Source organism: Lactuca sativa, chromosome 1 (genome assembly GCF_002870075.4).
Source record: "Lactuca sativa cultivar Salinas chromosome 1, Lsat_Salinas_v11, whole genome shotgun sequence".
NCBI classification, from domain to species: Eukaryota; Viridiplantae; Streptophyta; class Magnoliopsida; order Asterales; family Asteraceae; genus Lactuca; species Lactuca sativa.
Window position 1 is genome coordinate 17,500,560 of NC_056623.2, and position 72,089 is coordinate 17,572,648.

At 36.4% G+C, this 72,089-nt stretch overlaps 5 protein-coding genes across 11 annotated transcripts in view; 2 read left to right on the forward strand and 3 right to left on the reverse strand.

Annotated features, from left to right (window-relative positions):
* Positions 1–14,678: 14,678 nt before the first annotated feature.
* LOC111910498 (uncharacterized) lies at positions 14,679–17,314 on the forward strand. Of its 3 annotated transcripts, none has more exons than XM_042899264.2 (4): positions 14,679–14,820; positions 14,928–15,333; positions 15,482–16,286; positions 16,633–17,314. In XM_042899264.2, the coding sequence occupies exons 3-4, from the start codon at positions 15,511–15,513 to the stop codon at positions 16,796–16,798; spliced, it is 942 nt and encodes a 313-aa protein (XP_042755198.1). In that variant the 5' UTR covers positions 14,679–14,820; positions 14,928–15,333; positions 15,482–15,510; the 3' UTR covers positions 16,799–17,314. The 3 variants fall into 3 exon arrangements, with proteins under 3 accessions (XP_042755198.1, XP_023762101.1, XP_023762102.1); XM_023906333.3 differs by having other exon boundaries at positions 14,928–15,033; XM_023906334.3 differs by having other exon boundaries at positions 14,928–16,286.
* Positions 17,315–18,233: 919 nt separating this feature from the next.
* On the forward strand, positions 18,234–21,436 carry LOC111910499 (replication protein A 70 kDa DNA-binding subunit B). Its single transcript, XM_023906335.2, has 10 exons — positions 18,234–18,507; positions 18,896–19,042; positions 19,145–19,300; positions 19,391–19,568; positions 19,649–19,919; positions 20,005–20,107; positions 20,197–20,321; positions 20,430–20,653; positions 20,752–21,033; positions 21,113–21,436. The coding sequence occupies exons 1-10, from the start codon at positions 18,380–18,382 to the stop codon at positions 21,302–21,304; spliced, it is 1,806 nt and encodes a 601-aa protein (XP_023762103.1). The 5' UTR covers positions 18,234–18,379; the 3' UTR covers positions 21,305–21,436.
* Positions 21,437–22,594: 1,158 nt separating this feature from the next.
* Positions 22,595–23,598, reverse strand: LOC111910500 (AT-hook motif nuclear-localized protein 16). The gene has a single exon (XM_023906337.3). The coding sequence runs from the start codon at positions 23,498–23,500 to the stop codon at positions 22,838–22,840; it is 663 nt and encodes a 220-aa protein (XP_023762105.1). The 5' UTR covers positions 23,501–23,598; the 3' UTR covers positions 22,595–22,837.
* A 138-nt stretch (positions 23,599–23,736) lies between these two features.
* On the reverse strand, positions 23,737–24,510 carry LOC111910501 (mitochondrial import receptor subunit TOM5 homolog). Its single transcript, XM_023906338.2, has 2 exons — positions 24,271–24,510; positions 23,737–23,965 (listed from the first exon to the last, which is right to left on the reverse strand). Exons 1-2 carry the CDS (start codon positions 24,355–24,357, stop codon positions 23,888–23,890), a joined length of 165 nt encoding a protein of 54 aa, XP_023762106.1. The 5' UTR covers positions 24,358–24,510; the 3' UTR covers positions 23,737–23,887.
* A 46,088-nt stretch (positions 24,511–70,598) lies between these two features.
* The window catches only part of LOC111910502 (protein LONGIFOLIA 1), a 3,676-nt gene continuing 2,185 nt past the window's right edge, over positions 70,599–72,089 (reverse strand). For all 5 annotated transcript variants that reach the window (XM_023906341.3, XM_023906340.3, XM_042899267.2 and 2 more), the window contains 3 exons: positions 71,757–72,089; positions 71,553–71,679; positions 70,599–71,466 (listed from right to left, as the gene is read on the reverse strand). The exon at positions 71,757–72,089 is cut by the window's right edge and continues 798 nt beyond it. In XM_023906341.3, coding sequence (XP_023762109.1) covers positions 70,841–71,466; positions 71,553–71,679; positions 71,757–72,089 — 1,086 coding nt within the window. In that variant the 3' untranslated portion in view covers positions 70,599–70,840. The remainder of the gene's footprint in view (positions 71,467–71,552; positions 71,680–71,756) is intronic.

The window sequence follows — 72,089 nt, forward strand, 5'->3', positions numbered from 1 at the left end:
AGACGGCGGAAACGTCCGAGGGCTTGTGCGTGACTTCATCTTGAAATATCATTACAGTTAATATAATTGAAACATAACATCATCATCATCACACATGTAATATTACAACATTCATTGTTTACATCGAGTATTGTATTTGAATATTGCATGCCAAAATAGTAAGAGTATGATGAAACAAAATATAACACAATATCCATTAGTTTGTTTCGTTCATCATGCTTCAACGGTTTCCTGAGAATACAAGTTATTTTGAAAACGGTCAACATAAAAATGTTTGTGAGTTCATAAGCATGTTTGTGAAAATGATTTGTATAACTTTGAAAACCACCAGAAAATCCGATATTTTCTGAAAATTGTTTAGTGTGTTTGTGTTGGATCTTGTATTAATGCATGTATGTTATTGTTTATTTGACTAAAAAGGTAAAGAGAATGTAGAGAGAATGTAAGAGCATGTAAAGAGAATGTTCCCAGACAACCCGATGTTGCCTGTAAAAAAAGGTATTCCGTAAACTTCATAACGTTAATTCTTCTAAGCGAGCCGTCATAACCATACTAAATAATGACAATTTCGCCTGTCTTGGCGTCGTTGGACGCCGATTTTGACTTTGATTATAAGGTTTTCGTCACCCTAGACTGAGTTAGTCTAACTGTAGCAAACAACTGAGGTGTGGGGTGTCAACCCCGTATAGATCTATAAACAAATCCCCGTTCTCCCTCCAAGAGACTTTGGTTATAACTACAGGCTACGATCGTACACTTAATAGGTGCCAACCGACAAATACTCGCTAGATCCTTAATCGAATTTACGCGAAGAAAAAGGTATAAACTCATTCCAAGACCAATGATCCATGTAAGTGAACCACTAAGGCTTCGCTAAACATGTAAATCATTTCAAGACCCAATTGGAATGAGATTATATAACATGGGCCCGAAATATATATGAAATGACAACTAAGGCCCATTTCACATGTAAAGTATTTACAGACCCAAATAGCACACAAATAGTATCCAAGGTCCGTCGCACATGTTAATGGGTCAATGAGGCCCAATAAACATATACAGGACCTCTCACACATAAAAATGGGCCACTAAGGCCCAATAACCTAGAAAATGATCAAATTAAATCCATTTGTTGGTTTATCATTGGTTTTGGCTCAAGTATTTACTAAAATATCATAAAAAGAAGAATGCATATAAAACTCATTCTCAGGACCAATAAACATGTAAGTGGACTACTAAGGCCCACTATACGTGTCTATTATTTCCAAGCTCAAAAGGAATGTGAATGTCTATCCTAAGCCCAATATACATGTAAAATAACACTAAGGCCCACTAAACATGTATATTATTTCCAGGCCCAATAAGGATATGAATATCGTTTTTAACCCGTTTGTTATTGTTTTGTTTATTTTAGCTTGATTATTTACATAATTGATATCTAAAGCCCACTTTTTGTAAAAATGACGTTCTTGGCCCCCTAAGCCAAAAATTTACAATTAAGGCCCAATTTTTGTAAGAATAACACTTTAATCTCCAATTTTGTTAAAAACCTGTGTTGATGACTACTTTGTGATAAAAAATAACATTTTAAACCCATTTTTGTCAAAAATATCATTTCTGACTTGGTTTTTGTGAAAATATACATTTTTCTGGTTTTTGGCTTTTCCGACCTAGTTTTTAGAAAATTTGTAGAAAATTCATCGTAAGTTGAAATTTGGATCTGTAAATTCTGGAAGTTTGGAAATTTTGTCTACTTTGTTCACAATTTTTCTCATAATTTTTGATGGCCTCAAACTAGTGTGAAATTACTCATCTTCACAGGTTGGTCCGAAATTATTTCAAATATGATAGGCAGTTTTGTAAAATTCGTCAAAAATCGTAGAAAAATCGTATGAAAACGTGAGAGTAGTCATTTTAAAGGTATAAATCTGAACTTTATCCATGTAAAACAGTTTTGAAAAATACTTCCATTTGGAGGGTCAAAACAGTCCGAGATTGGACCAAAATGTTTCTGTCAAGGGCTGTTTTGTAAGTTTAGTTTATAGATCTTTGAACACAACACTTATTTTTGCTATATCAAGTATACAAATCCCATATCTACATGTTTAAATGTAATACTTGTGATAAAACATACTTTTCTCAAGATTCATATGAAGATCCTAGTGATAAACTTCATGTTTCTTAACATATTTATAGATTAGTGAAGTAATCAACACATAATCACCAAATGTTTCAACAAAACACACATAATCATGCATATACACATAGATCTACACAAATCAACTTGTATTATCCCCCAAAAACAAGTAAAAACCAAAAATAAGGGGGTATGAACTCACCTTGTTTGAAGATTTCGGTTTTTGATGAAGAATTGAAGAGATCTCGGCCCTAGATGTGTTTTTGAGATGATTTTTGGCTCTAAGGTGTTCTAAGAGCATAGATCATAAAATAAGATGGGTTAAGATGAGATTTAAGGTGTATCTTGAAGTTAAACCATGGAGTCCAACCAAAAGCTTACCAAATGTGATGAACTTTGAAGATGAGTTCTTGATATGCTCTTGATATTCTCGAAAATTAGGAGGATGGAAGGGGGAAATTCTTCATATTAGAGAGGAGGATGAGAGAAAATTCTTGAGTTTGGAAGATGAAAATGATGGTGGTGATGGAGGCCCTAATGGCCGTGAGTTTTCAAGATGGGAGAGGGAGAGAGAAGGCTTCCTAGATGCATGAGAATTTACCTTGTTGTATGGTGGTTTTAGTGCATGGGTGACCACCATGCAATATTGAGGTGGCACTTGTGATGGGTTTTGGTCATAAGACATCCTATGTGCTCATACAAACCCTAATGCTTGGATCTACGTTTCTCTATTGTACATGCTTTGAATCCAAGACTATAAACCCTAATTCTAGCATATGGAAATCAATATTAACATATAATTAGGTTAATGATATTACCTTGATTGTTATGTAGCAATAACAATCCCAATTCCTCCTTTGAATTGACTTTGGAAGGATTAGAGTCACAAGTGTCACTCCTCTAATGGTTCACAAACACCATAAGCAAGAGGATTAAGAGGAGAGAGGATGGAGGCTACGAAAACCGTGTGAAAACCCTAGAAGGTTGCTTGTCCACGTTTTTGAGCCTTAAGGGTTCTATATATAGTGAGACTATTAGGGTTATCTAACAAGGAAACCCTAATTTGTTTGCTTAAGCCCTAAGCAACCCATAGACTCCTTTAATCAAGCCCTTGGACGATTTCCTTATGGGCTTCCCATAAGAATTCGTCCACCTCTTGATTTAAGACAATCCATGGCCCAAATTGCAATTATCTTATAATTACAATTCCAGTTCCTTAAGTTTAATTAATCTCTTTTAGTCACAAAACTAATTACCAATTAATTATTGACTAATATTAATTAAACAATATGATTTCTCCTTTAATATATTATTCTCATAATATATTAATAAATCATATTTAATCATTTCTCTCCATAATTCATCCTATCAAGTTGCTTTGGTGAAGGCAACCCAAAAGGACCATGCACCATCGGGTCAAGTACATACCAAAATAGTTATGGACTTAGACATTAATCCAACAGTCTCCCACTTGGATAAGTCTAATAACTACTATGCGTATGACTTTAGATCCTGATCTGCAATTGTAGCTTTCCAAAGCCGCTGTCAACTATGATCCTATCAGATACGCGTGTCCTTAGATAAGGGATCATATATTCCTCCATTCTAGATATCATATGAGATATGATTTCAAATCATTCTCTTTGTACTACTTCTCGATTTCTGATTTATGATGACTGACTAATTGAACAAATCAAATTAGCCCTAGCCCGGCCGAGCATTTACGTTTGTCATCACTAAACTATCGAGATAAAAGGAATGGATAAACTTTGATACAATGCTCGCTTGCACTCACGCACCGAATCACACACAACAATATGTTTTATAACACCAAGTTAGTAGTGCGTTTACATATTATCAATGTGCAACCGATTCGCAAGATACAACTCACACATCTCGGTTTCAAGAATATAAGATGTTATCGTCTCACCAATCACTCGTGATACAATTCATGGAGTGATCCAAGTGAGCGTGGGTTTAATCCAATGCTCAAATCATATTCATAAGCACTCATGGACGTTGCAGCAAACATTTGCTTATGTTTAATGCTCTTTAGACAATCCACACACCAATTCACGACAGTCTTCATTCATATCTACTTCCAACATATGAACAACTGTGGCCCGTTCGAATAATTCGATAAACTCAATTATTCTGGAAGTCAAAACATGCAAATGTGAAACACAAGAATAATACTAATCCCATATGGCCTAAAGCCTTTGAGTATAAATAAAACGCCTTTTATTTATCACCATATTGATTACTCATTATTTGTCGTTTCGGGTAACCAACTTCTTACTTGAATTCCAACACTTGTCCCATGCTCCTAGTATGCACACAATGTTTACCTATGGTTCTTACTTTGTGAAATAGATCACATTGAACACATTTCCAATCCTTCTCATTTCACAACTCCAAATCCGTTTTTCATAAGTTAAAGAATATCAAATTCTTGTTACTTATAGAATATGCTAGATTCTAACATTCTATGCAACTATCCTTTCGTAATGTCACTGCACCAAAGTCACAAAGACTATTGCCAATGATATTACAAAGTCCTCTATCGGAGATTGTTACAAGACAATTCCTTAGATATGATGTCTCTCACTCAAGGTACATTCCTTTGAACATCCTTTTGCATAAAAGTTTCTAATCTAGACATAGATTTTCAATATTCAATTCCCAATATGGACACGCTTCCATATTTTCCATATGACAACTCATTCTTAATAGAATCTTATGTATTCGTAATGATGTCAATATGGTCCATCCGGTATGGAAACATTTCCATAATTTCCATATGACAACTCATTCTTAATAGAATCTTTTCTATTCATAATAATGTCGATATGGTCCATCCAATACCATGCTTCCAACTACTAACAAGCGACCAATCCTCGTCGAACTTTGGATTGTCCTTTGATAGTTGTTTAATTATTTTAGTCAAAACCGATTCTAGTCCTTTTTCCCTTTAAATGCGCTAGACATTTGGAAAATTTTAGAATGGTCAAACATTAAAGCATTTGCAATCGATCCTATACCCGAAGCGTATGGGACACGACGCATAATGTTTTATTTGCTATGTTCTCAAAATTCGAATTGTGAAGAGGAATGCCGTAATCATAATCGAAATTTTAAGAACACACTATGTACCTTTGACTAAGTTTATTAACATTTCTCAACCTAATCCTTTATATTTGAAATGAAGCATAATATTCTCTCCTTTAATTATAGCAAAACAACCTTTCAACTCTTACAACTTTGCAAAGTATGACTCTTGTTTTCTATAATTAATATTGCTAACCTTGTAATACTTTCCTTAATAATCGTACAATCATAACTTTTATGCTCCCACTATCATGATGATTACTATAAAACATAACACTTATGCTCCCACTAGCTTCGAGATGTATTTATGAACATCTTAACTTTCAGAAAGACAATACTTATTGAATTTCTTAAGTTCATGTTTCTAATACTTAGTGCTTTGATAATCTTTTATCAAGGCTTTTTAAACTTATACACCTTTGCCTTCGATAGTTCATATGTGTGTCTAAACAATTAAGACTAATTGCCAAACTTCACAATTCAATTTATGGAAAGGGATACCGTAACCATGATCAAATTCGAGAATGCAATTTTACAATTACTATCTTTTTAAAATTTTTCTTAGTGAAAGCATTTCCTCACAATCATTTTCATGAAGGAGGAAATCTTATGACACTTAGATTTAAACGGTGTATGTGTTCTTATCCATGTGAATTTGTTAAAACCAAAGTTTACGACAAATTCAAACTCATATGGACCGAACTTTCTTAATCTTGATTTCTTGCCTTTTGGTAGCACAGCTGCCCACCATGTCTTCCAAGTAGTTAAGCAGCTCACCCTTTCCTATCAATGTACCTTTCATCGATTAAGGTGCTTTGCCATTTATGCGTTCAAAATGAGAACTCATAGAACTCACATGCATAATTAACTCAATTGGAATATCACAGAAACAAAATAATGTCAACACGATAGGTTGTAAACCTCAACTCGTGTGCTAGTGATGATTGATAAGGTTTATTTGATTTGTTCTTGAAACCTTTCAAGACCATTAAGACTCCCACTGACTCTTTGACATATAAGATTCTCTTGTCAAAACATTTCTTGACAAACAAATATTCAAGAGTTAGTGTAGTTTTTATCAAAATTCTTCATAAATTGGTCCTAGTTGGTCTTTGTCTAATCTAAGACATCACAACTTACCACATTTAATGAATGTTTTAAACCTTCTTAATACTTTTCACTCATTGTCACAATCTTAACTTTAAGACTTGTTATTGGAATGAAGTATGATTGACTTCTTGATCTAACCATTTCTTCAATTCTTGATTCCTCTCCTTAGACATACAATTGTACTAAGACTTAGTAAGAGGATCAATTGAGATATGGTTCTTAATCATTAAGACCTATCATAAAGCATAATAGCTACTCTCCATTCTTCTTAGAATGGAGAAACTTTTATCTTTCTGCCTACTTGATTCTTATTATTCGTTCTGCTATTGATCAAAACCCTTTAATCAATTCAGAATTACACTTAATCTTGTAAGTATAATCATATTTATTAAACCTTTAGTTAATCATGACAAATATCTTTGTTACTCTTATGGTGGACTTGATCAACACACAACTTTGTGTACTCGATCTCCTAGTCCTTCACTTGACACTTTGTCAATGAATTAGTCTAATTTCCAAATGTGAAATTTCTCATTCATCGTGCAACCAAGTTGCATGATTCCAAGTTTCCGTCTAATTGAAACTTGAGCGATGAGAAACTCTCCCTATTTGGTAAATTCTCGACATTTTCATAAACAACATTGTTAAGAATCAACTCCATTATTGCTAATAGAAACATTCAAACATCAATTTTTCATATACGCCATTGCAAGGATAAATAAATAATATAAAATCAAAATTTATTTTATTGCGGAAAATTTTTTGTCCTTACAATGAAATTCATTGAAAAACTATGCTTATACATCTTTCTTAGCAATCTAATTTTAACTCTAAGTAGTAGCTCAAGAATCTAATCTTCGAGAAATGCGATCGAAATCCATTCTTTCACAGTTAGATTTTGCTTACTTCTTCCCTTAAGCTTCCTTTCTTTTCTTCGATCCTACAAAATATCAATTGTAATCTTATCACATTATGTATTAAGAATCTAGTATAGAAGCTTAAAAGAGTTAGTCAATGAATTTTACCTAAAGCAAAGCCATACAGATTGACTCTCCCATCTCTTAGATTTCTTAGGTAAATAGGGCAACTTCATCTCCAATGCCCCTTCTCTTGGCAGTAAAAGCAAATTGACTCTTTTGGAACAACACATGGAACTACTTCAGACATCGCCTTTCTCTTATGATCAAACTTTTCGATCATTGCATGTCTTTCATTGCCATTGTCTATATCCATAGAGGTCTTGAAGGCAGATTCACCAATCAACTTTGCTTTTCTATTGCGCCAAACCATTACTGATTCAGCAGCAATAAGCATATAGGTGAGATCTAAAAAGGGTCAGGTCGTTGTTCATCATATAGTACTCTCTTACGAACTCACTATACGAGTTGGGAAGTGACTGAAGAACCCAATCAACAGCTATTTCCTCACAGACAACGGATCCCAACATTCTCAGTCTATCAATGTGCGACTTCATCCCTAGGACGTGTTCACACACCGACTTTCCTTCTTTATGTTTACTTGCCAAAAGGGCTTGAGTGATCTTGAACTTTTCAAGCCTTTGAACTTGTGGGTTAGGGAGAATAATTGGAGGAGGTAGAGGAAGTGAAGCATGATTTCTTGTTCCTTGATCGAATCGTGGAATATCATCTTCACGTGGAATGCTTGTTCTACGGGATTTGAGAAGACCATAGTTGTCGAACTTTGACATCTACAAAACGGGAGAAAAATGAATTCAAGTTAGTTGATAGATTGAGTCCTTAGTAAATCACCCAAATGAAATACTAAGGCTAGGACCCAACACAATATTCTACAACTTGGGAGAGGGATGTCATAACCCTAATTGCAGAATATTTGAAGGTAAGTGAATGACGATTCACTAATTTCCACCATGAAAAACGAAAAAGAAATTTAAGTTTTAAATATATGAAAACTCCTAGATCCTTTGAGATTCATTGAACTTTCAATGGCATGTTTAAATCTCGATATGCCCCTCTTGTTTGTGACTGGGATGCCGAGGATCACAAAGCGGCTGTGAATAACCATGCAAACTTACATGGTGCCCTCACATGTTACAGTCATCTATTTGATGTGCTGGTAAACCACACACGCTCCACCGAACTATGACAAACATTGAGTCACCCTTTGCTACCTTTGCTTAGAACCATTTAGTGTGCCGGTAAACCACACACGCTCCACTAACGTCTTCGCAAGGGCACAAAGTGTAATTTCATGGAATTGCATCAATTCACTTTTGCCTAAGTAACTAAGATTGGGAATTTTATGAAAACATCTAGTTACTTTTATACTTCATTATACTTATAATGGAAGGTTTCGTCCTATCCTACCCGTTCGGCTAACGACCCTCCACTAGTCAAGAGTGCGGTGGGTAAGAGTGGATACCCATTCAATCGCCATTTTATAGGCAATTTTCTTAAACACCCCTCATTGACCAGCTTCGTGAATGAGACCTATTAACGGTAAGACTGACTTTTACTCATACATATATATAATGTTATACCTTTAATGTTATATATATATATATATATATATATATATATATATATATATATATATATATATATAGGGTGTATTTTATACTTTTAAAATACTAGGTGGTCTAATTTAACAATTATACCTTTAATTCAATTAAATTGTAAACCTAAACTTTTATGGATTTATTAAACTTCTTTTAATTATACACCTTAATTAATTAATAAAACCATAAGGGTGTGATTTGAACTTTCTCAAAACTATACTAGAGTTTTAGAATTTAACATTCCTAATTAAACTTTTAATCAACTTTTAAATTCCAAAACTTGAGGGCAAGTTTTGAAACATTTCAACACATTAGGGTTTAGAATTTAAATATACATCAAAATTAAACTATTTAATCAAAATTTAAATTCCAAAACTTGAGGGCAAGTTTTGAAACCTTTTTCAAAACATTAGGGTTTCAACTATTTAAATTTCAAAACAACAAAACTTTTGGGGTTCAAATTTAAACTATAAAACCTAAAGGGCAAAATATGAAACTTTTCATAACAACAATGATCAAATAACAAATAATTCAAATTAACATTTAATCACATAATTATCCATATTTGATTTATTTAATGATTTCTTGCAAAATAATTTATCAATGTACTCAAAATAATTAATCAATTATCTTATAAGGAAACAATTATCTTATTAATTGATAAATATCTTCAATTATATCAAAATTATAGTCAAATATATCATATAATCGGATTAATATTGATCTAACATGATAAGGTAACTATCCATAAGCAAAAACAGCAAGAAATCCCGAAATACCCTCCATCTGACGAGTTGACTCGGCGAGTCAGGCTTGGACTCGTCGAGTCTGCATGGACTCGGCGAGTCCAGCCTCCAGAAACCCAAAAAACGAATTTTCCAGTTATACAATGCATCAATACAATTGAAACCAAGCTAGGCTCTGATACCATTGATGGGTTTTGGTCATAAGACATCCTATGTGCTCATACAAACCCTAATGCTTGGATCTAGGTTTCTCTATTGTACATGCTTTGAATCCAAGACTATAAACCCTAATTCTAGCATATGGAAATCAATACTAACATATAATTAGGTTTATGATATTACCTTGATTGTTATGTAGCAATAACAATCCTAATTCCTCATTTGAATTGACTTTGGAAGGCTTAGAGTCACAAGTGTCACTCAGGGCCGGTCCAGACGGTGGGCAACCCAGGCGACCGCCCAGGGCCCACAACTCAACGGGGCCCAAAATTTCTGGATTATATATATATATATATATATATATATATATATATATATATATATATATATATATATATATATATATATATATATATAAACAAATTATTACCAAAATGATTTTTAGGGCCTAAATTTGGTTCAAACTCAAACTAGCTCAAAAGATAAACAATTTGACTTGCTTGTTATTGCTAATTGAACGTGATTATAGAGAAGAATAAATGATTTTTTTTATCTTTATTATATTTTTCTTTAAGGGGCCCTTTTTTTTTCGCCCCGGGCCCCATATACGTTTGGACCGCCCCTGGTGTCACTCCTCTAATGGTTCACAAACACCATAAGCAAGAGGATTAAGAGGAGAGAGGATGGAGGCTGCCAAAACCGTGTGAAAACCCTAGAAGGTTGCTTGTCCATGTTTTTGAGCCTTAAGGGTTCTATATATAGTGAGACTATTAGGGTTATCTAACAAGGAAACCCTAATTTGGTTGCTTAAGCCCTAAGCAACCCATAGACTCCTTTAATCAAGCCCTTTGACGATTTCCTTATGGGCTTCCCATAAGAATTCGTCCACCTCTTGATTTAAGACAATCCATGGCCCAAATTGCAATTATCTTATAATTACAATTCCAGTCCCTTAAGTTTAATTAATCTCTTTTAGTCACAAAATTAATTACCAATTAATTTTTGACTAATATTAATTAAACAATATGATTTCTCCTTTAATATATTATTCTCATAATATATTAATAAATCATATTTAATCATTTCTCTCCATAATTCATCCTATCAAGTTGCTTTGGTGAAGGCAACCCAAAATGACCATGCACCATCAGGTCAAGTACATACCAAAATAGTTATGGACTTAGACATTAATCCAAGAACTTGCACATTTAAACTCCTTTTTCCTTTTTTTTATACATGGGCCGAAATTTGGGCTAGGAGGAAGGATGTGGATTAATTTGGGCCATTACTTGTCTTTATTCGAAATCATGTGGCCCAAATAATTATTTTTCGGCCCATTGGGCCCTTGGAAGGTTCACGGCCTAATGAAGTCCAATTGAAAAGGGTTTACGGCCCATTAGGAAATTTGAAATCACTTATGGCCCAATTTGGCCCATTAGGAATAAAATGAACCATTTTAGGTCCACATTGCCCAAGATGTTTAGGTTTATGAATGTGGGTCTAATTAGAGCCCAATTTGGGTTTCTAGGCCCAATATATTTAAGTTGAAGGTTTATTGGTCCATTAGGCCCAATAAGAGAATTCTAGTTCATATTAAACTTGAATCGGAATTTTTAGAGTTTCAAACTCTTTGTTGAACATGAGAGATGTATTTGAAGTGGTATAGAGTATGATATTTGCTTAGAGTACCAATCATTATACTGGTTGAATGATTATATGAGAGTAGAATTTCCTAGCAAAAATGCTAGTTGTGACATATACCTTCTGAAGACTGCAAATGATGTTCAAAATCGGATCCCTCTAGCCTCCTCTTGATCCTTCAAGCTTTTCCTTCCTTCCTTGGATCACAAAAGCACCAAAATCACTCCAAATGCCTTAGATTGCTTCAATAACGGCTAGGGTTTGCTATGGGGGGTCTTCTGGGAGCAAATGGGATGAAAGAGGCCGAGTTAAGGTGTTTAAATAGGGTGCAAACCCTCGAGTTAGGGCTTTTGTCCAACCAGGGCCTACTCGCCGAGTCCGGGACCCGACTCGTCGAGTCTACAGCTTAAACTCCGCGTCTCATCCCGCTCCTACTCGGCGAGTTGGTCCTTCAACTCGCCAAGTCCAAGAATACGTACCAAGAACCAGGTGCTACAAATGGTCTGTACCAAAAAAATTATAATACCTCAAAATTTAAACTAATTTTTTTTTTCATTTTTAATTTACCAATATAAAATTTCACAAACCAAGTCAACAAAAACACAAGTGTCTAAAACAAACATCATCACAAAATATCATAGTATCTCAAACTATCCCGGTAACAAATCTCCCAGCGAGTGTGTACAATCAGACATTTGCCTTCCCGCGGTCTTCATAAGTACCTAAAACACATAAAGCAACAAATGTAAGCATGAAACTTAATGAGTTCCCTAAAATACTACATGCAACACATCATAAAATAAATAGTTGTGGGTTATCAGCAACCATGGGGACTATTAGCAGTCCCAATGGGAAACATCACACCCTATGGGTTATCATCAACCCCGGAGATTATCCGTAATCTCAGTCACACATACACAACATAATGTAAGATATCAATTAGACCCAACTTGTCACCACAAATACAACTATCCTACCACACATGTAAGAATAAGCGAGGAAACTCACCTGATACTGATGACATATAAATCTCCTACCTGAACAGTCGGAACTAGATTCCGCCTAATCAACAAAATAATTAACCCTAATTAATAATCAAGGTACGTAAATCAGCTCGCAAGTCCAAATCCTACAACTAAGTCCCTTAAGGACAAAAAGACTATTTTCACCTTCCCATGGTCCAAAACCCCAAATCTTAACCAAATGTCAAAAGTCAATTGCCCAACGCGTATGCTAGGCGTACTCTCTCTTTATGCGGGGTGTATAACTCGATCAACGGCTAATCGGGGACGGGACTGGCTACTCGAGGCGTATCCAGGAGTACGCCCGACGTACTTTGCTTGATCCAACTTCATCAACCTTTACGTCTTAATCCGTTAAGACACCTATCCCAATTTCAGATCTGACCATCCTAGGGTGTCTTAACCCATAAAGTCATCAACTTTGAGCCTTTGCACGACTAGAAATGACCCAATGCAACAAACTTTAAGTTCCATCACGCTCTAAGTCACTTTACTCTTGCATGGGCCAAAGGAAATGATCAATCAACCATTTTTTATGAATCTACAATACCTAAAATGCATGAAAGGACAACTAATATCATATGGAGTGCTCTAAACTCATAAAGGTCTAAACTTTGGGGCAAAAAGCTCATAAAAATCATACATGAATATCAAAAACGAAACTCATCGAGGTATAAACTTTATACCTAAAAAAGATGCATAATGAGGAGTAGATTCTGGATCTATAAGCTTGCAAGCAACACTTCCTTCCTCTCTAGCCTCCTTATTCAACAGACATGCACTAAAACCACTTTAATATGCTCCCACACTCTCACAAACAAGCTTAGACTTGAGATTAGGGTTTTTGAGGGAATGGTGGCTGATAAGGAATGTTCAAGGGAGGCATAAGGTGGTTTAAATAAGGAGCAACACTTAAAATTAGGGTTTAGAGATTGGGCTAGTACACCCGACGTACCACAAGTATGCTTAGTGTACTAGTAGGGCTTCCACAATCCTGCATCTCATGAGTACGTTGCGCGTATCCTCATGTACGCCCAATGTACGGGCTAAAACGGGAAACTATTAGCACAAGGGACCAATCATGCAACTTTAATAAAGGTAAGGACTAAAATGATAATATCCAATAACCGGTTGTTACATTATTTCTTATAGTTTCATAGTATAACTAAGTATCTTAGTACATCTATAGTGCTCATAGCTTTAGGCGTCACCTTTATTCTTATTAATTAGGATCACAATACCTTACATGCATGTTGCAGTTATCTTGTTGGTTTATGAGGTAATGTAAAAAAATTATAAGACATTTACATTCTTCCTCTCTAGTACGTAAGCATTCACTATGTTCACCACATCCCCCCACTACAACTTTGATTGCCAATATCATAACATGACTCTAACTTCTAGCACATTGTCCTTGAGTTATGAGGACAATAACACACCAACCTCATTCCTCACACTTTCCAACCCTGAATACCACAATCTATACATGTTATGCTCCTTAGCCTTCACCCCATCCACATAGTATCTTACATACAAGCTATGTTTACTCTTGTTTTCTTTAAAACCTATGTCAAATCCAACAACTTTCCATTTAGTGAGCCAACATTCATTGTACATACCGTCAACATAGTATCCTCTACATTACTATATATTCCCCTCCCTCTAAATACTTTCAACGCTATATTATGCCCCTAGAGAACCTCGTCTCCATGGTATAAGGATATGTTTTTTTATAATAAAGATATATTTTTAAAACTATTAGAAAAACTATATGAGTTTATCAATCAGTTGTATTAAATCTTTTTAAAAAACAACTAGTTTATAAGTTATTATAGTGGTTTCAACAAACAACACATTGCAATAAGCTCACAAATCAAAGTATATTACACATGGTAAACACAACCTAAATATGCATTTAAAAGGAAATTTGTATTTACAAGTTCTTAGGAATCTGGTCAATTTGCTTTGTATTTCATTGTTGCAAATCAAAATTATATCTAATTAATAATTTAGTTAAAATTGTGTGATTTAAAAGTTGTTGTTTTATTAACAAAATGGTTTGCAATAATCTAGTCTAGGATATTTAAACTATTTACAAAATTTAAATCGGTGATCAATCCAACCAATGTGACATGTCCTCAAAATTCACACGCTTTGGCTTGTTATTCGATGTGTCTATTTTGGTGGTAGGTTTTTGTGTCAAGGGTAAATACCGAAACTTATGTAGGAGTATAGGGACTATTCATGCAGTTCAGTCATTGAAAATTGAAGATCGAATGAAATCAGTTACGATTACGAACAAGATTGGAGGGAAGAGGAGACCCCGGAAACGTCGCCGGTCCTGCATTTTCATTCTCTCAGGTGAAACCATCATTCTCTTTCCTCTCATTTCTCTCTCGCACAACACCGATGCAGATACTCGATTCAATTATCTTCCATAAGACAGGATTTGCATTTGAAATTGACAGATTTGAAGACAGAAAGAGGCTGCTGATTCCTTGTCTGGCTGAGGCTACGGGTCGCCGTGGCCGGAAATCAACAGTCTCTTCGAACGAATCTTATCGGTTTCATATGGTTATCATCTCAATCCTTGCTTGCTTCTTTTCTTTTAACTCGTATTCTCCGTATTAGTCGCCGTAGCCGAGGGTTTAAGGTGTCTATTTCTTCGTGTTTTTTTTTTTTTTTTTAAATGTTCATGTAGGTTTTAATCCATTATGAGAACCTTATACGCTGATAACAATTGGAGGATTATGAATTTATAATTACGTGCTATATCTTGTGGCATTGAATTTCTCCTTCCATAAACTATCACAATGAAGAGAAACGGATATCCAGAGCCAGAAGGGCCTTAATCAGGGTCCAATTTCCATTTAGGTTTTTTCAAATTTATATTCAATAATCCATTTATAATGACTGATCTCTTCTTGTTGTTATTCAGCAATCGGAATTTTACTATAATCTATTCTAGGAACTTCATACAATGCTAGAAGTAAACCCTGAAGTTTTTCTTTACATTATGCAGTTCTAATCCAAATATCTCTGTAATTTCATATGGGATCTTTGGATACCAAATCAGACCCGATAATCTTGGAACCAAAGCATGAAACAGGAAGCAATAAGATTGAACCAGTGGTAGATTCTTCCACTACTTCTGATAAAAACGATCTATTAGAATTGATAAGTGCAAGTGACAGTGAAGATGACGACAAAAAGATATTCCCACATGCCTCACCTTCTTCCACCATCTCATCAATCGATTCCACATTAAAAGATTCCTGTCAAGATTCTGATAGCAAAAATGGTGGAAAAGTCAATGAAGGTATCGATTACACTTCTGAAACTCCTCCTATCCAAGTCATGGAAAGGCCAACAACCCCAAAATACCGAATACCATCTTCTGTTTTTGCTAGAAAGCAATCTAAAAGTCAAGATTGGGCCATGGCTTCAAATGAGTCTTTATTCAGCATTCAGATGAGTTTCAACTACCAAGATAGCATCAACTGGAAATCAGGAGACCTTGAAAGATATATACAGGAGGTCGAAACCATTCCTGAATCGAATGAAACGGGTAAAACCCGCGGGTCAGAAACAGGAAAGGACCACGAGTTATGTGATGAGGGTAAAAGTCCTGAACTGAGCGGAGAGGATAAGAATCAGAGTTTGGGTGATGTAAGTAAGAATAAGAATAAGAATCACGGATCAAGTATTCCAGATGAACCCGTGAATCCAAATTCACAAGAAAATCAAGGAAGGAAATCTGTTGTTGATGATCGTATTTCTCATCTTTCTGCAGAAAGTGAAAGTGCAAAATCTTTTACATTTCCAGTGTAAGTTGGCACCTCTATTAAGTCCTTCTTTCTGCTAAATTAAGTCATCTTCTCATCAAGTCTGTTAAGTCGTTAGGGGTTGTTTCTTTTTTCTCATCAAGAATCGTATGAGTAAAGTGTCTTAATGGGTAATAATGTCTGTCTGCATAAATTGTTGTCTGTTTCATTTCTTTTCTAGACCGAATGAATGAGCCAAAATTACCATTTTACCCTTACATTCCAAAAACCACAAATTTCACAAAGAAAGAAACAGCCATATATAACTTAATGGGTTAAGTGGTGTCTCCATCAACAACTTACTTTAACACATGAAAAACTTATTTATTTATTTTTGGCGAAAATAAAGTTTGACAGGAGACACAGATAAAGATGGAGTTAGGATGACTACTGGTTCGTTGGAAGCAATCTCAGAAACAGAAAGGGAACACCACCCTGAACCAGAGAAACAGCCCCAGCCCAAGGCAGCAACAACTTGGACAAACTGCTTTGGGTGTTGTACATTTTGTTCTTGAGTTTGAGTTTTGACAACAATTGTTGAATTCATTGTACAAATAGGCCCTTGTACTGTTTGTCCCCCTTCTGTTGTGATTTCTAGGCTTGCCATTCCTGTTACAACTTACAAGAGGGGCAAAAGAAGGAAGAAAAATGAGAAATATTGTGATTGAAACAGAAGGAAGTGATGTTTTTGATCGTAGCATCATCCTGATAAAGTAGGTTTTCATTCTAGCTAAATAGTTCCTTTTTTTTTTTTTTTTTTTCAGTCAAGTGTAAGCAATTGGTGTATGGATTTTTGACATAGTTAGATTTTTTATCGCTTTTAATGCATGGTGGTAGCATGGTTTTTCAAATTTTGTTTCTCATGTTAAATAAGATGACGTGGCAGAGGGTTTGGGCAAAAAGGTGTTTGTTTGTTGTACGTGGTTTCCAAAAACACAAATACTCAAGTGTAATGGTTACGGGTAACATGACATCAAACCATTGGTAACCGGCAACACCTATTTAACTCAAACGTTTTTTTTTTCTTTTAATTATTATTATTATTATTTTGAATTTAGGCCTAAAACTTATGGCTTTTTTATGATATTAACCTTTTACATTTGATCAATTTGTATAAAACTCTTCATTCATGTAATAAACTCCAATACGTTTTAGCAACCATGACAATTATTAGTTACAAGAAAAACCTAAATTACTTAAAAATCAATCACTCGTAATATACGAAATATGAACAGCAAAAATAGTCCCCAAGCTAATAAATTGCATTGGAATTTGACATTGTTGTCATCAATGTGAAAGCAAGTGGAAGAGCTGAAGGTGATTATTTAAACAGCCACAAAGTGTAGTTATTTTATTTTACTGCCCAACGTCATGTTATTCACTCAAAGACAAAACCACAATATATTTCGTGAGTTTAGTATATTCTTGATTCACTTATAATAAGTTTGAATACATATAAACTAATATACCAATATCAAGATTATAAACATTTTATTTGTTATTATTATTATTATTAATTCTAACTTTTGGTATAATAGTTTATGGAAAATTAAATGTAATGTAAAAACAATGGTATTGAAAAGTCAATGGACCTAAGTTAGAACTAAAGATTATACACATTTTATTTATTTATTAATTATTATTATTATTATTATTATTATTATTTCTAACTTTTGGTATAGTAATAGTTTATGGAAAATTAAACGTAATGTAAAAACAATGGTATTGAGAAGTCAATGGACCTAAATTAGAACTCGATTTAAGTTGAGGGGGTCATTGGTAAAGAGCAGTAGAGTACCCAAAAATTTCAAAACTTCAGCATAATTAGCTCTTACAATTCGGCGCGAAAATTTTCTTGAAAAGGAAGAGTAAAAACCCGGGAACATACACACATAGATTTACTAAAATTTCAATATATTGGCGCTAAAACCACTTATACAAAAGCCCCTTCACCCCTCATACGGTTTTATCATTTCTCTCGATTCATAGTAGATCTACCGAGAGAAAAAGAGAGAGGAGCGTGAGTTCTGGTTCTAGGGTTTATTGTTTATTTAATTTCCATTTTTGGGGTCTTTGATACTTCGTTGCAAGAAGAGATGGCGAAATCGGTTAGCCCAGATGCGATATCAGTGATACTGTCGAACCCTACTCCAGATTCATCAGCTGATCTACCCGAACTTATTGTTCAAGTTCTCGATCTCAAGGCTGCTGGCAACAGATACACGTAAGTTTTTAAAATTTTCGATTGATCGTTTATGTTTCCGCTAGTCTATGTGTAGGATTCAAAGTATATCGTTGTTTTTATTTCGCGTCCGATGAATTAGGGTTTTATTCCCCCTTTCAGGAAATACCAGTATTAAACTACATTTACCTGGGAGATATAAATTCTTAAAACCTCAAAAGTTTATCTAATCTGTAGATCAGGGCAAAAAATGTTATTGTTTAAAACGCATGCTTTATCTACAGATCTATGGCACAAACGTGTTATTGGTCGCGAAATTACTTTAGACTACAGATCTATGAGAACTCATCACGTGAATTGGATATATCATTTTGTGTTTTGGTATGATTTTGTCGACTTCATCTAAACTTCAATTGTTTATGGATAACAGGTTTACTGTCACTGATGGCAAGACGAAGTTGAAGGCCATTTTGCAGTCTAGCTTGGCATCTGAAGTTATCAACGGGAATATCCAAAATCTGGGTCTTATCCGTGTTGTTGATTACACACTCAACGACATTCCAAACAAGAATGAAAAGTAATAACCCGAATTGCATTTTATTTAGCAATCAATCTATGTATTTGACATTGTTTGTATGGATTAAAGAATCATAATCTCACTTGTTTTGGCGTTGTTTAGGTACTTAATTGTGACAAAATGCGAAGCAGTCTCTCCTCCTTTAGAGGCAGAAGTTAAAATTGAGCCTAAGATTGAAGGAACTGGCATTGTGTTAAAGCCAAAGCAAGAAGTTGTCACCAAATCAGCAGCTCAAATTGTCAATGAGCAGAACAAAAAGTAAGATAAGGGTGCCGAAGTATGTGTTTACAAAAAGTCTTTTATCTGTATTCATCTAATTTTGATTATCATGTTGTTTTGTAATTGTAGCATGGCACCTTCTGCAAGAATGGCAATGACAAGAAGGGTTCATCCCCTCGCTTCTTTAAACCCTTATCAAGGAAACTGGACTATTAAGGTCAGGGTTACAGCTAAAGGAAACATGCGCACTTACAAGAATGCAAAGGGTGAAGGTTGTGTTTTCAATGTGGAGTTAACTGATGAAGATGTAAGTTCATATTCTTAAGTTCTAAATGGTTCTGTTTGTTTTGATAAGAAAAAATTAATGACATTTTTTTGCTTTATCAGGGTACTCAAATTCAAGCAACCATGTTTGGTGAGGCTGCAAGAAAGTTCTTTGAAGTGTTTCAAATGGGAAAAGTGTATTACATATCTAAAGGAACTTTGAAAGTTGCTAACAAGCAATACAAAACTGTACAGAATGATTATGAAATGACTTTAAATGAATATTCTCAAGTTGAAGAAGCTGTCAATGAAGTCGCTTTTATCCCTGAAACCAAGTTCTCTTTTGTCCCAATTGATCAATTGGGACCTTATGTCAATCAGAAGGAGCTCGTAGGTATAAACCCTAATTTCAAACCTTTTGTACAAATCCTCATAACTGATTATTTTCAATCTGAATCTAACAAGACCATGAATTACAGATGTTATTGGTGTTGTGCAAAGTGTATCTCCAACAATGAGCATTCGCAGGAAAATTGATAATGAATCAGTCGCAAAGCGTGACATTGTTATTGCAGATGACACGTAATCATTTCTTCTCTTGTGTTTTACACTTATTTATGATCCATTATTGTTGCATATCTTGAAGTGGAAAAATTCATTTTTTTTTCCAGAAAGAAGACTGTTGTCATCTCTTTGTGGAGTGATCTTGCCACCGATCTTGGCCAAAGACTATTAGACATGGCAGATGAATCACCCGTAGTTGCAATCAAATCTCTACGTGTATCTGATTTTCAAGGTAGTTATTTCATATTATGAATTAATGCATAATGAATACATGATAATAAGATAATATTCCATTTCGTATCATACCCGTTATAATTATATAATTTGTTCTTTCTTTTAGGTGTATCTTTATCGACAGTGAGCAAAAGCATCATTGAAATAAACCCGGAAACCCCAGATTCCCAAAAGTTAAAATCATGGTATTCTACAGAAGGAAAAGAAACATCCATGGAAGCTGTGGGCTCCGGTTTAAGCCCCTCCATGAAAGCCGGTGGCCGGTCATTGTACTCTGATCGGGTCACACTTGACCAAATAACCAGTAACCCATCTTTGGGTGAGGAGAAGGTACGATAATCTCGCTATTAATAAAAGATTTATAAACTTTACAATTACCTGAAAATCTAAGAAAAAACCCTAATAAGCTTTTTTGATTTTTCCGGCAGCCGGTGTTTTATAGCACACGAGCAAGTATGAGTCTGATCAAACCTGATCAGACGATGTGGTATAGAGCATGCAAGACCTGCAAAAAGAAAGTTACTGAAGCAATTGGATCTGGTTTTTGGTGTGAAGGATGCCAGAAGAATGAAGACAACTGCAGTTTGAAGTACATTTTGGCGGCAAAGTTTTCCGATGTAAGTGGCGGAGCTTGGTTTTCTGTTTTTAACGATGAAGCTGAGAAGATTATCGGGTGCTCCGCTGATGAGCTTGATAGCTTGAAGTCGCAGGTAAATTCAATACATAAATCTCAAAATTTTTGTGAACTGTAGAGCTCGTTTCTCATTTTTTCTTTGTCGATGTTTTCAGGGTGATGGAAGTGATTACCAGCTACAATTGAAGAAGGCGACGTGGGTGCCATTACTTTTCCGAGTTAGCGTTCAACCTCGAGAGTATAATAATGAAAAACGACAAAGGATCACTGTTCGATCTGTTGCTCCGGTTGATTTTGCAGCTGAATCCAAGTTCTTGTTGGAGGAGATTTCTTCCATGAAAGCTTGAAGACATTCTAGGGTTTTTTTGTTGTTTCATTTTCTTTTGAAGTTTAATTCAAATCCTTGGGTGTCCTTTCAAGTATGTATCTATCGAATTTTAACAACTGATTTAATGAAAGCATCAAGTTTATCGTCTTTATATTCTTCTTTAAATCGCAAGTTTTTCAATACTTCTACCATAAGCACAGTTTGCGTGTAATTTTGATTTTAACTCAAGATAATGATTTTGATTTTGTTTTTAATCCTTGTATAAAATTATACAACAATAAGTTGTACAAATATTTATAAAAACGAAGTTTTAAAAAACATTTGATAAAAGCTTGGAGACTTTTCTTTAAATAAATTGTATTAGAGAACCAAATGGATATGGGGCGACTTTGGGTAGTAAAACAATAAAACAGAAATAAAACTTATTTTTGAAAAAAAACTTATTTTTTTTGTTAACCGTTTGGAACAAACCCATAGAATTTTTTTAATTTGAATTAAAATTAAAAAAAGAGAGTATTTTGAAAAAAAAAGGTTCACATTTGGAGTTTGTTGGTTTGAATCCCCAACCTTCAAATGCAATTAATAATTATTACATTACTTGGTGTGAAATCTGTGTATTACATGGATTGATTAAAAAAGTTAAATATAAGATATAGACATTAAGTATTTTCTAAATTAAAATTTTGAAATAAATATAAATAAAATGATGAATAAGTAATTTAATATATAATAATAAAAAATCATTATCATATTTTAAATAATCATGTTGAATATAAATGTGTAAAAATTAAATATTTTTTAAAGTAAACTACAAGGACTATTTATATATTTTGTCTTAATTAATCTAAACTAATAAAACTAATTAATATAAATTCATAAATGTAATTCATTGATATATTAATAGAAATAAAAATTCATAAATGGAATGTGTCAAAATCAATGAGAACATGACATTTGTCAAAATTATCTTTATTTATTAGGGTAGATAAGACAACACAAGATAGAAAATCCCATATATGAATAAGAAATTTGTGCATATGACCCAAAAAACATCTAAAATATAAAGAAAATGAGTGTTGGTTTGTCAAAAAAGTAAAAAATAAATAAATAAAAAAAATAAAAAAAATAAAATAAAAAATAAAAAATTCAGCACCATTTCTGTAACTTGGATTGTTTGTGAACATATAGAAAAATGTAGAGGCCATTTTGGTAATTTGGATTAATGAATTTAGACAAGTCAACAAATGAGGTCATAGGATAGCAAAACTAATCATGAGCAACGATTGGTTGGCTCAAGTTAGGAAAACCTTGGATTGAAAAGTAAGATATGGGTGACAATTGGATTATATATATAATTGCAAGGTTTACAAATTACAATATTTCTACTACCAACACAGTTGAGTATGATTTTGAGTATAAATCAACTAAATAAACATGATGATGTTTACCATCTTTATGTTCTTTAAATTGCAAGTTTTGCAATATTTCTACTAGAAACACATAGTTCTGAGTGTGACTTTGGGTAAAAATCATGTAGTAAACAATGGTTGTGTTAAGTTTTCGACAATGGTCGAGTTGTAGCCCAAGTATAGATCTCATTCGTGTTTGAAAGCAAGTTTTGTGGGATCCCACATATATCCGAAACACTAATCATGTGTTGATTGCGTGCTGCTATTGGACTGATAGCCGGTGGTGGTTCATCTTTCTCAATTGGCAACCTGTCAAAAGTTGCATTCATAAAAGTGGCAGCCATGATGATAACCGGCCCACTTGCAATAAGCGGGCCGGTGATGGCTCCACCTACAATCTGGCCTTGCGGGCCAGCTAAATATATGTCTAAGCCTGAGACACCAGGCGGGGCCGGTGGTGGCAGAACTGAGCCAACTAGCGATAAGATTTCAAAGTGGCCATGGAGCGTGACGATCGGGCCGGTTCCTGATGATGTGGCGGGTTGGCGTAAAGTGACATTGGTGACATGGCCTGCAGCACTTAGAACACAAATTCCACATTGTTTTCTTCTAGCGAATGTGGCTAGGCTCTCACCCACATCGCACCCAGTGGTGACCTCCATGGCATGAGCCCGAAGGGTGTTGGCACTGTCTCGGGTGATGATGATGGGTGGTTTGGGCTTATTTTTTGAGCCTGCGGGTCGGCCACGTGGCTTTCGGGCTACATGTTCAACTTTTGCAGTATGATCGGGTGCACCGGTGGCCATATTTGTGATTTTGAGTGACGATGGAGGGTGTGTTTAAGTAGGGGAGATGAATGGATATATTTATGATGAAAAATCAAAAGAATGACATGGGATTAGGAGATGGTTAAGTGAATCCAAACATTCTAAAACCTATTTGAGCTCCTAATTCTCAACAACTAGACTCGATTCAACTCATTCTAACAAGTATAATGCAAATATAAACAATAGCATGGAAAAATAGTAAAGTGCAACAACCATTATTGAAACAAAATTATTGTAAGAAAATTTAATTTCTTTTGGTCTCTACAAAAGCATCCATAGATTAGAAACTGAGTGTCTCAAAAAGCAAAAAACTTTGCTGAGCATCACATATGATATAATCACTAGATAGAAATCCATGATTGATCTTCAAATAGCCATGAGGTCACCAAAATTCCGCATCAAAACAATGGAACCAGCAAACAGTCCTACAGCACGGAGTAATTTCTGCAACAAAACAGGTATTAAATGAAGAAATCTCGTGATTAACAACCCTAATCAGTTCTGTCATATGGATAAGCAAGAACAGATTATACGTATAATGAAAAACACCTAAACGAGCGACAATCACAACGTAACTAACACTAACCCTAAGTTCCTAAAACCAATTCCGCAACATCCAAATCCAGATGCGAAGATCAGTAAATTAAGAAATAAAACTAGTATTTAACAAATCTGCATAAGTGAATGTTTTAAACGTAGATATAATTTGAAGATTTATAGACATTCATATGAATTCGAAGGGTTATTACCGTGTTAAGTGCCCAATTATCTTCATCTTGAACTTGAGATCTCCAGAAGGCTTTAACCTTTTCCAAAGAGATCACAGCGTCGGCCATTGTAAACCCGGAAAAGGTGCGTGAGAGAGAAAGAGAGATGGATTAGGGTTTTGGAGTTGGGGGTTTTTCTGATGAGCGTAAAAGTAGCAGCAAGGACTAGGTTTATGTATCGAAGAATCTATCAATAATATTTACTTATTTTTGTAAGGTGTCGACTCCGAAGGTTTTGAGTTTGGGATAATGACTCAAAGGTTAATATATTATTGGATTTGTGTATATTTGGTCAGGGTTGTTTTTTTTTATTTTTTTTATTTTTTTTATTTTTTTTTATTTTTTTTATTTTTATCCCTTCAATTTTTTAAACTGTACACATTTAATCATTATGACCGGTTGCCGGGAAAAATGTCTTAATATGGTAATATATTTCTCATTTTGTACACATTTAGTCCTTCATATTTTTTTGTTTCAAAATAAGTCATTTTTGTTTTTGTACTTATTCAGTAATTATGAATGATTTTTTTTAGGTTTTTCTCACGACATCTTACATGAGACAATCATTAATGAAGTGTGGGGGACTATTGATGTTTATGTGTAACGTCTCATTTTCATAACAAAAAAAACTTAATTTTTAAATAAGGCAAAACTCTCTAATTATAAATCTATTATTAAAAAAAAAACGTTTATTCCAAAATACATTGATCGAAAATTAGAGTAATATAGGAAACGCATAATCCTCAATACTGTTGATGAGTGTGTATAGTCATGCATTCGCCTTTCCACGATCAACGATAGAACCTGAAAATATAAACAATTGGGTAAGCACAAAGTTTAACGAGTTTCCCCCAAAATACCCGATACAACAAACGTATTATCATGCATAAGGGGCCCATAGTCATCGGATTGGAATACACTAGCGCAATCAGTCATCGAACAAGAATGCTAATATGCAAGAGTTCAATCAATCATCAGACTGAAATACACAGGGTTTGTTGGTCTGCCGCCTTAACCCAACCGCTCTTCTCAAGCCTCCGTGCCTACGGCTTACACCCGGCCCACACCAGGTATTTTGGCCTACAACATATAACATGACCGCCTCAACATATCCCACCACCATATGGCTATCCCACGTAAGATGTCGTGAGAAAAACTTACAGAAATCATTTTGCAACAAAAACAAAAATGACTTATTTTGCAACAAAAAAAATATTAAGGACTAAATGTGTACCAAAATATTAAGGACTAAATGTGTACAAAATGAGAAATATATTACCATATTAAGTCATTTTTAGCGGCTAACTTGAAGTAGTCGGTCATAAGGACTAAATGTGTACAGTTTAACAAGTTGAAAGGGTAAATGTGGACGAAAAAAAACTCAGTGACCAAATGTGTACAAATCGAAAAATATATTATCCTTTTAAATCATTATCCCTTTGAGTTTTGACACTTGATTTTTTCATTATTATATATATATATATATATATATATATATATATATATATATATATATATATATATATATTATGGAAATTGTTTCTTATGAATAGTGAACTTCCACAATTTTTGTCTATTTTAGTCCCTGGACTTTATGTTGTTTTTTTTGGTAGATTTGGTCCCTATACTTTGGCAAATTTGGTCCTCATTTTTTAGCCATTTTGACACTTTTGGTCATTGTAATCGATATTTTTACATTTTTAGGAACCTTATAATATTTAAAGTTTGGCCACAAAACTTTATCGGTTTGACAACTTTGATCCCTTTTCTATTTAGGAACCTTTTAATATTTAAAGTTTGGCCATAAAAATTTAACGGTTTGACAACTTTGGACCTCATTTTTTAGCCATTTTGACACTTTTGGTCCTTGTAATCGATATTTTTACATTTTTAGGAACCTTTTAATATTTAAAGTTTGACCACAAAACTTTAACAGTTTGACAACTTTGATCCATTTTCTATTTAGGAACCTTTTAATATTTAAAGTTTGGCCACAAAACTTTAACGGTTCGACAACTTTGGTCCCTTTTCTAAAAACTTGCTAATTCATACCGCTTTAATACTTTAGCCATTTTGACACTTCTAGTCATTGCAGTCAAAACTTTTATATTTTTTCATAAAAACATGAACAAAACGGTCCGGGGCAAAGCCCGGGCTTGTCATCCTTGCACTTTTTACGTCTGTCATATTTACCGATTCGGAAACAACATTGAAAGCTTCTGGCCCCCGCGTAGCGGGGGTAACCTTTCTAGTTTTAATTATATATTTTTATTATTTTTATTGCATTTAAGTCATTTTATTTACTGTTTTGTGTTGGACAGTGAAAAAAAAATCATTTTTAAGATGAGGGTAAAATGTTATTTAAAATATCGCTTTTTAAGGCTTGGGATTTTTCACCAAGTTGTGGAATTTTTTCATCAAGCTTTGGGGATTTCTGTCAAGTCATGTATTGTCTCAACTCTCAAGTTCATGTATCTTTATTATCTGTAAAATTATTATCTTAGCCTTTTTATTTGATTTTCTTTCACTGTATATGCTTATTGGTGAACATCGGGGATAATGTTCATTTTATGTTTGGGAAAGGAAATAAGGGGGTGTTTGAGATATCTTTTGAGAGGGGCAAAAGGACTTCTGGGAAAAGATAATAGAGAAAAGATGTTTGGTAAAAGCTTCTTAAAAGCTCCTTTTGGATTTTTTATAGAAGGAAAACTGACTTTTTGGAAAAGTCAGGGAAACCTAGCTTTTTGGAACTTTTCCTAAAAGTTCTTTTGCCCTCTGAAAAGATACTCCAAACACCCCCTAATTACTTATATATCATTTTTCTTTCAGTGAATTTTTGATTTTGATTAAAAGCACTCGATTTTTAGCCATTTAAAAAAATAGTTTTCATTTCATGGTTTTTATTTGGGATAATGACTTCATAAAACAATATATTTTTCGATTTGTATACATTTGGTTACTGAGCTTTTTTCGTTCACATTTACACATTCAACTTGTTAAAATGTACACATTTAGTCCTTATGACCGGCTATTTCAAGTTAGCCGGTAAAAGTAACTTAATAAGGTAATATATTTCTCACTTTGTATAAATTAAGTCCTTAATATTTTTGTACACATTTAGTCATTAATATATATATATATATATATATATATATATATATATATATATATATTGTTGCAAAATAAGTCATTTTTGTTTTTATACTCATTCAGTATTTATGAATGATTTTTTTAGGTTTTTCTCACGACATCTTATGTGGGACAATTATTAATGAGATGTTTGAGACTTTTGATGCTTATGTCCATCGTGATCTCGACTACTTATTGCTTAGGTCATGTGTTCTGAACGTCATAATTTCTTCATACGATCTCGGATTTTAACGATCTTTATATCCATGCATTCGTATTTTAGTCAACTACAACTTTTGTTTAGATTACTCTTGTTAAAAAGTAATATATTTTTACTTACTATCTTACATCTGATTACTTATGGTTACACATTCCTTGAATTGTTGGTTATGTATCCTTGTGTATATGATGCTGCTGAGCCGTAGTGATTTGCTAGATTTATGTATATATCCTTGTATGATAGGATACACCAATAGTAGTATGCTGGTTAGAGTATCGGTAGGTTGGTTATCGTCTAGTGGAGTGCCATAGGGGTTGTATGTAGTCATGTAGGATAGCCTGAGAACTTTTGATCTAGGCTTTCTTGCATTTCCTTGTTTGACTGTGGCTCTAGAGTATGATCATCTATTCGGGTGGCTATCTTACCTCTGGTTACGTATGGTTACACATTTCATAGAGGTTAGATGGTAGCAGAGCACTATGTTATGAGAGGACTAGTAGACGATAGTGAGATGTATGATTGATAATTGCCTGTATTTTGTGCCTACTTGATTCTTGATTATTTATATGTCGACATTTGGTGGTGAGATAGGTTGTGGCGGTCCTGTTATGTGATGTAGGCCAAGATACCTGATGCGGGCCGACTGTAAGCCGTAGGCACGAAGGCTCGAGAAAAGCGGATGGGTTGAGGCGGCAGGCCAACAAACCCTGAGTATTCCAGTCCTATGACTAATTGTACCTATTGTATGTTGGCATTCCAATCCGACGACTGAGTGGATCAAAGTATTCCAATCTGATGAGTATGAGCTCGTTATTATTATTATTATTTTGTATATGAGAAACTTTTTTTTTTCAAAAGCGAAAATATTGAGTAAACACATCCATAATTTAAACTATACATAGAATTTAATCGATTATCAAATCAACATCATATTTTTATAATTATATCATATTTTTAATCATTTTATATGAAATTTAAGTATTATGTTAACTTAAAATTCAGAATTAGAAATTGCATAAATAAAAGATACAAAAGTTTTAAGAAATGAATAATTTTTATTGAAGTTATAGTTTTTTTTAATCATTTAAGCCCACGTACGATATTTACACAAAAACATGTTTATTAAGGCTTTGTATTGTATCTATTTTTTATGTGTTATATTTTTTAATATTTTTTATTAGATTATATTAAAACATAAAACAATTTTTCGAATTTCGGATTTCAGTGGAATTCTTTTTTATTTTTGTCCGAAATACAGAATCCAAAATGTCAGTTTTAAATGTAACAATTGTATATTAATAATTTATAGAAAATTATTTTAAACAATTTATGGAATTTTCAACCATTTAAGTCCATGCATAGTAAATACATAAATAAAATATGCACATCTTGATATCGCTTTCACACTATCTTAATGTTTTATGTTATATATCGATACAAATTAAAATTAATGATAATGTTTATGTTTAGAATATTGATTGTAGCTAAAAGAGACTTATGGATTGAAAAGGAGTTGAAAACCACAGCTGGAACACAGAGCACAATTAAGAGCTAAAGACCAAAACATGACACATCCAAGTTGTTATACACGACAAGTGGAGCCAAAAAACTTCGACTATACCATGGATACGTTTCAAATGTGATGTGTTCAACATATATTTGGATATATGTCAAACATAATTGTTCAATTGGTAGCTAACTCCCATTACTTAAGAGTTCCACAAAGCACAAAACAAGCAGCGTTCGTGCAGTAACACTCCAATCCATACAACGATCATAGGACATTCAACCCACGCACCACAACTCATGTTAGAAATTTCCACCCTTACTGCTGGTTGCCTTATGCATGTAAATTATACACAAAACAGGAACAAATAGACTTTCGAATAACAGACTCTACCCTAGAACCACAACCAGACAAGGAATAGGAAATAAGGCCAAATCAATTATTCTAGGGCTATACGATCCTAATCGTATACAATTTTTAAAGCATACACTTAGCAATCACCGATTCCAATAGATATTCCCATCTTATCATAGCATCCAATACTCCTGAGACTACACAACATCACATATCAGGCCAATCTAATACTAATCAATTAACACTAGCATTCAAGTCTACCGACTCATAGAATATACATACAAAAGCATCACTCCTAGCATTCTATCATACAAAAATCGAGCAAATCCTTAGCCCTAACTAGCATGCGATTCACAGATTCATAAATCAAATCATATCAGATAACATGTATGGGTATCTTGGGAAAACTTACTTGATTTCGACTGATTACATGCGCCACACCCTCTTCTTATCTTAGAAAACTATTTTCTTAAAAATACTAAGATTTAGCTCGGACGATGAGGAAGTTATGATTTTTCTAAGATTTAGCATAGCTGTGCACAACTCGAAATTTGAATTTTAGATCGGTCGATTTTTAGCCAAAATAATCTAAATGAGAAATGAAGATATCATTAATAGGAGTTAAATGATAAAAAGAAAGTCGAAAACGAAGCTCGTATGCGAAATATATGGACGAAGCTTAGTCCAAACTCTTCGAGCGCGGCGAATTCGATACAGTTTTGTAAATCTGAGATAGAGTGAGAATTAGTCGACGAGATCTAAATGAAAGTTGTATTACTCGTACATACCAATGCGTGTATATAAAGAACGTCGATAATAGAGCTCGTATGCAAAATATATGGATGAAACTTAGTCCCTACTCTTTGAGCGCGATAAATTCGATACAGTTTTGCAAATCGGAGATAGAATGAGAATTAGCTGAAGAAGTCTAAATGAAAGTTATAGTACTCGTAAATACCAACGCGTGGATATAAAGAACGTAGAAAACAGAGCTCGTACGCAGAAGATACGGACGAAACTTAGGAGCTACTCTACGATAAAATCCCTATAAATAAATGATGAATCCTTCATATTTTTTTCACACCATAAGCCTTTCTTTCTCTCTCTAAATTCTCTCTAACTCCCCTAAACCCCTACCAAGTCTAGGGAACCTCCCTAGCACGAGAAGGAAGCCCTGGAACGCCCGACGGCTCCGAGAAAAAAAGCTTTCGGCTCGGAAATGCTGCTCCAGCAAAGCCCGATTTTTAATAAAAACCCGTTGTTTTGTCGAAGGAAAATAGAATCGTTAAAAGCGAAGCGCTGCCTGAGTTTGGAATCATCACTTTAACAAATGAGTGCATAGTTACTTTCATCTTACACATAGATATGAAGTATTTTATATAAATTACGTGCTCTATGTGTATACTGTCTGAATACTTGCTGTCTATGCTGGATGAAACATTTTATACATGTTTTAAATGATCTAAACTGTATATGTATTTTATATCTACAAAATGTGTTGGGTAAAACATGGATAGATTAGAGGTGAGATAAATGATGAGCGACGAAAGATGAGATAAATGATGAGCAACGAAAGATGAAATAAATGATGAGCGACGAAAGATGAGATGAATGATGAGCGGCGAAAGATGAGATGAATGATGAGCGATGATATTTGAGTGACAAAATATGGTGCAAAGCGATGAGCCAAAGCAATGAGCCAAAACGATGAGCCAAACGATGACCCAAGCGATGGCCCCGTCATTTAGCAGAGTATGGATGATAACCACAGACTATTCTAGACAGTCTAGTGGAACACTAGGAGGCTCGCAACCTGTAGGTGTTGTGAACGATATGTTTGTTGGAATAGTGTCTAAGGCTGCAACTATATTAGGCAAGTATTTGACCTGGTTGTGCATGGTCCTTTTGGGTTGCCTTCACCATAGCAACTTGACAGGATGATTTATGAGAGAATAGATATTATTAATATATTATGAGAATAATATAAGGAATAATAATATTGCTATTTGATTAATATAAGTCATAAATTAATTAGTATTAATTTGGTGACTTAAAGAGATTAATTAAATAAAAGGGTATAAACTGTCAATTGTTTGATAGTTACACTTTAGACTGTAAATCCTTTAGGGATAAGGATTGGACGGATTCTAGGGCTTGGGATAGCCTCAAAATCGTCCAAGACTTATCTTAGGTAAGGATTTGGATTGCTTTAAGGAAAGATTATCCAGCTAGGGTTTAAGGGTGAAACCCTAGGAGTCTACAAGTATAAATAGACCCCATGAGCAAGGGAAATCGACACCTCTGAAAAAGCAAGGAAACCCTGGCCGATTTCCTCCTCTCTCCTCTCTCTCAAATCATCCTCCTTGCTAGTTGGTGTTTGTAAGCCATTAGAGGAGTGACAATTGTGACTCTAGAGCTCCAAGACAACAAGATCAAACAAGAGATTCAAAGGTAAACTTATAGATCTGATTTTGTATTGTTCTTATACCTAATTAGTCAAATAGAAGTCTTGGATTGAAAGCATGTTTAATTAGAGAAACCTAGATCCAAGCATTAGGGTTTTGCATGCGCACATAGGAAAGTTCTTATGGCTAAAACCCATCAATGTTCACCCGGTGTACTCTAAAAACCCATTGACAAGTATTGCGAGTGGACTCTCGAAAACGATACTGTCAATAAACGAGATAAACCCTGGTGACTATGCAGACTTAGTGCCGATTCCTTAGGATACTCCTTAGGAATGAACGAACAAGGAATAACTGAATCTTAGGGTAGATCCTTAAGAGTAAAGAAGATAATGGGGATGGGTAATTGGGTTGATTGCTTGATGTTTAACATAATAATTATATTTTTGTGTATTGAAAACCCTATGTACTCACCAGGTTTCCCAACCTGACCCACTCAATTTATTTATATCACAGGTGTTGATAGGAAGTCACATTACACTGAGAGATTATGGAGATATAAATCACTAGTGATAATGAATGTAAGTTCTGTTTATGCTTATGTTACTGTATTGACGATGACATCTCAAATGTTTTAAAATGAATACAAGTACTTTTCTTCGGAAATGCTTTGATAACATATTTATCATGTTTTACTGGGAACAAATTCCGCAACATTTTTTATTAAAAGAGGTACTCTAATTTCTGTAAATCATAAACAAAATCGGTCTCTTTTGGCCGTGAAAATGGGGATGTCACAGCTGGTATCAGAGCATTGGTTTAAGCGAACTAGGAATATGGATTTATTTCTAGATTTAAACTTAGAATTCTAAGTGATGATCGTGAGGAGTGTGTCTAATAAATTTAGGTAATACACCTGAATAGACAAAAACACTAGCTTATTTAGGAAAATGCCTAACATGCTTTTATGTGCTAAATGATTTATGATGTGCGTTAGATGATCGGATCTATGGTCTGTTGCCGACAGGATCCATAAACTTTACGTGTTCAGACTTCTAAACGTTTAATTATGGTATTAAATCTGACATGTAACTTTTCGGAGTAATAAGGAGGAATATGCGTCTAAATCTTCCTCTATCTATATTCTTGTCTTGATACACCGAACGACTGCTTTGGTGTGCAGAACATCATGGTGAAGACTCGTAGTGAATTGAGTAAATGGAGGAAATGATAAGGCTTACGATACTGAATGGTACCTATCAGAAGATATCGTAAGAGTGATATATTGCCTTCAGAATGCATCTAATAAATAATACGTCTGGTACGAGAGAAGTACACTTTCGATTTGCAAAAAGAAAGATTTTTGGTATAATCCATGAAGTTATCCCATCGTCTGACATTTCCATCACCTAGTGAGTTGAAGCAGAATTGACGATTGAAGATACACATGGAAGAAGTCTTAGTAGAGTCTAGGAAAAATTATATATATGATTGTTTGGACACATTTATATGTGTTAAAATTGTTTTTGTGATAATAACTTGGAAAATTGTGAGACAATACTTAAGACAAGTATGAATAGGTGTGAATGGTAGTAGAGGCCTATATTATCGGAAGCACATGACTCACACTTGGATCAAGGAAAGTCACAAGTTTACCAAGAAGCTAGTAATTGATTCTGTTTTATTCAAGTATGTCGTTACCATCATTTTGGTAACGACGAAGAAGATGATCGTTAATCCGACCCTAGTGGTCATATCAAATCGAGTCCGACTAAGATGAGTATGTTACGTGGTTCAAAGAACCAAGATCGATGTAGCATCTGACTTAAGTTAGAAGATTGAAGTGAAAGATATTCAAAGCGATCAATAGAAGTATCACAACTGTTGTTAAGGTTAGAAGCTTGTAGCTAGAAGTGCTACATGCTAGAATGTGATTATATCACATTAGAACATGAAGGAAGTATATTCCGTTCTGGAATTTGACTCTAAAAGACTTGAGTCTAAGCATCGCATCATACAATGAGAGGTCATTAGAACATGACCCAATAGTCTATGGTCGTAATCAAAGAACTTATATTAAGTTTGTTAAGAAGGAGTATCCAATAAGGAATCGAGATTGTGATTCGAAGGTCATGATTGGAAGACTAACATGAGATAGAGAGTGGGTGTACGACCGAGTATTGATTGCAGTCAATAAGTCTAAGAGATGGATACTGATTCGAAGGAATATAGAAGTTACAAGTATTACCTAGGATGAAGTTATAACATATGGAGTCATTATACAAGCCCTGTTTGTTGATGAGCCAAACGATGACCCAAGCGATGGCCCCGTCATTTAGCAGAGTATGGATGACAACCACAGACTATTCTAGACAGTCTAGTGGAACACTAGCAGGCTCGCAACCTGTAGTTGTTGTGAACGATATGTTCACCCAGTGTACTCTAAAAACCTATCAACAAGTATTGCCTGTGGACTCTCGAAAACGATACTGTCAATAAACGAGATAAACCCTGGCGACTATGCAAACTTAGTACCAATTCCTTAGGATACTCCTTAGGAATGAACGAACGAAGAATAGCTGAATCTTAGGGTAGATCCTTAAGAGTAAAGAAGGCAATGGAGATGGGTAATTGGGTTGATTGCTTGATGTTTAACATAATAATTATATTTTTGTAAGTTGAAAACCCTATGTACTTACCAGGTTTCCCAACCTGACCTACTCAATTTATTTATATCACAGGTGTTGATATGAAGTCACATTACACTGAGAGATTAAGAAGATATAAATAACTAGTGATAATGAATGTAAGTTCTGTTTATGCTTATGTTACTGTATTGACGATGACATCCCAAATGTTTTAAAATGAATAAAAATACGTTTCTTCGGAAATGCTTTGATAACGTATTTATCAAGTTTTACTGGGAACAAATTCCGCAACATTTTTATTAAAAGATGTACTCTGATTTCTGTAAAGCATAAATAAAATCAGTCTTTTTGGCCGTGAAAATGGGGATGTCACAGTTATTAAAAGAGGTACACAGCTAAATTGTTACTTTTATCACTTAACTAAGATGTGGTCAATCCTAGCTCTAGCAATTTAATGGTCACTATATCACTAGGTAAACAAGTTCATGTAATTTAACGGTCACTAAGATACACTTAAATTGAATTAAAGCAACAAAGAGAAACACTTTAACATGCTAGGTAATTTAATCAAACACAAGCTCCAAACCAACTTTTATAAATCCATAAACTAATAAACTAAGCCATAGTTATTAGGGTTTCATCTAACTAAACGAAAGTCTACTAAATTTGCTATTTATGGCAGTAATCAAACACAAATACTCAATAGGAATAAAGCTAAACATGATCAAACCGAATGAATTGATGATGTTTCTTCTAGATCTCTTCAAATCGTGAGCTCCAATTGTCTCCTCCTTTTCTAAGGGTTTTCCAAAAGGTTTTTGTCGTACTACTTCTCCAGAAAGTCACCTCTAAGTCCCCCAATTCGTCCTAATGTTCGGATATATATATATATATATATATATATATATATATATATACACACACACACACACACATACACATACACACACACTTGCCTAAAATTTGGGCACCACATCGTGGTTATCAAGAATCAACATTTTATAAAAACATGGAAGTTGTCCAAAATTGTGTCTAGTTTTCATATCATTTTGAATCATGTCAATAGGAGTTACGAGTCATGAGATATTGTCAAAATACTTACAAGGGGTCAAGCTGGCCATGAACATCCTTCTTGTGTCTTCTTCTTGCCTAAGCTCACATTTTCCTGCTTCCAGCTTCCATATTGCTTCCGAGAATGTCTTTTATGGTACATAACATATATTAAACATAATAAATACCTTTTATATTATGATAAGCCTAATTATAGCTAAAAGTATTAAGATATGATGTAGGGTATATATATATAAATATGCACATATCAACGCCTCGCGTACTAGGGTTTTGCCTTAAACCTTACAACCTTCCGAAGGCCATAACTCCTTAGTTAAAAACCCGATACCGACGATACTTATATCCACGATGTGACAACTGGCAGTTCTGGGTCAATCAAAGTCAAAAAGTCAGCAATAGTCAAACAAGTCAACGAAAGTCAACTGATTAGGACATAAATTTTGAGTTTATTCTTTGCTTTTAGAGTTTTCGGTTTGGGACCGAAAACTCTATGATATCACTTTTAGAGTTCTCGGTTAGGACCCGAAAACTCTATGATTTTGGTGGTACTGGACCGAAATCACTATGTGATTTCGGTGGGTTATTGACGTTTTCGGTTGGAAAGAGAAAAGAAAGGAGTTGACTTAGTGACAAGTGTGTTGCATCCTTTCCAACACAAAATATTATTTAACAGGTATCAAGGCTATTATCCATCAAATAACAATGCAAACATCACTTCACCCTCCCCCTCTTTAACTTCGGCCAAGAACCCTAACCCCCCACCATGTTCAAACCTCTTCACTTTTCTCTCAAGAAACAAGATCAAACCTTCCAAGTATGCCTTGTTAATCTAGTGTTACTACACACTTTCATACTAGATTCACCTCATTTACACACATTATCGTGTGTTAAAAATCATAGGATAACACCATCTTCAAAGAGTTCTTCAACCAATTTCAAATGTTCCAGGCTTGAAGATCTTCACCATCACCTCTTTATCCAACCACAAACACACTCAAGGTGAGTTCATACACCCATATTTTCGAGTTTTTCATGTTTTAGGGGGGGGGGATACAAGTAAAGTTTGGTTTATAACACAAATGTTTGCATGTTTTATTTCTATGTTGAATATAAAGTAATATTTGCATGAAATATGAGTATTACTAGTTTTTAGAACATTTATTTGTGGTTTTGACCATACTTTTTGGAACTAGACAAAAATACCAAAGTGTTAACTAAACAAAAAGAAAACTCAAAAAACTAGTATTTCATGTAAATATGGATTTTTATACAAAAGTGGTTATAACAAGTTTATGACATCATTTTTGTGGGATATAACTAAAAATATATGGTCTTATAACGAGTAAGAATCCCACAAAGGGTAAAAATAAGTTTTACAAAGTTATATTTTTGTAGTTACCGGTAAATATCGTTAAAAATGGGCAAAAACTAGAAATTGACTTTTCATTCCAAAGGTTCTCATACTTGTGTTAGATGTAAGTTTCTATGATACAATCTTTTAAAAACATCTAGACAAGATAACTATTACGTATTTATATAAATGATTATATAAATAGACTTAACAAAACAATCATAATAAGCTATAATTGGTAATAGTTTGGGAGTCACAAATACTACTTTATCATTTTAGATGAAACATATAATTATTTAAAGGTATAATTATTTTTACACTATGTAACCACTACGGAAGAGTAATACTTTCATGACAAAATTGCAAAAATACTCCCTGTGGTATGCAAATTTTTGGGGTTTTAGTCTAAACTCTGAGTTTTTTTTGGATTCATGGTCCTTTTGGAGTGGTTTGTATGTAACAATAGTCCCTCCAAAAATTAAAATGACTATAATACCCTTGGGCTATTTATTTTTCATTTTTCTTTCACTTTTTTAAAATTAATATTTATTTATTTATTTTAACAATTAAAAAAATAATAGAGGATCTCTCTCTCTCTCTCTCTCTCTCTCTGTCCAACACCTTCACCCCCACCTTTGTGAGCCTTTTTCATGCAGGTAAAGTATTTGAATATCAAAGGCAGTCGATTTTTACTCTCTGTTGCATATGTTTGTGTTTATATTAGAGTGGGTATCTTGATTTCTCCTCTCTATTGCATAATAACTTGAAATGGGTGGTGTTACCCAACTCGTGAGCTTCTGGTTCTGATGTTTTCTTTCAACTTTGAATACATTATGTGTGCAATTAGAAACTTTCGGTTTTGTGAAGGTACATTTCTTTCAGGTGTTTCATCGAGCACCTGGAGTGCATTGTTCTTGTAACGACCCGTCTCTGGTATGTTGCTTCCATGGCATTTATTTAGAAGTTTTCAAGAGGGACTCGGCGAGTCTATAGCCCGAATCGTCGAGTAGGGACGGGATTTCGAGCACGTGTTAGTCGGTGACTCGGCGAGTCCATGTTTGGGACTCGGCGAGTCTGCCTGCCAGGAAGAAACCCTAAATCCCCGGGTTGCTCCCTATTTAAGCAGTGTTATGTGCCCCAAACTCGCCTCCTTCACCCTCAGAGAGCTGTGAGAAACCCTAAACCCATCCCTTGATTTATTTAAGTGTTTTTGTGTGGATTCTTGAAGGCTTGAAGAAGAAGAAGAAGAAAGGAACAAAGAGAAGAGATGTAGAGCAAAGATCCAAGGTCAAAATCAGAGTTCATTGAGGTATTTCTCGGAATCCTCCTGTTTTATGCTTAAAACCTCCATTAGAACATTTCTAGGGCTAGTTTGATGTATTTTCCAACCTTATAGTTGTATGGATGCCTAATAGGTCGAGATATCCCTAGATCTGTTCATTTAGGAGTTGTAGAGCCCGGATCTATTGCCTTTTTGAAGTTGCTTTGCATGAGAACCCTAGATCTAGCCTTTATCATGCTTTTTGAGCCTTATTATCTTCATGGATGCTTATGGACACGTAAAGATAGAATCTTTACGTGTTAATCGAGCTAAGGAAGCCCAGATCTATAAGTTTTAGACGCTGGATTCACGCAGAATCGAGTTTAGAGTAGCTGCATGAATGCGACTCGGCGAGTCGAGTCGCGAGTCCCCGATTTTTCCCCTTTTGAGTGATGTCGAGTGGGGACCTGTGAGTAGGAGAGTGGACTCAGTGAGTTGGAGGGCAGACTCAGTGATGAAAGGACTCGACGAGTTGTTCATACAACTCGGCGAGTCCAAGACAATCTTCTTAGCTCAAGAACAACTCGTCGAGTTGTTCATACGACTCGGCGAGTCGGATGCAGATTGCCCGAGTTCTTGAATCAAGAGGATACTCGTCGAGTCGATGCCATACTCGACGAGTAGCCACGAGTAGGGTTGAGAAGTGAGAATAGAGACTCGGCGAGTTGGCGGCCCAACTCGGCGAGTTAGGTCAACTGTAGGTTGACTTTGACCGGGAGGGTTGACTTTAGCCAGGGGTAAAAGAGTCGTTTTACCCCAATGCAGTTATTAGTATTTGATTGAATGTATTTGTGGAATTGTAGCCGGGGAGAGACCGGAGCAGCAACAGATAGTTTCCAGAGCCATACACTCAGCAGCCAGATCACGAGGTGAGTTTCCTTCTAGTAAGAACGGGTCTACGGCCACAATGCCGGCTCGTTTAGTTAACAGTAGTTCCGGACCTCAGTTCGATGCAGTAGTTGATGGGTTTTAGGCATAAGAACAATCCTATGTGCTCATACAAACCCTAATGCTTGGATCTAGGTTTCTCTATTGTACATGCTTTGGATCCAAGACTAACAAACTTAGATCTAACATATTATAAACTGAATTAGGGTTTAGAGAATTACCTTTGATTGTTATATAGCAATAACAATCAATTCCTTGCTTGGATTGGCTTCAAAAGCTTAGTGCCTCAAGTGCTGCACCTCTAATGGAGTCACAAACACCACTAAGCAACTTGGATGAAGAGGGAAGAGAGAGGAGGCACCAAAAACGGCTGGAAACCCTAATGGAAGTGTTGTCGACGTTTTTGGAGCCTAAGGGGTCCTTTATATACTTGTGTGGGCTACTAGGGTTTCAGTCAAAACCCTAATGGACAACTTAAACTCTAAGCAACCCATGGAACCTTCTGGATAAGGCCATGGACGAAAATTTGATGGACTTCCATCATAATTTCGTTCACCCCTTGATCCTTTAGTATTCCTTAGCCCAATAACTCAATTATCCAATAATTGCAGTCCAGTCCCCTAAGTTTAATTAATCTCTTTTAGCCACAAAATTAATTATTAATTAATTCTTGACTAATATAAATTAAACAATATGATTTCTCCTTTAATATATTATTCTCATAATATATTAATAAATCATATTTAAACCTTTCTCTCCTTAAATCATCCTACATATTGCTATGGTGAAGGCAACCCAAAAGGACCATGCTCATAATCGGGTCAAGCACATACCAAAATAGTTATGGACTTAGACACTAATCCAACAGTCTCCCACTTGGATAAGTCTAATAACTATTTTTTCTGTATGACTTCAGAACCTGATCAGCAATAGTAGCTTTCAAAAGCCGCTGTCAACTCTGATCTTATCATATAGCCTGTCCTCTAGATAAGGGATTATATATTCCTCCATTCTCAAGATATCGTATAGACAAAAGACATGAATTTCAATCATTCTCTCTATACTGTTTCCCGACTTCTGATTTATGACGACTGATAACAGACTACATTTGAACACATCAACTTAGTCCCGGCTTGGCCTAGCGCTTAGGTGTCATCATTAAATCATCGAGAGGCCCATAGATATCGCTTTTATCCTACTTTGGGTAAAAGGAATGGATAAACTTTGACTCAAATGCTCGCTTGCATTTACTAATCGAATCACACACAACAATAAGTTTTATAACACCAAGTTACTGGTGCGTTTACTTATTATCAATGTGTAACCGACCAACAAATAACAACTCACACGTCTCGGTTTCAAGAATATACAATATTATCGTCTCACTAATCACTCGTGATAAAACCATGAAGTGATCCAAGTGAGCGTGGGTTTAATCCAATACTCTAATCTTATCAAAGCACTCATGAACTCTGCAGCAAACTTGTGCTATGTCTAAACACTTCAAACAATCTACAGACAGATTCATGACAGTCTTTATTCATACCTACTCCCAACGTATGACCGACTGTGGATGTTTGAATAACCTAGTTATTCTGCAAGTCAAAACATGCAAATTGAAACATAACAATAATACTTAATCCTATATGGCCTCAAACTTGTGAGAGTAAATAAAACACTTCTATTTATCCACCATATTGATTACTCATTATTATCGTTTACTGTTTCAGAAAATCAACTTATTACTCGAATTACAACAATAGTTATCCCATGCATGAAGCATGCACACTATGTTTCCTATGGTCCTTTGTGAAATAGATCAATTGAAAAACCTTTTTAATGATGCTAATTTCATAATTCCCAATCCTTACCATTAGTGTAAGAACACAAGGTTCTTTGCTACTATTAGAATATGCTAGATTCTAACATTTTATGCAACGATCCTTTCGTAAAGTCATAGCACAAAAGTCACCAAGATTTGGCTAATGAAATTACAAAGTACTTTCTTAGAAATTGTTACAAGACAATTCCATAGACGTGAAGTCTCACATTCAAAGTACATTCCTTTGAACATCCTTCTTGCATAAAAGTTTCTAATCTAGACATAGATTCTCAATATCCAACTCCCAATATGGAAACATTTCCACATTTGCCATATGACAACTCATTCTTAATAGAATCTTATCTATTCATAATAATGTCGATATGGTCCATCCAATATCATACTTCCAACTACTCACAAGCGACCAATCCTCAACGAATTTTGGATCGTCCTTTGATAGTTGTTTAATAATTTTAGTCAAAACCCATTCTAGTCCTTTTTCCCTCTTAATGCGCTAGACATTTGAAAAATTTTAGAATGGTAAATTATTATAGTATTTGCAATCGATCCTATACCCAAAGTGTATGGGACACGATGCATAATGTCTCACATAAAGATATGATACTTTACCAATCTTTTGCTATAATATTTTATGTGTCATGTTCTCATAATTCGAACTATTAAGAGGGATGCCGTAATCATAATCGAATTTTAAGAACTCACAATGTATCCTTTGACTGAAAAATATTAAAATTTCTTAATCTAAGCTTTAGATTTTGAAACGAAGTATAATATTCTCTCCCTTAATTATAGCAAAACAACTTTTTAACCCATGCAACTTTGCAAATTTGAATCTTTGTTTTTCTATAATTAATATTGCTAACTTGGAATACTCGCCATAATAATCATACAATCATAACACTTATGCTCCCACTAGCCTTGACATGTATTCAGAAAACAAATGAACTTCCAGAAAACAATGCCTATTGAATTTCTGAAATTCATATTTCTAATACCAGATGCTTCGATAAGCCTTTATCTAAGCTTCTTAAACTTATACACCTTTGCCTTAGATAGCTCATATGTGTGTTTAAACAATCTAGAACTTATGTTACTAAGTTCCAAATGTTCAAACTAATTGCCAGATCTCACAATTCGAACTATGGAAAGGGATGCCGTAACCATAATCGAATGTGAGAATACAATTTTCACAAACGCTATCTTCTTAAAACCTCTCTTAGTGGAAGTATTTCCTCACAGTCATTTTCATGAAGGAGGGAATCTTATGACACTTAGATTTTATGGTGTATGAGTTCCTATCCATGTGAATTTGCCAAAACCAAAGTTTGTGACAAATCCAAGCTCATATGGACTGAACCTTTTTTAATCTTGATTTCTTGCCTTATGGTCACACGAGTTCCCACCATGTCTTCCAAGTAGTTTAGTAATTTGTCCTTACATATCAATGTACTTTCCATCGACTAAGGCTCTAGTATGCATTCAAATGAGAACTCATAGAACTCACATACACAATTAACTCAATTGGAATGGCATAGAAACAAAATAATGTCAGCACGATAGGTTGTAAACCTCAAGTCGTGTGCTAGTGATGATCGATAAGGTTTATTGTTGATTTATTCTTGAAACTTTTCAAGACCATTAAGACTCCCACTGACTCCTTGACATATAAGATTCTCTTGTCAAGAAACATTTCTTGACAAACCAAATATTCAAGAGTTAGTGTAGTTCTTATCAAGACAAAACACTTCACACAATTGGTCCTAGTTGGTCTTTGTCTTATCCAAGACAGCACAACTTACCAATTTCAAATGTGAAAGAATAAGAAAACTTTTCCAAGTTCCATATTTGATGAGTGTTATAAACCTACTTAATACTTTTCACTCAATGTCACAATCTTGGAGTATGACTCCAAGACTTGATATTGGAACGAAGTATGATTGACTCTTTGATTTAACCATTTCTACAATTCTTGATTCCTCTTCTTAGACATGCAAATGTACTAAGACTCACTTAGAGGATCAATTGAGATATGGTTCTTAATCATTAAGACTTCATCACAAAACACAATAAAAGGTACTCTCCCTTCTTCTTAGAATGGAGAAACTTTTATCTTTCTGCCTTCTTGATTCTTCTTATTCGTTCTGCTATTAATTGAAACTATTTCAGTTAACTCAGAATTATACTCAATCTTATAAGTATAACCATATTTACTAAACTTTAGTAAATCATGACGAATATCTTTGTCACTCTTGTGGTAGACTTGATCAACGTACGACCTAGTGTACTCGATCTCCTAGTCCTTCAATTGACACTTTGCCAAAGAATTAGTCTAAGTTTCCCAAATGTGAAAGTTTTTCATTCATCATGCAATACACATTGCATGATTCCAAGTTTCTGTCCACTTGAAACTTGGGCGATGAGAAACTCTCCCTATTTGGTAAATTTTTGACATTTCCACAAATAACATAATAAGAATCAAATCCATTTTGCTAATAATAGAAGTACACAAACATCAATTTTTCATATATTTCATTGCAAGGATAAACAAATAAGATAAAAACCAAAATTTATTTTATTCATAAAACAGCGGAAAACATGTCCTTACAATGCAAGATTCAAATGAAAAACTATGTAATCATATACTCCTAACAAATCTATCATAACTTCCTAAGCTCAAAATCTGATCTTCGAATTCATGCGATCAAAATCCATTTCTTCGTGATCAGACTCATCTTGCTCTTCCATCAAACTTCCTCTCTTTTCTCGAAACCTGCAAATGTAATCTTATCACATTATGAATAAAGAATAGGAATTTAAATGGAGTTAGATAGTGGATTTTATACCTGAAGTAGAGTCATACTTATCGACTCTCCCATCTCTTAGATTCTTCAGGTCCTTCGGGCAGCTTCGTATCCATTTCCCCTTTCCTTGGCAGCAGGAACAGGTGGATTCTCCTAGATTGTCCACAGAAGCATGGTTGGTTGATTTATCAGACAAATATGCTCCCTTACTTCGCCAAATCATTTCTGATTCAGCAGCAATAAGCATATAAGTCAAATCAATGAGGGTTGCGTCAAGTTTCATCATATGATACTCTCTAATGAACTTATCATATGATTCAGGGAGTGACTGAAGAACCCAGTCCACAACCAACTTATTTGAGATAGACGCACCCAACATGATCAACCTATCAATGTGTGATTTCATCCCTAGGATGTGGGCACACACAGGTTTGCCATCTTGATGTTCCATTTCCAATAGGGATTCGGTGATCTTGAACCTTTCAAGTCTTCGATCATTAGGGCTAGGGAGAACAACGGGAGGAAGAGGAGGAAGTGAAATTAAGCTAGTCCACATTGATCTCTCACTTTGAATCAAGCTTTCACTTTCATTAGGAACACTTTTTCCTTGGGATTCGGGAATACCACGGTTAGACATCTACAAAACGGGAGAAAATTCAAGTTAAGTTGATTAGAGTCCTTACTAAAACACCCAAATGAGTTATTAAGGCTAGGATCCAACACAATATTCTACAACCTAGAAAAGGGATGCCGTAATCTAGTTGCAAAATATTTGAAGGTAGGTAAATGACGATTTACCAATTTCCACCATGAAAAACGAAAAAGAAGTTTAAGTTTTAAATGAATTGAAACTCCTAGATCTTTTGAGATTCATTGAACTTTTCAATGGCATGTTTAATCTCGATTATGCCCTACTATTTGTGACTGGGATGCCGAGGATCACAAACAAGGTGTGAATAACCATACGAATCACGAGGTGCGCCTAATGCTACTATCACCTAATCAATGTGCCGGTTAGCCACACACACTCCATTGATCTATGATAAGCATCGAGCCACCCTTCGCCACCAATGTCATCCCCAAATTAGTGTGCCGGTTAACCACACACGCTCCACTAACGTTTGACAAGGGTACGAAGTGTAATTCCATGGGTTAGCATACAATTTCACATTTTTCCTAAAGTAACTATGATTTGGGAATTTGAAAAGCATTTAGTTACTTTGTACTTCATTATACTTATAATGGAAGGTTTCTGTCCTATCCTACCCGTTCGGCTAACGACCCTCCACTAGTCAAGAGTGCGGTGGGTAAGAGTGGATACCCATTCAATCGCCATTTTATAGGCAATTTTCTTAAACACCCCTTATAGACCAGCTTCGTGAATGAGGCCTACTAACGGTAAGACTGACTGTTTACTCATACATATATATAATATTAGACTTTTAATATTATATATAGTATAGGGTGTATTTCACACTTTTAAAATACTAGGTGGTTTAATTTAGTAAAATTATACTTTTAATTTAATTAAATGTAAACCAAAACTTTATGGGTTTATTAAATCACTTTTAATTATACACTTTAATTAATTAATAAATCATAAGGGTGTGATTTGAACCTTTTCAAATTACTAGGGTTTTAGAATTTAACATTTCAAAAATTAAACTTTTAATCAAAGTTTTAAATTCCAAAACTTGAGGGTAGGTTTTGAAACATTTCAAAACATTAGGGATCAAACAACAAATAATTCAAATTAAACAATTAATTTTATAATTATCTATATTTGACCTAATCTTATTTTAGTCATTAGATAATTACCAAATAATTTGAAATAATCCATATTTATCATATAAACAACCAATATTTAAAAGATTTGAAATTATCTATTGTTTTGGCAAGGATAATCACTAATTTAAGATAAAAATCGGATTTTAACTTCAAAAACGAATTAGGTATCAAATCCAAGTCAAAACAGCAGCAAAAACCCGGAATTCCGTCTGTCTGACCCCTGGACTCGCCGAGTCAGGGACAGACTCGCCGAGTCAGGTCGGGCAGAGGCCAAACAACGATTTTTTCAGTAAATAAAACAGTTAAGCATCACATACAACTGAAACCAATCAAGGCTCTGATACCACTGATGGGTTTTAGGCATAAGAACAATCCTATGTGCTCATACAAACCCTAATGCTTGGATCTAGGTTTCTCTATTGTACATGCTTTGGATCCAAGACTAACAAACTTAGATCTAACATATTATAAACTGAATTAGGGTTTAAAGAATTACCTTTGATTGTTATATAGCAATAACAATCAATTCCTTTCTTGGATTGGCTTCAAAAGCTTAGTGCCTCAAGTGCTGCACCTCTAATGGAGTCACAAACACCACTAAGCAACTTGGATGAAGAGGGAAGAGAGAGGAGGCACCAAAAATGGCTGGAAACCCTAATGGAAGTGTTGTGGACGTTTTTGGAGCCTAAGGGGTCCTTTATATACTTGTGTGGGCTGCTAGGGTTTCAGTCAAAACCCTAATGGACACTTAAACTCTAAGCAGCCCATGGAACCTTCTGGATAAGGCCATGGACGAAAATATGATGGGCTTCCATCATAACTTCGTTCACCCCTTGATCCTTTAGTATTCCTTAGCCCAATAACTCAATTATCCAATAATTGCAGTCCAGTCCCCTAAGTTTAATTAATCTCTTTTAGCCACAAAATTAATTATTAATTAATTCTTGACTAATATAAATTAAACAATGTCACACCCCTGAACCAAGGATGGCGGAAACGTCCAGGGATGGAGGACTTCATGTGTAGTATCGTAACAACAATGGTAATAGTGATGAAAATAAACACAACCAACATATATATAATTGAAAAAGTTACATCATTGTATGTGTTACATGTTTCAAATTCAATTACAATATGTTGACAAAATAAGATAAGTTTGACGCCTTAACGTCCCATCCTCAAAAGTGTTTTGTTACCTGCTTAGCGATTTCCTGAGAATACAAGCAGTTTGAAAAGTGTCAACACAATGGTTGGTGAGTTCATAAGTATTTGGATATCTTTATGAAAAAGCTCGTCAAATAATGGCCTAGTTGTTCCAGAAAAATCCAATATTTTTCTTAAAGTGAATAATGTAGTTTTGTATCCGAAAACTGTAATGTATGAGTAGTCTTCCTTATTTACAGAAAATAATGCATGTTTATTTCAATTTAAACGCATATGGTATTAGTGAAATTCTCGAAATTTCTTAAATTTGTTAATATTTTCTGTGCGTGTAGTCCTAAATCTTAGGACCAAGAAAGTAACAAGTATTGTCCATACTTAAAATTTCAAACGTGGTATCACATGATGTGTAGTCGTAAATACCGAAACCGAAAACGTGCAGTAATGCCCATACTTATTGAGATAAAAGTGACTTCAAAATCGTCATAAAACTCGTTTAAGTTTTATAAAAATCCCTTAAACTTTATGTATTGTTATATCCTTATGTGAGCCGCTATAATCATACTTAAGACTAATGAACCTGCCACGACGTTTCTCAGGCGTCGATTAACTGAAATGACAATTATCACCCGTAGACCTGCAGGTCCAACTGTAGCTAGCAGCAAGGTGTGGGGTGTCAAACCCAATATAGATCTATATATAACTATCACGTTCCCCCTCCGGGAGACTCTGATTATAACGTACAGGATTTTATATTCCGCACTCGGACGTACGGAAAGAGAGTGTCTCACAATTTAGGTTAACAAGTTTACTAGTTGTATGCGGGAGTGTAAAACCTTTCTGTATGAATGTACCCTTCTCGTACGTGCGTGTTAGGTGATGTATCGAAAACTATACTTATTATAGTTTTATCCAAAACGTTTGTAATATATAAGAACTCTTTTATGAAAAGGTGTTAGGATTATAAAATCCAATAAACTATGCGTATTATAGTTTATGTGTATGTATACGTTTTCTAAATGAATGAAAAATCTTATCATGAGTGACTTATTTTCAGTTTAAGATGATAAAATTTACAACATATCACATTCAATACTTAGAACTTGACAATATACACCTTGCTCAACACAGTACAAAGTGTAGTAAAAAAAAAAAATTACAAGCTGTTAACAAATTTTCAGCCTTTCTACACTGTTTTTAAAACTTTATAGAAAAATCATACGAAGTCAAAAACTAAATCCGTAAATTCTGGGAGTTCCCAAAATGTGTCTAGTTTACTCATAATTTTTACCATGATTTTCAATGACCTGCAACTTAGGTGAAACAGTCCATAATCACAGACTGGTCCGGTTTGGTGTTTGAAATGATAGGCAGTTTTGTAAAAATCACCATAAATTGTAGAAAAATCGTATGGAGATGTGCAAGTAGTCATTTTAAAGCTAAGAAGTGGAACTACATACACCTAAAACAGTTTTGAAAACTAAAATGTTTAAGGTGTCCAAAACAGTCCGTGAATGGAGTCTAACTTTTCTGATGAAAGCTGTTAGAAAGTTTTAGTTATGTTCTTGGTGTTTTAACTTGTATTCCCCCCCCTAAAAACTTAAGAAAACATGAAAATGTAGGGGTATGAACTCACCTTAAGTGTTTTCAGTAGATGATTGATGATGAATGGAGGTGCTTAGCTCAAGGACACTTGGAATGTCTTGAAGATTTCGAGAATCTAGCATGATAGTTATGGAGTTTGCATGAGCTATCAATGATTTGAGTAGAATGAAGTGTGAGAATCACAAGGAGGGTGGATTACACTTACCAAGAGTGGAAGAACACTTGATGATTAGTCTTGAAATCGTGAGTTAGAGAGAGAAGTTGGAGAGAAAGAGTTGGAGTTCATTCTTGGTGAATGTTGTGAGTGATTGAAGAGAATGAGGAGAGAGGGTGTATGATCAGCCCTTAGATTGTGGGGGTTACTTGTGAAAGAGAGTAAAAGGTACAAGGTATGGTGGGGAGGAGTGTGGGTTGACATGGAGTGGGTGAGGGGGTTGCTTGCGTCATAACTAGGGTAAGGTCAACACTTCTTCTTTTTGTACTTTACCAACCCCTTTTTAAATAAAATTTTACCCTTAAAATGTGATTAAATCATTAATTTAGGGGTCCTATAATTAAAAATAAAGTTTTGGGTGAAAATCTCATGTTTAAAATAATCAAAAATGGGTTTAAAATGCAAAAATGGGTAAAAATAGGCGAAATCCGAGCTGCCCAGCGAGTTTCTTCGGATCCCAGCCGAGGCTCGGTCAGCTGGGCTCGGTTCGGACGCGGAGGCTGAATCCGGAAGCGAAGGCGCGAAGGTTGGCTCGGCTCGGACGCGGTAGGCTGAGGCGGGGAGGCGAAAGCGCGAGGCGACGGCTCGGTCCGAAGCGAAGGCGAGAAGCGGAAGGCGGGTTCGGTCCGAGGCTGCTATCCGACGCGAAGGTAAGGTTCGGCCCGAAGGGTGGCTAGAACCGAAGCTACTGTTGTGAACAGTAGTGAACAGTAACTTCGGTTCGGACCATCCTTCCATGTGAGGTTCGGTTCGGACCTTTCTTCTTAGCAGGGTTCGGTTCGGATCTCTTTCATGGCTGGGTTCGGTTCGGATGAACAGTACTTTCGGTTCAGCTCATGAACAGTACTTTCGGTTCGGACCCTCATGAACAGTACTTTCGGTTCCTAAGAGGGGTTTCGGTTCCTAAGAGGGGTTTCGGTTCCTAAGGTCCGTTTTTCGCGTAGACTTCCGTTTTTGGGTCGTTTTCGCCAAATTCGAGGGTCGGGATGCCCCGAGTGATCCTAGAAAGTTGGGAGAGATTTCGAGAGAGATTTGAGAGAGATTCCACATACTCAGAGAGATTTGGGAGAGATTTGACATACTTGGAGAGATTTCACATACAGAGAGATATGTGAGAGAGATTTCACATACTTAGAGAGATTTGGGAGAGATTCGACATACTTGGAGAGATTTCACATACAAAAAGATGTGTGAGAGAGATTTCACATACTTAGAGAGATTTGGGAGAGATTTGACATACTTGGAGAGATTTCACATACAAAGAGATGTGTGAGAGAGATTTCACATACTTAGAGAGATTTGGGAGAGATTTCACATAATTAGAGACATATGGGAGAGGTTTCACATACTTAGAGATATGTGGGAGAGGTTTCACATACTTAGAGGTATGTGGGAGAGGTTTCACATACTTAGAGATATGTGGGAGAGGTTTGACATTCTTGGAGAGATTTCACATACAGAGAGATATGTGGGAGAGATTTCTCATACTTAGAGAGATTTGGGAGAGATTCGACATACTTGGAGAGATTTCACATACAAAGAGATGTGTGAGAGAGATTTCACATACTTAGAGAGATATGTGGGAGAGGTTTCACATACTTAGAGAGATTTGGGAGAGATTTGACATACTTGGAGAGATTTCACATACAAAGAGATGTGTGAGAGAGATTTCACATACTTAGAGAGATTTGGGAGAGATTTGACATACTTGGAGAGATTTCACATACAAAGAGATGTGTGAGAGAGATTTCACATACTAAGAGCTAGAGTGATAACGATTAAGAGTGTCTTCGTGGGTGATGAATGAGAGTGTTTGGCTTCGCAATGCAAGGTCTTTAGACCCCGTTGTGCCATGATTTAGGATCTTACGCACTCCCTATGAGTATGCAACATCGTATTATTGTTTTTGTTCATTGTTTAGCACTAATGCTAAGGGAATTTAAACACATGAACTTTCCAAGTGGTGTTTTCTCATTAGAATAGTGAGTTATACAGTAGTTACATAATATAAACCCTATCATACAAGGTTTTGATCGAGTTGACCGGTTTGACTCGTTGATCTTGACCGGCTTAGACTTGACCCGATTTTGACTATTGTCACATCATCCCCCCGTTAGAGGGAATTTCGTCCCGAAATTTACGCTTTGGCCAGGGCTTTAAGGGTTTAGGAAAAGGTGTGGGTACTTTTGCTTCATTTGGTCTTCGCGCTCCCAGGTGAACTCAGGTCCTCGTTTAGCGTTCCATCGAACCTTCACGATGGGAATACGACTTTGTTTCGTTCTTTTGACCTCCCGATCCATAATCTCAACTGGCTCTTCCACGAAGTGGAGATTTTCGTCAACTTCGATCTCGTCGAGAGGTATCACAAGTTTCTCGTCGGACAGACATTTCTTCAGGTTCGATACGTGAAAGGTGGGATGTACCTTATCGAGTTCTTGAGGTAATCGAAGTTTGTACGCCACAGGACCAATCCTGGCGAGGATTTCGAACGGTCCAATGTACCTCGGGTTTAGTTTCCCACGTTTGCCGAAGCGTATCATTCCTTTCCAAGGGGAAACCTTTAGTAACACACGATCACCAACCTGGAATTCCAAAGGTTTGCGTCGCTTATCCGCGTAACTCTTTTGTCGATCACGGGAGGCCTTCAGTCTTTCTCGAATCTGAACAATCTTTTCTGTGGTCTCCCTTATGATTTCAGGACCAGTGAGGGTGCTATCCGGAATTTGCTCCCTAGCCAACTGAGTATCCCCCACTTCAGCCCAACATAGGGGTGACCTGCACTTGCGTCCGTAAAGAGCTTCGAATGGGGCGACTTTAATGCTGGTGTGATAGCTGTTATTGTAGGAGAATTCGATCAATGGCAAGTGGGTATCCCACGCTGTACCAAAGTCTATCACACATGCTCTCAACATGTCTTCTAATGTCTGTATAGTGCGCTCGCTCTGCCCGTCAGTTTGTGGGTGGTAGGCTGTACTCATGTCTAGCCTAGTACCCAAGGATTTCTGTAGGGACTGCCAAAATCTCGAAGTGAACCTACTATCTCGATCTGAGATGATAGATATTGGTACACCATGCAGTCGCACAACCTCCTTGAGGTATATTCTGGTTAACTTCTCCATCTTGTCAGTTTCTTTTATTGGTAGGAAGTGCGCAGACTTGGTCAATCTGTCTACGATTACCCATATAGTGTCAAATCCGCTCGAAGTCTTAGGCAGCTTGGTTACGAAGTCCATGGTTATCCGCTCCCACTTCCATTCCGGTATATCAGGTTGCTGTAGTAGTCCTGAGGGTTTCTGGTATTCCACCTTGACCTTGGCGCAAGTCAGGCACTTGCCCACATATGTAGCAATCTCGGCTTTCATATTCGGCCACCAATATAACTTTTTGAGGTCTAGATACATCTTATCTGACCCTGGATGAATGGAGTATCGAGTCTTGTGTGCTTCATTCATGACCATGTCTCGAATTCCACCGAACTTCGGTGTCCAGATCCGGTTACTGAGATAACGGGTTCCGTCGTCCTTGACTTCTAAGTTCTTATCCATTCCCCTTAATGCCTCACCTGCCACATTCTCTGGTTTCAAGGCTTCTAATTGAGCTTCCCTAATTTGTGTGGCCAGGTGAGAATGAATGGTCATGGTTAAGGATTTTACTCGGCGGCCCGAATATTCTTTCCTGCTTAGGGCATCAGCCACTACATTGGCCTTGCCCGGGTGGTAGCGAATCTCGCACTCGTAGTCATTTAGCAGTTCAACCCATCTCCGTTGTCGCATGTTGAGCTCTTTCTGATTGAGGATATGCTGAAGACTTTTGTGGTCAGTGAAGATGGTACATTTCGTGCCGTAGAGATAGTGCCTCCAAATCTTTAGAGCGAACACTACTGCTCCCAATTCAAGGTCATGGGTGGTGTAATTAACTTCGTGTGTTTTAAGCTGTCTTGATGCGTAGGCGATGACTTTTCCTCTCTGCATGAGCACGCATCCGAGGCCTTGGTTTGAAGCATCGCAATATACCACGAAATCATCAGTTCCTTCTGGAAGAGACAAAACTGGTGCGCTGCACAGGGCTTGTTTTAACGTCTGGAAGGCGGTTTCTTGTTTATCTCCCCACTTAAATACCACACCTTTTTGAGTCAGGGTGGTGAGTGGTTTGGCGATCTTCGAGAAGTTTTGTATGAATCTTCGGTAGTAGCCGGCGAGCCCTAAAAATTGTCGAATTTCCGTCGGCGTCGTAGGTGCTGACCAGTTTTTAATAGCTTGGATTTTTGCGGGATCCACATGTATCCCCTTCTCGCTGACCACATGGCCAAGAAAATTCACTTCTCTAATCCAGAATTCGCATTTAGAGAATTTGGCGTAAAGCTTCTCGGCCCTCAGTGTTTCTAAGATCAGCCGGAGATGTTGATGGTGCTCTTCCTCGCTTCTGGAGTAGATTAAAATATCGTCGATGAACACTATCACGAATTTGTCTAAGTAGGGTCGACACACTCGATTCATCAGGTCCATAAATACTGCCGGTGCGTTCGTTAATCCGAAGGGCATTACCACAAACTCATAGTGCCCGTAACGAGTTCTGAACGCAGTCTTGGGGATATCCTCTTCTTGTACTCGCAGTTGATGGTAACCCGACCTCAAGTCGATCTTTGAAAAGTAGCTTGCTCCTTGGAGTTGGTCAAAGAGATCATCGATTCGGGGTAAGGGATATCGGTTCTTGATAGTGAGTTTGTTTAGTTCCCGGTAGTCTATGCACATGCGAAAAGATCCGTCTTTCTTCTTTACAAACAAGACCGGTGCTCCCCAGGGTGAGAAGCTTGGCCTGATAAATCCTTTGCTTAACAGTTCATTTAACTGGCTGGAAAGTTCTTGCATTTCTGCCGGTGCTAAACGGTATGGAGCCTTAGCGACGGGGGTAGCTCCCGGGATTAAGTCGATCCGGAATTCGACTTGTCGTGCGGAGGGTACACCTGGAAGATCTTCGGGGAAAACATCGGGATAGTTGCACACCTCGGGAATGTCGTTGATATCCTTCACCTCTCGTTTCGTATCTACTATGTGGGCTAGAAATGCGTGGTACTCCTTTCGGAGGTACTTTTGGGCTTTGACGCAAGAGATGACTTGCAAATTAGAACTGGGTTTGTCGCCATAGATAAAGAGGGTTTCGCCATTTGGCAGATTAAGGCGAACGGCCCTTTCGTAACATAGAATGTCGGCACGATGTGAACTTAACCAATCCATACCGATGATTATGTCAAAGCATTTTATTGTGACCGGCATCAGGTCTACTTTAAACGAATGGTTGTCTAGAGTGAGGGTACACCCTGAGTATATATCATTAGTGTGCTCTTCTTTCCCATTAGCCATTTCTACTACATATGTATCTTTTAATGAAAGAGGGGTTTGTTTTAGTAATTGTTTGAATTCATGGCTCACAAAACTCCTCTCTGCTCCACTATCAAATAGTACGCATGCATATGTGTTATTGAGGAGAAACGTACCAGAAACCACCGAGGGATCCTTGACCGCTTCTCCGTGTCCCATGTTCAGGACTCTCCCTACACCATCACCATTAGGGGTTTGTGCCTTGGGGCAGTTTCTCCTGAAGTGTCCTGCTTCACCACATTCATAGCAGGTTTGGCTTGCCCCCGCATTGGCAACTTGGTTGTTTGGTCGTGCTGGCGCTCTACAGAAACGAGCGGTATGCCCTTTCTTGCCGCAGTTTTTGCAGTGCAATTCCCTACAAGCGCCCTTGTGATGGTAGTTGCACTTGTTGCACTTGGGGAGAATTCCAGCATATGGCTTTGGCGGCGCTGGGGCAGGAGCAATGGTGGCTGCACGGACAGCAACTGTCCGTTGCTTCTTTGCGGGGTCCCGCATCGGTTGTTTCTTTTTAAGGTTCCAGAACTTCCTCTTGTTGTTTCCTCCTTTCGCTTGGTTGGTGGCGGCGACCGTGGTGCCACGGCTGGCCCTATGATCGATAAGCTGCTGTGCCAGTTCCTTGGCACTTTCAAAGGTAGTAGGTTTCGAGGCCAGAACACTGTCATGAATCTGGGATGACAGCCCCCAAAGGTATCGCTCTACCTTCTTCTCCTCCGGAGTAACCATTGCAGGGCAGAGGAGTGCTAGATCGTTGAATCGGGCTGTATAAGCTTCGAGGTCCATTCCTGACATCTTGAGGTTCCATAGTTCCTCCTCGAGCTTTTGTATTTCTCCCCTCGGGCAATACTCTTTTAGCATCAACGCTTTTAAGTTCTCCCAGCCGATGGAGTTAGCCACTGCAGGCGTAAGTGACTTAACTCGGCCATTCCACCAAGTAAGAGCTTTTCTTGTGAAAGTGAAGGCCGCATACTTGACTTTGCTTGCCTCGGGGCAAGCACAAATTTCGAAGACTGCTTCGGTCCTTTCGAACCATTGCATCAGCGCTATGACGCCCCCGGTCCCGTCGAAAGGATCGGGTTTGCCATTAGTGAAGTCTTTGTATGAACACTCCTTAGTGCGCCCCGTGCTGTCCCCCTGATTCGAGTTAGCGTTCCCGGATCCGGAACCGCCGGAACCATTTGTACCCATTTGCGACATTGCTGCCGCCACGGCTGCTGTTACTGCAGCCTGAAACATCACCGGATCAAACTCCGGAGGTGGCGGCGGAGTGGGTGGTGCTGAGTTTCCGGAAGGTCTTGGTCTTTTCCTTGGTGGCATGGTTCTGACATAAGAAAATAAAAAGAAAGGCTTGACGGTAAGACTTCAATGGTGAAACGAGTCGAGCGTTACTTGTTTCATTTCAATTGTATTTTGTCCGAGTTTATTAATTTAGAAGGCAATTATTTGTCAAGTTTATGCAATTAATCTTATGAATTAATTAGTGTTGACTCCAGCAGAGTCGAGTGCTTGGTTTGTGTCAGCATCAAAAGAAATAAAATACAAACCACATTCATTGATAATTTGCTAGTACATAATATTTTTAGGAATTTGACCTCATAAGGGTCTACATTACATCATAGTAAAAGACAAAGTTTTGGCAGAACAAAATTCCCTTTGACTAGTGGGATCACTTAGTCGCAAGGTCAACCTATTCGCAACAAAAAGTAGCACCAACGCATACTCGAAATCCTAGATTTATAACAAAATATAAGTAGTGCGAACACTACTCGTGGCGTGAAGCATCTGATCCCTGGTGGCCCTGGGATGAGGTCGAGGCTCCCTGAAGCTCCGCAATCCGGCGCTCAGCCGCGATTACCCTCTCTTCGAGAGCTGCGTGTCTCACCTGGTACTCCCTTACCTCCGCTCGAGCGGCGGTAAGGTCCTCGATGAGTCGGTCCAATGGATAGAAGTCCCTCTCCAAATCTCGGGTGCGTGCATCGGTGGCTGTCGTAATAGCGCTGAGATTTCGAATCTGGTCTGCCATTTCCCTACTCTGGTTTCCCAAGTTCGTGATGTGCTGGGTCATAACGGGGAGAGCTCTGTCAGCCGGTCCCCCGTGGCTGAGGTCATAATAACCTCGTTGGTCGCCATAGGGTGACCTCTGGTGCTGTTGCCGACTCCACCTCTCGATCATGGTTGCCCAACGGGGCTCAGGCCCATTGTGCCCCCAGCGGTTTGCAGGCACCCTAGCAATGTAAGGAGGGTTGAAGACTTCCTCCTCTGGCTCTTCTTCACTTTCCTCCTCATCCATGTCCACCTCGTCGTCTTCCTCTTCTTCTTCTTCTTCATCTACCTCCTCTTCTTCCTCCTCGGGCTCTTCTTCGGGATCCTCTTCGGGATCCTCTTCAATCAGCTCTTCGGGCTCTTCCTCAATCCAGCCGGCATTTCCCTGGTTGGGAAAGTATGGGTCTCCTGGTAGGTGAAATCCTGCCATGTCGTCTGCACGAGAATAGAGGGGTAAGAAGCGGATAGCGGTAGATATTAATAATATTGCGATATAGCAACATACAAATACTCCTATAGTATTTTAAATGTTTAGATTTGGTTCTTATAGCACTTTTGGTAGGGTGAAGTTAAGTTATTAGACTTGTTGCCCTCCTACGACTATCCCCCGATATGAGTAAGTCACTTTCCGGACTAATATAGTTGATCAGGCTATATCCTTCCCAAAACTGATTATTCATACCAAGGCATACTCGTAGCGTTCAACTCCTCTTCTTTTAGTTTAAGTTCTTCTAGTTATGCCACTACGCGCGTATGCAATGCATGTAGGTATACTTTTAAACAGAACTTATTCGTTTTCGAAAAGTATAACCGGTTAGAATGTTTTAAAATCAGAGACTCTTAGTCCCAAATGTGTTTATAGTTTGTATATCCTATGTTGTTTGGTATACTTAATTCACTATAAACCGTGCTCTGATACCAATCTGTCACACCCCTGAACCAAGGATGGCGGAAACGTCCAGGGATGGAGGACTTCATGTGTAGTATCGTAACAACAATGGTAATAGTGATGAAAGTAAACACAACCAACATATATATAATTGAAAAAGTTACATCATTGTATGTGTTACATGTTTCAAATTCAATTACAATATGTTGACAAAATAAGATAAGTTTGACGCCTTAACGTCCCATCCTCAAAAGTGTTTTGTTACCTGCTTAGCGATTTCCTGAGAATACAAGCAGTTTGAAAAGTGTCAACACAATGGTTGGTGAGTTCATAAGTATTTGGATATCTTTATGAAAAAGCTCGTCAAATAATGGCCTAGTTGTTCCAGAAAAATCCAATATTTTTCTTAAAGTGAATAATGTAGTTTTGTATCCGAAAACTGTAATGTATGAGTAGTCTTCCTTATTTACAGAAAATAATGCATGTTTATTTCAATTTAAACGCATATGGTATTAGTGAAATTCTCGAAATTTCTTAAATTTGTTAATATTTTCTGTGCGTGTAGTCCTAAATCTTAGGACCAAGAAAGTAACAAGTATTGTCCATACTTAAAATTTCAAACGTGGTATCACATGATGTGTAGTCGTAAATACCGAAACCGAAAACGTGCAGTAATGCCCATACTTATTGAGATAAAAGTGACTTCAAAATCGTCATAAAACTCGTTTAAGTTTTATAAAAATCCCTTAAACTTTATGTATTGTTATATCCTTATGTGAGCCGCTATAATCATACTTAAGACTAATGAACCTGCCACGACGTTTCTCAGGCGTCGATTAACTGAAATGACAATTATCACCCGTAGACCTGCAGGTCCAACTGTAGCTAGCAGCAAGGTGTGGGGTGTCAAACCCAATATAGATCTATATATAACTATCACGTTCCCCCTCCGGGAGACTCTGATTATAACGTACAGGATTTTATATTCCGCACTCGGACGTACGGAAAGAGAGTGTCTCACAATTTAGGTTAACAAGTTTACTAGTTGTATGCGGGAGTGTAAAACCTTTCTGTATGAATGTACCCTTCTCGTACGTGCGTGTTAGGTGATGTATCGAAAACTATACTTATTATAGTTTTATCCAAAACGTTTGTAATATATAAGAACTCTTTTATGAAAAGGTGTTAGGATTATAAAATCCAATAAACTATGCGTATTATAGTTTATGTGTATGTATACGTTTTCTAAATGAATGAAAAATCTTATCATGAGTGACTTATTTTCAGTTTAAGATGATAAAATTTACAACATATCACATTCAATACTTAGAACTTGACAATATACACCTTGCTCAACACAGTACAAAGTGTAGTAAAAAAAAAAAATTACAAGCTGTTAACAAATTTTCAGCCTTTCTACACTGTTTTTAAAACTTTATAGAAAAATCATACGAAGTCAAAAACTAAATCCGTAAATTCTGGGAGTTCCCAAAATGTGTCTAGTTTACTCATAATTTTTACCATGATTTTCAATGACCTGCAACTTAGGTGAAACAGTCCATAATCACAGACTGGTCCGGTTTGGTGTTTGAAATGATAGGCAGTTTTGTAAAAATCACCATAAATTGTAGAAAAATCGTATGGAGATGTGCAAGTAGTCATTTTAAAGCTAAGAAGTGGAACTACATACACCTAAAACAGTTTTGAAAACTAAAATGTTTAAGGTGTCCAAAACAGTCCGTGAATGGAGTCTAACTTTTCTGATGAAAGCTGTTAGAAAGTTTTAGTTATGTTCTTGGTGTTTTAACTTGTATTCCCCCCCCTAAAAACTTAAGAAAACATGAAAATGTAGGGGTATGAACTCACCTTAAGTGTTTTCAGTAGATGATTGATGATGAATGGAGGTGCTTAGCTCAAGGACACTTGGAATGTCTTGAAGATTTCGAGAATCTAGCATGATAGTTATGGAGTTTGCATGAGCTATCAATGATTTGAGTAGAATGAAGTGTGAGAATCACAAGGAGGGTGGATTACACTTACCAAGAGTGGAAGAACACTTGATGATTAGTCTTGAAATCGTGAGTTAGAGAGAGAAGTTGGAGAGAAAGAGTTGGAGTTCATTCTTGGTGAATGTTGTGAGTGATTGAAGAGAATGAGGAGAGAGGGTGTATGATCAGCCCTTAGATTGTGGGGGTTACTTGTGAAAGAGAGTAAAAGGTACAAGGTATGGTGGGGAGGAGTGTGGGTTGACATGGAGTGGGTGAGGGGGTTGCTTGCGTCATAACTAGGGTAAGGTCAACACTTCTTCTTTTTGTACTTTACCAACCCCTTTTTAAATAAAATTTTACCCTTAAAATGTGATTAAATCATTAATTTAGGGGTCCTATAATTAAAAATAAAGTTTTGGGTGAAAATCTCATGTTTAAAATAATCAAAAATGGGTTTAAAATGCAAAAATGGGTAAAAATAGGCGAAATCCGAGCTGCCCAGCGAGTTTCTTCGGATCCCAGCCGAGGCTCGGTCAGCTGGGCTCGGTTCGGACGCGGAGGCTGAATCCGGAAGCGAAGGCGCGAAGGTTGGCTCGGCTCGGACGCGGTAGGCTGAGGCGGGGAGGCGAAAGCGCGAGGCGACGGCTCGGTCCGAAGCGAAGGCGAGAAGCGGAAGGCGGGTTCGGTCCGAGGCTGCTATCCGACGCGAAGGTAAGGTTCGGCCCGAAGGGTGGCTAGAACCGAAGCTACTGTTGTGAACAGTAGTGAACAGTAACTTCGGTTCGGACCATCCTTCCATGTGAGGTTCGGTTCGGACCTTTCTTCTTAGCAGGGTTCGGTTCGGATCTCTTTCATGGCTGGGTTCGGTTCGGATGAACAGTACTTTCGGTTCAGCTCATGAACAGTACTTTCGGTTCGGACCCTCATGAACAGTACTTTCGGTTCCTAAGAGGGGTTTCGGTTCCTAAGAGGGGTTTCGGTTCCTAAGAGGGGTTTCGGTTCCTAAGGTCCGTTTTTCGCGTAGACTTCCGTTTTTGGGTCGTTTTCGCCAAATTCGAGGGTCGGGATGCCCCGAGTGATCCTAGAAAGTTGGGAGAGATTTCGAGAGAGATTTGAGAGAGATTCCACATACTCAGAGAGATTTGGGAGAGATTTGACATACTTGGAGAGATTTCACATACAGAGAGATATGTGAGAGAGATTTCACATACTTAGAGAGATTTGGGAGAGATTCGACATACTTGGAGAGATTTCACATACAAAAAGATGTGTGAGAGAGATTTCACATACTTAGAGAGATTTGGGAGAGATTTGACATACTTGGAGAGATTTCACATACAAAGAGATGTGTGAGAGAGATTTCACATACTTAGAGAGATTTGGGAGAGATTTCACATAATTAGAGACATATGGGAGAGGTTTCACATACTTAGAGATATGTGGGAGAGGTTTCACATACTTAGAGGTATGTGGGAGAGGTTTCACATACTTAGAGATATGTGGGAGAGGTTTGACATTCTTGGAGAGATTTCACATACAGAGAGATATGTGGGAGAGATTTCTCATACTTAGAGAGATTTGGGAGAGATTCGACATACTTGGAGAGATTTCACATACAAAGAGATGTGTGAGAGAGATTTCACATACTTAGAGAGATATGTGGGAGAGGTTTCACATACTTAGAGAGATTTGGGAGAGATTTGACATACTTGGAGAGATTTCACATACAAAGAGATGTGTGAGAGAGATTTCACATACTTAGAGAGATTTGGGAGAGATTTGACATACTTGGAGAGATTTCACATACAAAGAGATGTGTGAGAGAGATTTCACATACTAAGAGCTAGAGTGATAACGATTAAGAGTGTCTTCGTGGGTGATGAATGAGAGTGTTTGGCTTCGCAATGCAAGGTCTTTAGACCCCGTTGTGCCATGATTTAGGATCTTACGCACTCCCTATGAGTATGCAACATCGTATTATTGTTTTTGTTCATTGTTTAGCACTAATGCTAAGGGAATTTAAACACATGAACTTTCCAAGTGGTGTTTTCTCATTAGAATAGTGAGTTATACAGTAGTTACATAATATAAACCCTATCATACAAGGTTTTGATCGAGTTGACCGGTTTGACTCGTTGATCTTGACCGGCTTAGACTTGACCCGATTTTGACTATTGTCACAAACAATATGATTTCTCCTTTAATATATTATTCTCATAATATATTAATAAATCATATTTAAACCTTTCTCTCCTTAAATCATCCTACATATTGCTATGGTGAAGGCAACCCAAAAGGACCATGCTCATAATCGGGTCAAGCACATACCAAAATAGTTATGGACTTAGACACTAATCCAACAGTAGTTAGAGTGCTTGATGTCTTTGTGATTCAAGCATATTTGGTGTTCTGTGTTTCGGATTTCGGTCCGATGCAGTATGTGTGTTATGTTAGCAAATACGTGTTTATGTTATGCCATGTTCAGACAGTTCCGGACTTCGGTCTGATGCAGTTAGTTCCGGACTCCGGTCCGATGCAAGGGACAAGGTCCCAGTCAGTTCTGGACTTCGATCTGATGCAGTCAGTTCCGGACTTCGGTCCGATGCAGTCAGTTCTGGACTTCGGTCCGATGCAGCTAGTTCCGGACTTCGGTCCGATGCAGTGGGCAAGGCCCAGTATGTGCTTTATTTGTTATTGTGTGGTATGTGGTAGTTTGGGGGAGCTCACTAAGCTTCGTGCTTACAGTTTCAGTTCTTGGTTTCAGGTACTTCCGCAAGCAAAGGGAAGAGCTCGGGATGATGGCATCGCACACACCACAGTTTCAGTTTTTGTCGTGGGAGTTGATTCAGTTTCTTAGATATGTTTGATACAGTTGTGGCACAGTTTTTCTCACAATATTTTAGTATGGTTTTGAGATACGCAATGCATGGTTCTATTATGTGATACTCAGTTTTATGGTTTTCGTTATATAAAAATGAAATTTTTGGGTCGTATTTTTGGGTTGTTTCAGTTCTCCTCCTTCATTTTCTGATTTATTTATTAGGAGTTATCACCATTGGAAGCATATAATTCCAATTTTTTGTCCAGAGACATCCAATTCAGCAAATAGATGAACATGTATAGAGATAGGAATAAGAAATTAAGGAGTTGGAATTAAAATAAGGGAAAATTATAAGAAACTTGGATACAGACATGTGGAATCGTAGGTGCTCTGCTTATCCATTATCATTTCCTTCACCTGATCCCACTCCTCACATTCTTGTGCTTCTTTATCCTCTACCAATCCTTCCATGATCCTTCCAGAAATGGTAATTTTGCATTGTAAATCGATTACAATAGTAGAAGGTGGTGGTGTTGGTTGGAATCACGGTGGCAGAAATAGATGGCGGTTGTAGTGGTGGCCGGAGGTTGCTCCAGTTGCCTTTCTTGCTTCGTTCTTGCTTCTGCTCAACGGGGATGACGAGAGGGAAGAACGAAGGGCAATGTCAGATGGTAGATGGTCGGAGTAGGGGCGTTCCAACAGTCACAACGGTGGTGGGTGGTGAAGTGGGTTTTGCCAACGGTGGGTGGCAGCTCTGCTGCCCGGTTATTTTGGCATCCGGCGGTTCACGACGAGAAGGAAGGGGAAGGTTGCAAGTTGATGGCAGTGGTGGTGGGTTAATATGGTTGTGGCAGTCGACGAGTTTACAACCGACTCTTCCTCTCGTCATTGCACATATTCGGAGGGGTGTTTGGCTTGGAGAAAGAGAAAGAGAGAGAGGGGTAGGTCCTATATTATTTTTTTTAATTGTTAAAATAAATAAATAAATCTTAAATTTAAAAAAATGAAAGGAAAATAAAAATAAATACCCCAAGGGTATTATAGTCATTTTAATTTTCGGAGGGACTATTTTCACATACAAACCACTCCAAAATGACCATGAATCCAAAAAATTCGGGGTTTGGACTAAAACCCCAAAAAATTGCATACCACAGGGACCATTTTTGCAATTTTGTCTACTTTCATTTACAAGAAAAAGGGTTTTCAATACACTATACGTAAACCGGTTGATACAATTTTGTGAGACATTTGGCTTCACCGTACCTACCAGTACACACTAAAGTCCTGAATTATAACCAGAGTCTCGGTAATAGAGCATGACACTTGTGTATAGATCTATACGAGATTGACAACCCCACACCTAAGCTGTTAGCTATAGTTAGAGCAACATGTCTAGGGTGACAAATGTCTAACATTCCGACACCTGAAGAACGTTGTAGCAGACCACTAGTCGCTAGCATGGTTATGATAACTCACGTGGGGTATTAACAAAACATTTGGTTTAAGGAGTTAACATACATTCAATTAGTTTTATATAAAGATAAAACTTCATAATACTATTTTCCCAGTACAACACTACTTACATTTTTAGTCTTTGGATTTAAGACTTACAACACATTTTTTTTAAAGAAAATATTGGATTTTCTAAAAGTACACTCTATCATTTTTACCAGGAAAAGGTACAAATTCTTCTCATGCAAAAATCTTATGAATTCAGCAACTTAATTGTTGGCACTTTTTACACTCTATCAAAACCACTTGTATTCTCAGGAAATCAGTAAACAGGTAACCAAAAAGGGGTTTTGAGGATGGGGCGTCACCGCATCACGTTATTTACTTTTGACATATGTATTTAATATCAAGGAAATAATGTTTTGTGTACAATGTAAACTACTTAATTATCAACATGATGGTTGTAAGGTTTTGATCACTATTATTCATTCGTTATGATACTGTACATGAAGTCATCCACCCCCAGACGTTTCTGTCGTTCTGGTTTGGGGGTGTGACACACGAAGAGGTTACGTGTCACAACTAGCATTTATTAGCTAGGAAATTCTGTCTTCATGTAGATCAACTCTTGTATAACTTGTAATCTAAGTTGATGTCATGTACTATACTCATTACAAAATCAACCATTTGAATCAAAACTCACTCGTGAAGTTCAAAACCTAATTCAAACATTTTAATGGGCCGGGAATCCTTTATTGGGCCTAATGGGCCAATAAACCCTCAACTTGATTCTTTTAAGCTAAGAGTCTTCAATTGGGCCCTAATTAGACCCACTTTCATGAAACTATAACTTTTTGGACCATGTTGGGCCTAAAACATCTCATTTCACTTTTATGGGCCTTATTGGACCTCAAATGACTCAACTCGTTTTTGGACCATGTTGGGCCTAAAACATCTTATTCTCGACCAAAGTTCTCTTCACTCACCACTCTCTATTTAAACTTCCAACACCATACAACTCCTCTCAAAGCCATCTAAGGTTCTCTCATTTTCATCCCAAAAAAATTCGTGAAGCTAATCTTTAAGCATGATGATTAACTTCATTTTATGATAATCTTCACTCCTTAACGCATCATTTCATAATCCATGCCCTTAGGTCCATCTTAAGTTCGAAAAACTCCACTCAAGAAGCTTCTAAGGCCGAGATCCTCATCATTCTTCATCAAAAACCGAAATCTCCAAAGGAAAGTGAGTTCATACCCCCTATTTTTGGTTTTTACTATGTTTTGGGGGAGAATACAAGTTGTTTTGTGTAGATCTATGTGTATATGCATGATTTTGTGTGTTTTTCATGATATAAGTGTGATTATGTGTTAGAAACTTCATAAACTTGAAGATATGTTAGAATATGATGATATTTATAGAACATAACATTTATTGCAACTCATTATGCAAAGAAAAGGTTTTAAACACTTCAAAGTTACTTAAAACTAAGAAAATTACATAAGAGGGCCACAAATGACAAAATAACCAAAAATGAAGTATTTACATGTAACTCATGGTTTTAAGGGATCAAAAAGGTTTTATTTTGATAAATATAAATGTTTGTGGTATTTGTGATTTTAAAAGGGATAAAAGTGTAAATTTTCATAAATGGGCCTCATTTGGGCTTTTACGAGTTTTGGGCCAAGATTGTAAAATTTTGAACTTCTATGGGCTTAAGTGTCATTTTCAACAAAGTTGTGCCAAAAATGTAAGTTTTTGATAAGAAGAACTGAAAATGTAAATTTATTATAACTTGGGCCAAAAAGATAAATATATTTATAAATGGGCCGAGAAAGCACATTTTCATAAAATTTAGCCAAAAATGATATTTTTGACAAAAGTGAGTTAAAAATATTATTTTTACTTAAAACTAGCCTTAAATGCAAACTTTGGCCTTAAAGGACTTAAAATGTTATTTTTACCAAAAATGTGCTATAATTGTAAATTTTTGGTTTTTTGGACCAAAAATGACCTTTTACAAAAAGGTGGGTTTTTTTTGGTCATTTTGGTAAACAACGAAGCTTAAACAACCAACGTAACAAACCACAGATCAATTACGTCATTTATACTGTTATTGGGTCTGGAATATAATTTACATGCTTAATGGGCCTTATTTGTCCAGTTACATGTTTATTGGGCCTGATATATACCTTATATGCTTATTGGGCTTGGAATATAATTTACATGCTTAGTGGGCCTTAGTTGTCCACTTACATGTTTATTGGGCCTGAAATATACCTTTCATGTTTATTCGCGTAAATTCGATTATGGATCTAGTGAGACTTTTCGTTTGGCACCAAATGAGTGTACAAACTTAGCCTGTAGTTATAACCAGAGTCTCCCGGAGAGAGAGAGAGAGAGCGAGAGTTTGCGTATAGTCTATATGGGGGTGACACCCTACACCTGAGTTATTCGCTATAGTTAGACTAGGTCAGTCTAGGGTGACAAACCTTACCTTAAATAAGTCGGCATCTAATAGACGTCATGACAGGCAAAATTGTCATTATTAAGTATGGTTATAACGGCTCACTTAGAGGAATTAACACCATTATAAAATTTACGTGAAATACTCTTTTGTGGAAACACGGTAACCTACACGCACTGGTACTCAACCTCGGGTGTTGAGATTCCAACATTTTCATAAACAGACAACATCGGGTTGTCTGGGGTCATTCTCTTTATATTCTCACAAACCTTAACACACATGAATTAATACAAGACCGGACACAAACATTTCAAACCGTTTTGCAGAAAATATCGGATTTTCTGGAGTTTACAAAGTAATACAAAACGTTTTTTTTAAACATGCTTATGAACTCACCAACATTATATATGTTGACCTTTTTAAATTAACGTGTATTCTCAGGAAATCATTGAGCAGGTTGGTCATCAAGAATACCTTGATATTTTGTTATGTTTCATCAAACTTTGGATTATTTTGGCATGTAATTAATATTGAAATACAATACTTGATGTAAACAATGACAGTTGTAATATTACGTGTGTGATGATGATGATGTTATGTTTCAATTATATGCACTGTGAAGTTACTACATGAATGAAGTCACTCGAGCCCCCGGACGTTTCCGCCGTCTGGTTCGGGGGTGTGCCATTATTAGACGTTGTACACTACTATCAACTCCTACTCCCCATAAGATATCCCAAACGAACCTCCACTTTCCATAAAAGCCCGAGCTGAAAAATTATCGAAATGCCCTTTGACCCCAAAACTCAAACTGAATACCTGAACATCCAAATTACATTATTCAACTCCAACTAGGTCCAAAACACAATTCCTCAAGGATCCGAAGCCTGCTAATACCCAATTACTCCAAAATGGGAACGATTCGAAACAAAGCGTTACATAGAGATAAAGGAGATGGTAACCAATTATATGTTGCTTTCAATTATGGTTTAAAGATTTTAAAACCTTGTCTCATTTTGATCTATATTATCCCTAAATAATTGAGATCAGTAATGATCTTATAATTCAAATTAAATATAATTTCACTTTACCCTCTTTTACTAGCTTTTAATTAGCTCACCATAAAATGATAATTTAACAAACTTGTAATGTCCCATTTTCACAAATAAAATTTTCATTATTAGATAAGGTAAAAACATCATTTACATAAAACCCAAGTTAAGAAAACTCATTTGTTCCAAAAAACAGTTGTTTGAAAATGTAATTAACATCCCAAAACAGTGATAGAATTTTTCATTTTAAAAATCATTAATTCCATAAATCAGATGTCTCAAAATGAACCACAATACCATTTATCAAATCATTAGAGTATAAATGGTCATAAATGCGGAAACATGAGGGGGGATGCTGTGCGATCATGTCGGGCCCTTCCCTTTTGAACCAGAAGTACCTGGAAATGTTAAACCACAAAACCGTAAGCACAAAGCTTAGCGAGTTCCCCAAAATACCACATACTATACATATAGTTCCCATGGGCTGCCCCATGGTCTTTTCCTAGAACGTCATCGGCTACCCCTATAGTCTTACAACCAAGTGCCATGGGCTACCCCCATGGTCTTTCATGCAATTGCCATTGGCTAGCCCCATGGTGTTTCATACAAGTGCCACTGGCTATCCCTGAGGTCTTCCACGTAAGTATTACGAAGACAACTAGCATTCTACATAACACAATCCAGTGGGTCGACATTGATGCCTTGGACCCACAAGTACAGTGAGAAGTCTCACCTATCAGACGATGATCGACTGTTACTGCTCTAACTGCCAAGAGGACAAATGCTATACACCACCTATACAGCCGCACAAGATAACCCTTAGTTCTCTTTCCAAAAATAGGAGTTTGGCCAAAAGTCAACTCGAGTAGAAAATTCAACGATCAAAGTTAACGGTCAACGTTGACTTTAATCAACCGCCACGTCGTGGCCCTCATATAACCATATAGTCGGGCATTTCCCAGTCGCCCTCCAACTTTATCCATTAAGACCACCCAAAAGGTCAAAACCTTAAACCCTAGGTTCCAAAAAGTCTAAAAAAGACATGGATTCACCCAATAAGCACTTATTCCAAAAAGTCCTTAGCCCATTAACCCCAGAAGGGTTTCAAACACCAAAACTAACATAAAAGTTGGTGCTTTATACACATGCATGTCCAATGCATGTATTAAAGCCATAATGAGTCAAAATAAGGGTTTTTGATAAAAATCTCATGCATGGCTCAAAAACACAACTGTACTTCAGATCCAAACCACCAATCATACCAAAGCTGATATGAGTAAGGGTCCAGTTGTTAGTTGTATTAGTGCTTTGTATTGTTATTTATGATTACTCACTAAGCCTATAAAGCTTAAATCTTATTTGTTGAAATAGATTCAGGACCACGTAAAGCTGATATGAGTAAGGGTCCAGTTGAGTGATAAATGATTTCATAGAGGTTATATAACTTGTAATTACCCGGTTCGATCCATGGATGTATTGTATTACATATTTTTATAGCTACTTCTGTATTACGGTTTAATATTAAAGTATACACAATGTTTGTTGTTCAAAAATGAATCCCAATTCTCATTAAGCAAAGGAATATATACTTGTATAACATACATAGGCCAAACATATAAAAATTCATAGATATACAAAAATAGGCCAACTGATAAATTTAGATCAGGATAAGATTGGTCTAGTCTCAATTTTATTTGTCTTTGAAGTGGACATTTTGTAGGGGTGACAATTGATGACACGACACGACAAAAATACACGACACAAAAAGAATTTAGACGAAACTGAAATTCAAATTCGTGTTTGTTTTGTGTTCGTGTCAAATATAAAAAAACACGACGCCATGTCGTGTCATGTTCGTGTTCAAAATTCGACACAAAATTGACACGATTTAGCATTTGTTAGTCGTGTTTTTCTTGTTTGTCATGTTATGTATGATTAAGTATTAATTAAATAAATCAATTATTATATTATATTATATTATCTTTGTCGTATCGTGTCATGTTTGTTGTTTTTTAATTGATTTTTTTGAGTTAGTTGAAAAAAACACGAAATCGTGTCGTGTTCGTGTTACGAAAAACATTGCTGTGTAGTGTCGTGTCAGACAAAAACACGACACAATGACCTAATTTGTCACCCCTAACATTTTGACAACTATTTAAGGGCACAAAAAAACCGAGTGCATTGTAGTTTATCCGGGGTAGACTAATGGTTACCAGTTAATGTAACTATTAACTTAGGGGCTGTTTGGTAGCATCTGGATTATTCATACCTGAATGATGCAGATGCCTGGATGATATAGATGCTTTATATGAATCAGTATCAAAATGATAAATTGATGTTTGGTAAGACATCTGAATGTTTGTCTCCTAATGATGAAAATGACAATTTTAACCCTTTGAACTATTGTTGTTGTTTGCTCAAACTACTCACATCACGTCCATAAGTTGTAATTTCATGAATACAAGTTTCAAGATTGTCTTTATCCAAATTTTCTATTAATAAAGTTTTTCACACAACTATTCATAAAATCCATGACTATTAATACAATTTAATACCAAATATTCAACATAACTTTAAAATCAACAAAGTGTTTAACCCAAAATTGTCTTTATACAGATTTTCTATTAACAAAGTTTTTCACATAACTATTCATAAAATCCATGACTGTAAATACAATTTAATACCAAATATTCAACATAACTTTAAAATCAACAAAGTTTTTAACCCAAAATTATCTAAATATCCATAACTTTAACTAAAATTCTATTAAATTACTTGATAGATACAAAATTCTAATCTTATCAACATCCTCTACAGCTCTACTAAGAACACTACTACTGTATGCCTACGGTCTGCAGGTAAAAAACATCATAAATCAGTTAAAGTAGAAAAACAAGAATAAAAAATTTGCTTGAACATAGCATATTTCAGTAACAAAGTGAACATATATTTTCCGATATTCAAACACAGAGCAAGAAGCTAGCAGAAAAATAATTCCCATAAACGCTAAAAAATTCGAGCAACAAGACCACAGTTCAAACACAAAGTTTATACAAATCGAGCCTAACAGGTTTTTAGGGCTTGAAAAAAACGACCAAAAGGTGGATTAAAAAACCGAACACAAAGAAATAGAGTAAGAAATTACCAACGATGGGGGAGGCGGCAAGGAGGGATGCGACGAAGGAGTAGACGGGTGGCGCTGCTGGAGATTGGAACGGTAAAAATCATCATCTGAGAAAGGTAGAGTAGCGGGGAAGACTGCTCGATGGGAAGAATCGATGGGAAGAGGAAGAAAGAAAAATGTGGCGGACGATCTTGTGTTTCTAAGGAAAGGGTATCAGATGGAAATTTTCTCATCCAGACTCCTCCTTGTCACTTACCGAATCAGATGAAATTTTGCTACATCTGACCGATTAAGAGGTTAAAAATATTTTAACCAAACACTCTGAATTTGAACGGTTCAGATCCAATCTCTTTATAGAATCATTAAAATGTCAAATAAAGAGCCTTTTACACTAGTCCATACTCCATAGTGGCATGGTCAACACCGGTGGTTATAATCTTTTATTAGCCCAAGTTTTTTTTTTTTTTTAGGTTAGACTAGTTTTGGATTGGTTTTATTTGGATCGGCCCGGACTTTTTTTTCCCTTTCGATTTCGTTAGGCAGCAAGATTAGTTTCGCAAGTTATTTCATTTTCATGTAATGTAATTTTGTTTGTAACTTTTAAAATTATTGTAGTTCCGCCTGTTTGTATATTCGTATAAGCAGTATTTTATTTGTAAATTTATAATAAGGTATACAAAAGATGCTTTTCTATAATTCTTGTAATTTTATTTGTGTTCTATTTGTTTTTGGTTAAATGTTTTATATGCTTGACATCTTATAAGCTCTAAAACTAATAAATTGCGGTAAATTGATAATGTATGTAACGTTTATTATATAATTCAATAAATAATGCTTATTTATAATAATCAATCATGGACTGGTCAAACACATCGGTCCTTAATCACTCACACTTTTCCGCACAAGATCGGTAATTTTGATCACCGATTTTTAATTTTAGAGTTGCAAAAGTATTAACAAATTAACAGTCTTCTTCCCTACACTAACAAATTCCCGCCGGAAAAAGTCACAGGTGGTGACTTCAATAACAAGTTAAGCTTCACTTTCCATCACAACCAATTCGTTAACCAAATCCCTAAAAATCAACCACTCGACCTCCATAACCACCACCGGACATCCACCATAAAACCCCCTCCAATTTTCCGGCCGCCTCACAATATCCTCCCTCAAAATCCTCTTAAACTCATCCCCCTCCTCCTCCTCCTCCTCCTTCCCAACATCACACCTTTCACCTTTCTTCTCCACCCGCATCTCTTCTATCTCCAAACACACCTCCCTCAAAAGCTCTCGAGGATTCTGAACAATCAATGAAACCGAATTTAACTTCTCCACAAGAATCTCATTAACAGCATCAAAGATTAGCTTCCTGTGAAACTTCTCTTTCTGTAAATTACCAAATTTGGTTCGTTCCAACACCAAGAACAGCTCCGGGTTAATCGGGTGACCAGAGGAATGAAACTCAAAAGATTCAAGGTCTCGAAGAAGGAGTCCAGAAGCTAACATGATTTCTGAAATGTATCTGTCGTTAGGGTTTGTGTTTTCACATAGTGATGCAATGTAATCTGTGTGAGCTTCATTGTGGCTGGAGTTTAGTCTCTTAAGTTTTTCAACCAAATCTTCAATTTTCTTAAGTTTTTCACGCTTTTGTTTAGGATAATCTGTTAATCAAAAACTAACTTTAGTTTCATATCATCATATCATGATATATGAATAAAATTATTATGGTTAAGAAATAGAAATGTACCTTTTTGGGTATTTGGTGTCTGTTTCTTCACAGGTGAAGGTGAATTATCCATATAGACTGAATCATCAAGAACAGAATCTGGACTTGGATATTCTGATTCATCCACTTTCACAATCAAGGTTGATTTCTGGAAATAATATTAATAAAAAATATAAGGAGACTGAAATTCAGTGGAAGTAATAGTATAAAAATACAAGAACATACCTCTTGTGTTGAACTACAACTCTGCCTCCTCCTATTAGGAGACCTACACTCTGATTGCTTTCTTGGTTTACAAGAAGAATCTGTAATTTCAGTATTTGGATCTTTAACCTTTTTATTGCTATTATTATTTATAAAACCCTTTTCAATAATCTTTCCTGGTTTCATGATGACAATATGTGATTCTTGACCAGTTGAAACATTCTTAGATGGTGGCCTTTGATGATCAACTGTATTGTCTCTTTCGCCTTTTCTTGCTTCCACAGCTTGCATTCCCTCTAATATCTGTTTAAGAGCTCTGAGATCCTTTCCAGATTCTAAAAACTCAAGATTCTT

Bases quoted from the DNA above. Each gene is read 5' to 3' on its own strand.
- LOC111910500 (XM_023906337.3), bottom strand. From the start codon at position 23,500: ATGGCCACCGGTGCACCCGATCATACTGCAAAAGTTGAACATGTAGCC.
- LOC111910501 (XM_023906338.2), bottom strand. From the start codon at position 24,357: ATGGCCGACGCTGTGATCTCTTTGGAAAAGGTTAAAGCCTTCTGGAGA. The intron at 23,966-24,270 runs GTAATAACCCTT...GTTTTGTTGCAG, and splicing joins ATAATTGGGCACTTAACACG to AAATTACTCCGTGCTGTAGG.
- LOC111910499 (XM_023906335.2), top strand. From the start codon at position 18,380: ATGGCGAAATCGGTTAGCCCAGATGCGATATCAGTGATACTGTCGAAC. The intron at 20,654-20,751 runs GTACGATAATCT...TTTTTCCGGCAG, and splicing joins CATCTTTGGGTGAGGAGAAG to CCGGTGTTTTATAGCACACG. The intron at 21,034-21,112 runs GTAAATTCAATA...CGATGTTTTCAG, and splicing joins TTGATAGCTTGAAGTCGCAG to GGTGATGGAAGTGATTACCA.
- LOC111910498 (XM_023906334.3), top strand. From the start codon at position 15,511: ATGGGATCTTTGGATACCAAATCAGACCCGATAATCTTGGAACCAAAG. The intron at 16,287-16,632 runs GTAAGTTGGCAC...GCGAAAATAAAG, and splicing joins AAATCTTTTACATTTCCAGT to TTTGACAGGAGACACAGATA.